Here is a 72,089-nt window from a genome sequence, read left to right on the forward strand (position 1 = left end):
TCATTCAGAACTGAAGGTCAGATAAAGAGCTTCACAGACAAGGAAAAGCTAAAGGAGTTCATCACCACTAAACCAGTATTATATGAAATACTGAAAGGTATCCTTTAAGAAGAGGAAGAAGAAAAAGGTAAAGATACAAATTGTGAACAACAAACATGCATCTATCAACAAGTGAATCTAAGAATCAAGTGAATAAATAATCTGATGTACAGAATGAACTGGTGATTATAATGAATCAGGGACATAGAAAGGGAATGGACTGACTATTCTTGGGGGGGTAAGGGGAATGGGAGATTCGGGAAGAGACTGGACAAAAATCATGCACCTATGGATGAGGACAGTGGGTGGGGAGTGAGGGCGGAGGGTGGGGCGGGAACTGGAAGGAGGGGAGTTATGGGGGGGGGGGGGAGAGGAACAAATGTAATCTGAAAATAAAAATTTAATAAAAAAAAAAATTGAAGTGAAATGGATTTTATTTTGAGAATTTACACATCAGGAATAGACAGCAGTGGTGTAAAGTGAAAAGGGGATTTTTAATACCATGCCTTCATTTTTTTCTTTAAACTAAAAATGCATGTTTAATTCATAGATGGAGATGGCTTGCCCTCGCAGGTGCTCAATAAAGCATCTTCTGCAGAAAGAGCAAAGAAGATGGGGGTGGGAGTCTGATGGGGCCCTGCTTCTGATGGCTGACCTGTAATTTTTATTCTCATTAGCAATTGGAAAAGCCATAGAAATCCTTGTCTCTCTGCATAGGTCTGCTTGGATGCATGGCTTCATTTCAACAGCTGTGCCTTTAGTACCAGAGAACTCAGCACATTTCATTTTGTCGGCAGCTAAAAACAGACAGTTTCAGAATACTTTCTTATGCTAACATCTAATCCCAGAGGTAGGTATTCTATTTTAGCGGTCAACAAGGATGCAAAAGGTTACATAGCTGTAGGTCACATGGAAAGTAATGGAGCTGTGGCTTGAACCCTAAGCTCATAGGTTGAATTCAGTATTGTTCTCACAAAGCTGACTGCCATGATGGTCTCCCGTGAAGGAAGGCTCCTAGTTTAGCTCAGGAAGGTCACACAGCGCAGCCCGGGGGAGGTGGCGTCTAGTGTGAGGCTCTGAGTTTTCGGAGTGCAAAGCAGCGAGCGCCTCCTTGGTAACCTCTGGTTTTACTTGCTGCTCTCTCACCAAGTGACATGGCTGGTAGGAGCTGGCTGTTCTGTAATCGGAGGAACAGCAGCAAAGCTTTTCTAAAGGGAGCTGCTTGTGAAAAAGCAGAGATATTCTAGCAAAAGCTATGGATACGGTTTCATAACGAATACTCGGGTGGCTGAATTGATGTTTCATTTTTTGTTTTTCTTACTCTTGAAGAGAGCAGGAGAGAAATGATGGGAGACGGACACACACGCTCCTGTTTTCTTAGCCTTCCTGAGAACTGATCTGAAAGTGACTGTGTCTTGCACGACCTCAGTGACCATTTAGTGTAGCAAATGGAGGTGGCAGCTATGGGGTCAATCATCCCTGGAAAAGGACACATTTTAAAAAATTTTTGTGAGTGATTCATTTGACCTGCTTTCCCTGATTTTCATTGTTGGATGGAAAGATGGAAATGCAGAGGACTTTCTGAGTACCTCAGGCTTAATCATCCTGAGATGTGTGAGTCCCTGGGGACCACGTTCTCCTGGGTAGATGTGACTGCGTTTGGGCTCACTTTTCAGGAGGCCTCTGTCCTGTGTGTGCTTTAAAATTCATGGGGGCGGACAAACGAATCTGGTGTGATACTTTCCCGGGTGTTTGGTGTCTTGCTGACTTGGAGGTCTATCATCCCTGGACAGGCCATTATTTCCTGGAAGGACTCACAGTCTGTCCTTTGGAGCTGTGGGCAGAGAGCTTATTTCTTTAGGGCACATAAGCAGGTACACAGGTGCCGTGGGGCCCCTGGACACCGGTAGGCAGACCACACAAGTGAGCACTGACAGCTGCTCTGTGGCCGTTTCCCAGAGGATTTTGACCTGTTGTGAAAATCGATCATTGGAACTTGGAGAATGACTGTTGCCATGGATACATATGGGTGCAAACTGTCCTACAAACTACCTGTTTGTAAGAACTTCCCTTCTCTTGCCCCATCCATGTGGTTCAGCTGGCCCTGCCCATCTGGGTGCATCTAATTATCTTGGGGTCAGCATCTGACGTAGCGGGATTTCTTGGTGTTTCCTGACTTTGAGCCAGAGAGAATAGAGGCTGAGGCCAGGCCATGGAGATGGTGAGTGGTGAGCTGGGTCGATGAGCGGAGCCCCCATATCAACTCTGTGCTGTCTACCTTTGGAGCTTTACTTGAAAAATAAATACATTTCTAACTCACTGATCATTTGGGGGGGGGGGGCGTTTATTACTTGGAAACACATGTAATCCTATTGTCAGACAATGAGCAGTGATAGGTGATCCACGGGAATAGGGCACAGTAGGGGGAGCAATATGACAGTGATGTTTCCCCCCAAATATGTCTCTGGGTTTGAAAGAGTATTAATTCCAGACAACAGGCTATGATCACGAATGAAGCGTTCTCTCTTCTTCTCACTCATTTCCTGCTTTCAGAGGGCAATTGGATGAACTCTAGAGATTGAATAGCTTTAGAAAATGGCTGCTGGTGCTTTTATTGACTCGGAGTGCTTAACAGACATCGCTGTACTCAGCACCGGTAGGCTTCAGTTTTGAATGACGATGGCCCGTTATTAACAGGGCAGGCCTTTCAGAAAAGAAGCTTTCCGAACTGCCTGGGCTTCCTTATCAGTGAGTCAACACAGAGTGTGCTGCTCCATTAGGGCAACATACAACCACAATAAAATGTGTGAACACCCTTTTAAGCTATAAAATGCTATACAAATGGAAGGTATTTTTGTATTATTATTATTATAGCAGGATATCCCTGTTTTCTTTAATATCTACTGTGGAATTATTGATGAAATCATTCAACCGGAAAATAGGGGGCTTGCTTTTCAAACAATCTTCTCCCAAAGCAAGTTTGGCTCAGTGCTTCGGAGAGTCCAGCTGTGTACGACAAGCTGCGGCTTGCCAAGCATGCTCCCTTCATCTTCATTATTTTGATCAATCCTCCTAACAATCTTTAATCTCAAAAGAATGTTAGGTTCAGAGAGCTTATGAAATTTGCTCAAGCTCAAGTCCCATGATTGGGGGGAGGGATGGGGGGCTGTGATTCCACTTGGACTTGAAATTTGAAAATGAGGGGCAGGAGGACGGAGGGGAGGAGGAGACCCTGCAGATTCCCCTCGGGTGGGGCACACGAGCAGTTGGCGCTCAGACAGTGGGTGCTAAACACCGGATCGGGCCATGTCAGCCTGCAGCCACGTTCTCACCTGGCTTGCCTGGACGCACCTGTCCCTTCCGGACACATTGAGTCCTGATGGACCCCTGGCATTCTGGGCACATGTGCAGAGCTTACAGGAAGAGCCTCTCCAGGCAGCTGAAGTGTAGCCGCCTCTTAGCAGATGGTGGTTAATAACAGGCTTTGTTCTCCAGGTTCTTCTATTTTCAGCCACCAAATGCAATTTATAAAGAAACACACACACACACACACACACACACACACACACACACACACCCCTTCCCAACCCTTATCAGATCCCTTTTATAATTATAGAATAAGGTGCCTGCAAACTCCCAGGGAGCTGGTTTCCATGGCAATGACAAGCTATTATATTCTAAAGGGCACTCTAGAACTCCGCCCCCCGGTCCTCGCCAGCGCCAGCGCTGTGTGTCTTGTTATTGCCGGGTTTCAAAATAAACTTGCTGCCTAATCGTAAATTCCACATAATTAGAGATGAGCTAATCGTCAGCCGCCACCTTGGTGCGGCCCACTCATCATGCCAGCAGTTTCTGGAACAGTGACGCTGACGGACTGTTTGATGTCAGAACAGACCTCCCCCCCAGGAACTGGGTGCAGCACAAACCATGTATGGCGGGGACCCTCCAACCGGAAAGGCCCTCTGAGCTCTGTGATCTGCCGGGTGCTCGAGCAAGATGGGCCACGTAGGTGGAGGCCGGGCGGCCAGGTTGGTGGCTCTCTCCAGCCCTCCATTAAGGAGAGGCAGAGAAAGCGCCCGGAGGTGGCATAGAGCTGGGACTCTGGTACTTTGTGGCCACCTGCTGTGGCCACATGTGACATTTGAAAGGGAAGGAGCTTTTCCCCATTCTCTCTCTCCCATGTCTCGTCCTCTCCCTGGCTGCTCCTTCCTCATCTTGAGGTTGCTTTTAGCACAGTTTGTGTCCTGGGCTTGTAGGTTTTGTGCTGTGAGTGATCATTGTCCAGATTTCAGCAGGTGGGGCCCCCAGGAGTCCTTGTACTCAGTGCTGGGAGAACAGTGACTCACAAAAGAGCTTGCAGTCTCCCAGGGGCAGATGATAATGCATGACAAAGGGAAATAGGATCATGTCAGATGATGCTGTGAGGGAAATAGAACAGGGCTGATGTGATGGAATGTGTTGGGGGTTTTGGGAGGCTCATTTAAAATACTCGAGCAGAGGCTTGGGGAACAAGAAGGACTGATTGCAGTCCACCTGGGGGGCGGGGGGGTGGGGCTCATCTACTACACGCAGCCTGAAAGCCATTATGTCCAGTTGGAGTTGCTATAGGACCTGTGGCACTGCCTCCAGGTGACGCATCTGCTGGCTCTCTCACCGCTGCCCACCCTCCCTTTTCCACCCAGGTATTTGCAGGTCATCTTTAGAGCCGCCAGCAGGTTCTTGGGCATCTGCTTGGTCTTAGTTCACGCTGAGCAAAGATTGGAGCATGGCAGCAGATGGCTGTTGGTCAGGATGGGCCTTCCCCGGCTCCCTCCCCGCAGGCTCACTGCTTGGAAGGTGGCTGCCTCCCGCCATGAAGGCCCAGGTGTTGCCAGGTGTCCCCCTTCCAAGAGTTGCTCTCTCTGTGTCCTGGTACTCGCACACCCTCCTTGTCCCTTAAGGGTGAGGGCTTACAACAGCTCCCACAGTTGCAGCCTCATCTGGGTTCCTTCTCAGAAGAGTAATGGAAACAAACGCATGACCTCTGTTTAGAAAAAAGAATACATTGCAAACCCTGTCAACACAGAAAGGGACAATTGATAACAGGGTGGGGGGCGGGCTGGAAATCCCCAGATGAAGGTGTGGATAGGACCTGGGTGGTGAGTGCACTGAGGGAGTGAGAGTATGTGCTGCCAGGAGTCCCAGGCGGGGCTGGCGGCATAGCTTTAGACTCCTCAGAACCAGGGAGACATAAATGAAGGCAACAGATTTTGTTGCTTCTTTTGACTGAGAAAAAAAATCAGACTATGGCTGTTTTTTTTTTAAAGTGCTGCTAGAGAGTAATTTATTTTAAAAGCAAGACTCAGAGGTTTTCTCTGATTAAAACCAGAGGAGAAAAAAAACAAAAAGACAAAAATAAAAAATCCATCCAGATCAACAGGAGTGCAGCAGGTTACTATACTGGTTTTTTTGTTATCATTAATCAACACAATTGTCTGTTGGGAATACCCTTTCAAAGTATTCACTTTCTTAAAGAACACCCTGTTAACGAGGAGCTCTCTCTCTCCTGTGCTGATCCCGCCTGCACTTGGGTTCTCTAAAGCAAGTTTGGATTAATTTCTCTGGCCTCTGGCAGGCAGCCGGGTAATTTGAGGCTTCACTGGAGTGCGACAGGCCACTGCAGGTTGAGTTATAAGAGCTGACTCCAGTGTGACTTTGCTCTGGGTAACACAATGCAAAGCACTTGGATGGTTTGTCCATCAAGATTAAAAATGGTCCGTTTGGTGATGTTTTCCATTTATTAAAGGAGGGCGGTGTGTTTGGTGGTTCTTCCAAGTAGAAGATCTTATTCAGATAACATCCCTGGATTGAAGTGTGGATTTCTTTCCATGGGGTGTGGGGAGGAAGGATTCCTTTGGGACCTTCCTAACAGTGTAGCACATGAGAGGGGCAGGAGAGCTTTCCAACTTCAACCCAGAACAGGACGCAGCTCTGGCCCCCCAAGTCTCCCATGTGCCAATGGAAGTTTTTGGTGGCCAGCCCTGTCCAGAGGACACGTAAGTATCCATGAAGAGCAGACTGCTGGCTGGCAAAGGAACAGCACAATGTGTGTGGGGGGAAGGTGGTCCATAGCAAGAGGGTGCTTGTGTCCCAAGGATGAGGTGTGTTTAGTGGAGGGGGTTGGAGCAGCAGCAGGAGATAAAGATGGCAGATGCCATGTGATCACCTCAGATGATCCAACTCAGAGGATATAATCTTGGGGTTCCCCAGCAGAACCTGGGGTTGGAGGAGTCTATGAGTGGCTGAGACTCTGTGGTCAGAGAAATGTGAATGACGAGCAGAGTTAGGGAACTTAGAGTGGGAGACAACCTGACCAGTGGGGTAATTGGAGATGTAATAATGGGTTTAGAATCTGCGTGTTGATGTTGAAGTGACTTGGGCATCGAAGGGAAATGTTCCATTGTGTTCTTTAGGAGAGAGGGGGTGGTTGAATACTTGGAGTTTTAAAATTACATATTTCCTTCAGAAGGGAGGCCCTTTAAACGCACGTCAGTCATTTACCATTAGTATAAACAAAAGGTCTGCAAGCAGGTTTTGGTAGGAAGGGAAAAATAAGGAACCATTTATAAATACTGGTGGGAAAGAGGTTATAACTGAGACAAGAAATGCAGCCCCAGAAGGAGTCTGAAGTTGCCAGATGATCTTCATGGTGAGCGCTGGGCCGTCTCTCCATCAGGTTCACCCTTCATCTATTGCCAAGTTTATGGAGAAACAATTCTATCTCTCCTAGACTCATTTCATATTGATAGACTTTTGGTTTCCGTATATTCTTCTTCTTTGACCTTGTATTTTATTTGCTCCATTGAGGTGTAATGTACACATCATAAACTTCGCCCATTCCAAGTGTACAATGAACTGGTTTTTAGTTAAGTTGACTGAGTTGTACAGCCATCTCCACAATCCAGTTTTAGAATGTTTTCATTACCTGAATGACAGACCTTAGACACGTGTAATGTGAACCCCATCCCCAGAATTGTTCTTATTGTGGAAAATGGGGGTTCAAGATATGCTCCAAGTTCTTCAGAGATTATTTGTGAGCCCTGGGCTCTTTTACTTAGTGCTAGTGAGCTCATTAACTACTCTGGACATTAGCTGTTTGGCTGAAAAGGGTGATTAGTAAGATCTAACTTGTAGGGTTTTTCAGATGATTAGAGATAATGTATGTGAGGGCCTGACACATACGAGACGTTCAGCGAAATTATGAAATGATTTTATCAGGAATGCAGAGATGCTTGCAAATGATAAGTATTGATGAGGAACAGCACTGAATTTTGCGGTTCATTATTTTACCATTTTGTGATTTAATCAGCGGGATAGGGTAGGAAGGAGAAAACACAGTTTAACACTAGATGTTGGCTGCTTTAAAAAAATCCAATGCATTTTTTAAAAACTTTCTTTTGATTTATGTTGCTCACATTTTTTCCCTTTTAAAACTACACAGAGGCTTTCCTTCCAAATGACTTGACTTCTCCTCACCTCCCCCCAACTCAACTCTGCCTTCCACAATTTTGTCTTGCTTTCTTCAGAAACGGATTTAAAAAAAAAAAAAAAAAAGACTGGCTTTGGCTTTTCAGAGCCCGGTAGTGATTTTCTCTTCTGTTATGAAATTTTAGACCCATAAAAGGCAGTTGCCATTTCCTGTGGATGTTCCGCTTCTCTATTCCGATTTCATATTTATTGCCATATGAGTCAAGATCACAATAAGTTGTTCCATGGCCCTGCTTTATTGATACAGGGCCTTCCATTTACGTGGGGGAGATGTTAGCTTACTGGCTGGCTGCCAGGTGCTAGGTACCTGGAAAACTAAACAGAGCCACCAGGGGGCGCCTTTCTCCTGAGTCTCCTCCACGGTCCTAATTTGGGAAGGGCGAGAGGGCCAGAGCTGAGGCAGCTTCTGCCTGCTTTTCATTCTCCCTGAGGGATGCCACAGGGGAGGGGCTATTATACCCAAACTCTCCCACTTGAGTGAACCTCCACACGGGGACAGCTTCCTGGGTGGGCAGCTCTATGCCACTTGGAATTTTGGAGTCCCTCCATGGCCGCTTCTGGGGAAAGTGTTTTCTACCTGCTTGATCAGAGTCACTAGAAGGTGCTTGCTGAAGATATTGTTGGGTTTCATTATCCAAAGTGAATCAGAGTCTCTGAGAATGGGGTTCAGCAGTGTTCGTTCTCTGGATGATTTTCATGCACACCAAAGTTAGGGGCTTAAGAAAAAGAGTGTGGAAATCATTTTTGATATTCATTAGATGTAGCTACTGTCTTTAACAAGAATTGGGCTTGTATTAATTTCCGGTGGCTGCTGTTTGTGAGAAACCACCTGGTGGTTTAAAATAAGAGAAATTTGTCCCCTTAGGATTCCAGAGGCTGGAAGTCTGAAACCAAGGGGCCAACAAGGCCAAGCTTGGATCTCAGGGCCTTTCTCCTAAACTCTAGGGGAGGATCTGTTTTCAACCTTTCTCTTAGCTTCTGGTGTCACTGACAATCCTTGGCATTTCCTTGCTGCATAATGCCCATCTTTGCTTCCCTCATTGTTTGAGTTCCTTCTCCCCTTTTATGAGGACATCATATTGATGATAAGGACAGTCATATTGGATTAGGGCTCTCCCTTTGACCTTATCTTAATTTGATTACAAATAAGGTCATATTCACAGGTCCTAGGGGTTAGGATTTCAAGAAATCTTTTTCGGGGGACACAATTCAACTCATAACAGACTTATGTCATTTCTTACAACATATCTATCTCCCTTTTAAGTTTCCAACCCACTGAATAGCAGGGGAAAACTAAATTTAGTCCAATCCAGTAAACTCAGTCCAATTCAGTGATTGAAATGAGCTATTCATTCTCTGTAGGCATGACTCAGTTAAATGCTAAGTCTTGCTTATTTCCTGTTTCTTCTCTTTATAGTGCCATAGAATGTGGCTTAGAGGATTGGGTTTACATGACTGCATGGTCATGGAGAGAGGGGACAGGCTCACTCTGTCCCTGGCTTTTTGCCCATCTCTGCTGCATGATGGCATCTCTGGTCTGTTCCAGCAATAGTTTCCACTCAGGTAAGACTGCTCTCGTCTGACTTTTTGGGATTACGTGCTGGTACCCTTGTCTGGAATCCCATAATATTGGCCAATTGTTCTTAAAACTTGAAAATATTTCTTATAAAAATTGGCTTTTAGCCAAAACCGGTTTGGCTCAGTGGATAGAGCGTCAGCCTGCGGACTGAGGGGTCCTGGGTTCGATTCCGGTCAAGGGCATGTACCTGAGTTGCGGGCGCATCCCCAGCGGGGGATGTGCAGGAGGCGGCTGATCGATGTTTCTCTCTCATCGATGTTTCCAACTCTCTGTCTCTCCCCCTTCCTCTCTGTGGAAAATCAATAAAATATATTAAAAAAAAAAAAAGATTGTAATTCTTTAAAAAAAAAAAAATTGGCTTTTAGGCTATTGTTTTATTAAAGTAACTGAGAAAATCAGTAATGAGACTCAAGTTTGATCAATGGCTTTTTTGTTTTCAATTATAGCCAAATTCTTCATCCAGGAGGCAATGGGCCTCATGATTTAGTCTTTATCTGCAAGGGAATATTATATAATAGCAAACAAAAACTATGTGGTATGTTAGTTAGCTATCACTGTGTAACAAAACATCCCAAAGCTCAGTAGTTCAAAACAAGGGTTGGCAAGCTATGGCCCATGGCCACATCCAGCCCATAGCATGTTTTTGTACAACTCACAAACTAAGAATTGTTTTTGCATTTTAAAATATATATTTTGTTGAGTTTTACTGAGAAGAAGGGAGAGGGATAGAGAGTTAGAAACTTCAATGAGAGAGAAACATTGATCAGCTGCCTCCTGCTGGGGATTGAGCCCACAACCAAGGTTCATGCCCTCGACCGGAATCAAACGTGGGACGCTTTTCAGTCCATGGGCCAACACTCTATCCACTGAGACCAACCAGTAAGGGTTTTTTTTGCATTTTTGAAGTGTTTTTTAAAAAGTTCAACAGAGACCATATGTAGCCTGTAAAGCCTGAAATATTTACTATCTGGCCCTTTATGGACAAAGTTTGCTGACCTGGGCTTCGAACAATAAGCATTTATTGCCCACAGGTCTGTGGGTTCTTCGGCTCCTGGATGGACTCCAGGCATCTGAGGTCAGTTACGAGTCAAACAGCAATCTTAGCTGGTCTTTCTCTCATGTTTGGAGGTTGGCTGGCTGTGGGTTGATCTAGGGTGGCCTTGGCTGGGTCCAGGGGGCTCTTTGCCACGAGATCACTTATTTTCTAGCAGGCCAGCCTGTCCCTGCTCACCTGGTAGCAGTAATATTCTGAGAGAGCAGAAATGAGCAAGGTCTCTCGAGATACAATTTTGGAGTTGACGCACCATCCCTTCTGCCACACTCTATTGGCTGGAGGTCCTGGCCCAGATTCCAGGTGGAGAAATAGATGCCATCTCTTGATAGGAAGAGCTGCCAAGTCACATTAGAAGAATTTGATTTAGAGCATGTTAGGGACACATAGACCTTCTTCATAGAAGTTTTAGGTTGTAAACTCTAGGATTAAGTTTTTAAAGTTTCACACTAAGGCTGAATTTTGCTTTCAATAATGTTTTCTCTTCCTATATCCCCACCCCCCCCACACACACACCTGAAGGAAAGGAGAGGTCAGTTTTATTTTGTCAGACTTACAATTAATAGTAGTCATGATATTTCCCTGCTTCTTCAATCCATCACTTCTGAAATCTGAGCTGATTTGGGGAGTCCTTGAGAGGCAACCTCCAGATGCATGCCTATCACTCTCATAAAGTTGCTAGGAGGCATCTCTTTGCAGGAGATTAAAAAAACATTCCTTCTAAATGGGTTCCCAGGAGAAACATCTAGAATGTCATCCCAGCCAACCACAAGATGAGTTTACCACCAAACTTCCCTTAACCCAACCTGCAAACTGTGACTCTGCTGGGAGCCCCACAACTCTCGCTTGATGCTGTTTTAAGGGGGAAGCTAAAGAAAACCACACGCATCCAAATCATTCACTTTTGGAGTCAGAAGGAACATCCAACTTTTCCCTGATACACGCACACTCCGCACCTTTTAGAAGGACTGGCTGGACTCTCGGCTGTCTCCCGTATCAAGGAGCTCACTACCTACTAAGACAGCTGTGACTGGACTCGGTGAATGTAGACTGCAGGGAGCTCCAAGGCACTCAGGGAACTATCCAGGTCATGGTCGTTAAAGCATGACTTAGAGCCAGCATCTGGTTGGTAAAATAAGAAAACCGAGAGATCCTGGAGCTGTGCCTGAGGGAATGGTGGCCCCACTCAGTAGGGGATGTGCTGTGCTCCTGGGCATTCTTTCCAAATTCCAGTTGTAAAAATCAAGTCCTACTGAAGCCCTAAAATGAGGTCTGGGATATAAATTCCTTGGTGGTTTTCCTAAAAGGCTGACAGCTAGTGTGGGAATGGGAGGTGTGCTGAGGACAGAGACCTGTGTTTGCTTAGCGCACTTTTATGGGGGGCTCTAGGGGGAGGCTGAGACCAGGGGAGGGAGCTTCGCTCACTGGGAAGAGGTCAGGTGCATGAAGCAGGCTGCCTAAAATTGTGCAGGGTCTGGTGGGTTTGAGAAATTATTTCCAAGGTTGTCATATGTGACAGAAATTGCTGATCATCTGCCCATTTGCCTACTCTCTGATCTCCCCTTATTCATTATTAACTGAACCCCATTCTGTTTGGGGCAATTCTGTGCCTAGCTAAGGACACTTATGTTCCCACATTCCCTTGCAGTTAATGGTGGCAATGAGATATGAGAGAATGTCTTCTGGGAATTTGCAGGAAAGCCTTTGCCTCCTGATATAGGTTCTGCCCCTTTTTCTTTCCCCTCCTTCTCCTTTCTGCCTGTCCTGTGGATGCAGCATCTCTACGGCAACCACAGGGCAACCATCATGGATGGAGTCAGCCCCCAAAAGCTGTGCCAGCTCAGGGCTGCATCCCTGGACTTCTGCTTCGTGAAAAATAAACCCCGGTGTGTTTAAGCAAACATCAGTTGGTTGCACTCTTACTTTCATCTCTGATGTAGAATTTACATGATACAACATCACTCTTTGGATGTTCTGACTCCTTATTGTGATACCTAAGAGTCGAGGGTTGACATCAGGCCTGGGTGATCTCAGAGATGGTCTTCTTCTTGTGGTGTTGTTCTGTGGAAACTACAGAAGTAAGACAAATGAGGACTGTTGTGTCTGCAAGATCCCTGATCTGGGAGACTTCATGTGGACAGGGGAGCTGAGAGTTGGCATGCACACCTTGTGCCCACAGGATGGCATAAAAGATAGGTGTGGTGTGGCTCAGTTGGTTGAGCATTGTCCTGTGCACCAAAAGATCACCAGTTCAATTCCTGATCAGGACACATGCCCGGATTGCGGGTTTGATCCTTGGTAGGGGGCTTGCAGAAGGCAGCTGATTGATGTTTCTCACATAGATGTTTCTCTCTCTCTTTCGCTCTCTTTTTTCCCCTTCATCTCTCTCTAAAGCAGTGGTTCTCAATCTTCTGGCCCTTTAAATACAGTTCCTCATGTTGTGACCCAACCATAACATTATTTTCGTTGCTACTCATAACTGTAATGTTGCTACTGTTATGAATCATAATGTAAATATCTGATATGCAGGATGGTCTTAGGCGACCCCTGTGAAAGGGTCATTCGACCACCAAAGGGGTCACGACCCACAGGTTGAGAACCGCTGCTCTAAAGTGAATAAAAACATATTAAAAAAAAAAAAACTGGTGGGAAACCAAGGTGCTCTGTGCTGCTCTGCATCAAGATGGCCCTACACGTCTGATTCTCATCCTTGGCAGCTGTGCCTTCCCCAGGTGGGTGGCTGCTGAGGGTAAAGCCTCTCTGTGTCTTGTGAGGCTGAGGGCCAACTCGGACCCGTAACCACTGCTGGGCCAGACCAAGACCCAAATGAGTTTGTCAAGACTAATTAGCAACACCTTGTTCCCCCATTAACAATAATTATCTCATTAGCCTTCTATACGGTCTTTTGTGTTGCCTCAAATATATATATATATATATTTGCATGGGTTCAATGATTTTTGTATGTACAACTAAAAAGTTTTCCTCACAATGGCAATTGCCTTCTGTTAGAATAAAAAGTGTCGGGTCCTCAGGAGGAGTGTGTGGGAGCCCGGGGGGAGAGGGGCCATTCCACCTGCAGTGGGCAGGAGGGGGCACTAGAACTGAAAGGGCCTGGGCTCACAGGGAGACGGGAAACAAAGTCCAGATGCTGTCATTCCAGCTGCGAGGTCTTGGGGATTTACTTAGCCCTCCTGAGTCTTGGCGACCTTATCCGTATACTGGGGATAAGTCTCTTTGTAAATGAAATGCAATAATATAGCTAAAATGTCAAGCACAGTCCTGATCCAGGCCCAGACCCAGGCTTCCCAGCAATGCTAGTTCCCTCCCTTCTCTCCAGTCTGTAACAATAACAACAACATCGGGGCCTTGCTTCCCTCTTACAGGGGGGTGAGGTTCAGTGCATGGACTCTGGAGTCAGACTTCGGGGTTCAAATCCTTGGTCTGCTTCTTGGTAACTGAATAACTCTGGGCAAGGTGTTGAGCTTCTTTGTGGCTCATTTGCTTCAGTTGTAAAATAGGGATAATAACATTGCCTATTTCATAAGGCTGTGGCGATCCTTACAGAAGATGAAAATCAAATGGTTGGCACAGTGCCTGGCACATATGAGGGGCCTAGAATATGGTTACAATAAAGAGAGTGTTTTCAAGGACTCAGGTATGGTCCCGTGGTTAGTGCTGTCTGCATGTTGCTGATGGAGCTGGGGCTCAGAGCCACGCCCTCTGGCACTGTGCTTATTTGACGCCGGGCACTGTGCTCCGTTAGGAGAGATATAAACTGCGAATGAGACACAACTTCTGTTTGCAAGGAGCTCAGGGGCTGGAGACAATGGGTATCCAGGAAATGAGAACAGTGAGGCTCACAGTCCTTTACTTCCCCCAACTGTTTGAATTTCACTCTCCCTAGAAACAGGGAGGGTGCCCCGAATGTAAACAGGTGGCCGCCTGGGACAACATGGAAGGAGCTAGAGGCAGACCTCTGAGACCGACTTGTTGTTTTCCCCTTTTGCTGCATCTGCGTGCTCTGGTGTGGGCCTTTCCCTCACAGATTTATGTAACATATCATCACAGGCACGTCTGTGTGTTTTGTTGATGCCATTTAAATTCTGTTACTATTTAATACCAAGAACATCTAAAAAGAACATTTTGAAAGACTTGAAAAATCCAATTGGTCTCCTGGTAATTTGATTTGTAGGAAATAGGAGAAGATAGTATTCTGAATAGAGTGCTTTTAAATGAATCATCATTGCTTTCTGGTACAGGCAAGAGATGGGCTCAGATTGGGTAGGAGAGGCTCAGCTGCAAGTGGCAGAAAAGCCAAAATAATAATGGCTTAACCAAGATGGATGCTATTTGTCTCTCATGAAAAAGAAATTTGCAGGAGATAGGGCAGGGCTGACAGGGGGCCTCATGGAGTCCCCGGGAAACCAGACCCCTGCCATCTCCCCGTTCTGCTATCCCTAGAGCACAGCTTTCTGCTGATGGAAGGAGGCGCCCTCCAGCCTTCACCATTGCCATCGGTGCCTGCACCCCAGGCAGAGGAAGGAGGGAGGGACAAGAAGGAAGTGCACTCATCTTTGAAGGCATCTCCCAGGAGTCCCACAGTCAACTTTTGCTCACACACTATTGGTCAGTATGTAGTCACATAGCCACCTCTAGGTGCCAGGAGGACCGGTGTCTTACTTCAGGCTGCAGAGCCTGGGCCCCGGTCGGGTAGCTCAGTTGGTTAGAACATCATCCCAACATGTTGAGGTTGCAGGTTCCATCTCTGGTCAGGGCACATAACAATAAACCAATCAATGCGTAAATAAGTGGAACAATAAATAGGTGTTCCCCCCCCCTCAAAAAAAATCAATTAAAAAAACACCATAGATTGTGTGGCTTGTCAACAATGGGAATACCTTTCTCACAGTTCTGAAAGCTGGAGGTACATATATAAAGTTTTGCTCACCAAGGGCAGCTCACTCGAGCCTCGGTGTCCAGGGCATTTATTGGGGAGTCAGTCACATTGGCAGGCAGTGCCCATATGACCAACCCTAACCACTCAGTCTCCAGCCCGCCCCTCAGAGGTCACACTGATGGAGTGTGGTCCAACCCCCCTGCCCCACACCAACAAATCACCTGGCATAAACTTCCAGGTTTGGCCCAAGCACCCAGGTGTGCAGAGATGCTCTCATCAGTGGTTAGTTCCCAGAAGCTGGGCAAGGGCCAGTTCTGAAGACCTTTAACATGTCCAGGGTTTGAACATCTAAACCCCTTATTGCACACTTGCCCAAAGTCACACACCTGTGACAGAGCCAGGCTCAAAATGTTCACCTCCTTGGAAGTCATCAGGGACACTTGGAAGGAGTCTACTTGCCCACGGCAGAGGCAGGTCTAGAGCGCTCATCTCCTGACCTCCATCCAGTACACGCACAGGATGGAAAGCATGATTGGGATGGATTCTTGCACTCAGATTGGCTCATTCTTAGGGGCTGTATGACCTGAAGTTATATAAACTCTCAGTGCCTCAGGTTGCTCATCTGCAAATATGAAGATGATAAGACTATCGTCTACTCATACAGTTTGGTGCAAAGTAAGTATGTCAATTAACAGAGGCTCTTAGAACAGTGTCTGGCATACAATATGTCCTCGATAAGTGAACTCTAGTATTGCTATTATCATCATGTTGCTATTCCTCAGAGTCTCTTCTTATGTCTGCAGAAACCCCTGGAGCTGGCTCAGAGCCGGGCTGTTGACAAATACAAGCTGTGCAATTTTGGAAAAGTCACTTGACTTCTCTGGGCTTTAGTTTCCTAAAGATGCTAAGATTCCTTTCACTTCTATGCTCAGATGCTGAATATGAATATGCTTCAGCTGTGTCTTGGGCTATTTAGTCATCACAAGTATGCACACAGTGTGTATGTGTGTGTGTTCCTGGGCAGGGGCCAGGGGAGCTGAAAGCAGCAGGTATTCAGCTAATGTTTCTCCCCCCAGGTTCTCTGTTGCTGAGCAATCCTGAATCACAGGCCTATCAAAAAGGAGCCTGTCTGTGTTTGGGATATGAAACCCTCCACTCCGCTCAGCCCTCTCTCCCCGCTGTCAATGCCAGTGCAGTAGGAAGAGTTGGAAAAGACAATCTCCAGTATTTTAGAAGCTTTGGAGTTGCCCTGGGACAAAGACCCCCAAGTTGATGGGCACCCTTCTACCCTCCTGAGAATGCAAGACTGAGTTTTAACTCAGCCACAACATTGGGCTCACAAAGAGGCAAGTGCTGGGTGGTGTTTAAGAGGAGGATCCCAGGAAGGAGAAGGGGTGACTCCTGTTAGTCCCTTCCTTTTCCCTCCTCTCCTCTCTCCCTCCCTCCTTTCCCCTTTTTTCTTTTCCCCTTCCCTCCCAAGGCTATTCTTTTCCCTGTCCCTCCCCCCTTTTCCCTGTCACCCCCCCTCCTCCCCGGCCACCCTCCGAATTTCCAGAGGAAGTGCCACCTCCAGCAGGTACTGAGCCTGCCTCCCTGCCTCAGCACTGGGCAATGACCCCCCATGGCAGGGGCCTCGCTCAGGCTTCTTTTTTAAAGTGATTTATAAACGGAAACAGACGCTCCCCATGCAGCCTGAATAGCAGCATTTCTATCATCAGTTGTCATGACGTGAGCTGACAGGGGAGCAGCCCCACAATGGGGCTGACAATTTGATGGGTCTAATTTTGGCGCAGATTTCTGCAAAGAGGCAGCTGCCAGGAATGTGCCATTGGTGGCTGAGGAGGACTAAGTGGCTGGGGAGGCGGAAGGGGAAGAAGGCAGGTGGTGGGAGTCTACGATTGCAGCTCAGTGGGCGCACAGGCCTTGTGCGGCACCAGTATCGCTGGGCGACTGATTTTAGGCTCTCCGTGGAATTACTCAGCATCCGCCAGTTTCCGGAAGGGGCCCATTTTTGGTCTCTGTCTGAAAAACGGAGGCAGGAAACAAATAAATTTCCCTGAGATAAGGAATTTGGTCAAGGTGACAGGGGACCCTGCAATCCCTATTCTTGGTCCTGGGTACACATCACTCTGTGAAAGCAGAGATGACAAGGTAGCATCATTTCCCCTCCACTCTTAGCCCCACTTACTGTTCTAACATGGGTCCCAATGCACGTGACAGAGGATTGAATGACAAGAACAACAAGACAAGGCAGGATTCCTTCCTCCCAGCTCTGTGCTCCTGTTTCGTGTGTGTCCTCTCCCACCATGGTCACTGAGGTCTAACTTGGCAAGTGATGGGATCAACCAACCATCCGCTGCCCCTCTCTTGTCCACACTCTGGCTTCTTATTTTTTTCCCTTTTGAGCCTGTGGATTGGGAAGCCCAGGAACTGGCATCATTTATTCATTCCACCAACATTAATGGCCCTGTGTGCTTGCCATTCTGCTACACACCAGAGCCACTAAGCTGAATAATGCATGCTTCCTGCCTTTCAGGGTGGGAACATCTAGTGGGGAGAACTGATATGCAGAGAGGTAGATTTTGGAAATGCAAATTAAAGACCAACTTGTGATTCTCAGATTGGTAACATTTAGAAAGCTTGTACATATTAAGTGTTGTTGAGGAATAAAACACTGGGTCTCTTATACACTACTAGTGATACAAACACTTGAAAGTAGTTTCATATCTATAATAATAAAAGCATAATATGCTAATTAGACCAGATGACCTTCCAGAGGAAGCCAGGGCTGTGAGGTACGCCGGGGTCCCGGGTGCCAGAGGGAAGCTGGTGCCAGCAGCCGAGCGAAGGAAGGCCTACTCTTGCACGAATTTTGTGCATCGGGTCTCTAGTTATTTAATAAAGGGGAAGATGCATATATGCTCTGACTGAGAAGGCTATAATTATGTACCCAGGAGAAATGATTGTGCATGCCCTCATGACAGTGATGTTCCAAACGGTAAGGCACTGGAAACAATACAAATATCCCTTAAGACCAGAGTGAATAAAAACATTTTAGAATACTACACAGCAGTGGAAGTAAATGTACTACTACTACATACATCAACATGCAATAATGTTACTAACAAACAATAGAACAAGAAAAGCAAGACACAGAAGAATGTATTGAATGTGACTTTCTTTATAGAAAAGTTAAAAAACGGACAGAATTAAGCTACAAATATAGTAAGCATATTTTTAAAACCAGCAAGAGAATGATAACCGCCACAACCAGAATAGTGCTTACTTTTGAGGGTGGGTGGGGCTTGGGAGGGGCACGGTCATAATGATGTCATGGCCAAGTCTTTGCACAGGCCTATATCTCAGATGTTTACGATATCCAGATGGTGTTTTTCCTTCTTAAAAAAAGTTCTGTAGAGATATAATTAAAATAAACCACACACTTGAAAAGTATAATTTTATCATTTTTGACATATTTTTCAAACTCATTTTGGTTATTCTAAGTCCTTTGCATTTCTGTACCAATTTTAGGTTTAATTGCTTGAGGGTTGAGCAATGTCAAAGGTTCTTTTATATAAGCCTTCCAATGACTCCAGTTATTTAGTTGGTGAGAGAGGAGGTGGAGCAAAGAGCAGTAGTGGAATCAGGACCTCCAGCGCTAAGTATGAGGATCTGTGGCAGACTGATGCCCCCAGTCAGAGGAGGCTGAGCCCACTGCTGAGTGGGGCCAGCACAGCCAGTGGTGTTCATCCACAAAATACTGGGAAGCTCCCCAAGCACCCCATGACCTGGGCACTGAATGGCACCCTTATCCTGAGTATCACCCTGACCATTTCCTCGGCTGATCTCTTTGAGGATGTGGTGGTGACAATATCCTGACCGTCATAGCCAGAAAGGTGATCCCCGTCTATTGCCCAGAGTCTTGGGTAGCGTTTTCACAGCTATGTCTCAGTTGAGAACATCATGAAGATTGAAGTGGAAACCAATCTGTCCACGAGTGCGAAAGACCCCAGGACTCCACTTCCCTCTGCCTAAACCAGAATCACTAGAGAGCTGGATGAAGGGTATGGTTCCTCTCTTCTCCTCCAATGCACATACGCATTTGCTTGGATGTGTCAGAGAGCTCAGGGAGGCAGATGTGGAGGACATGTGTCATCCAGCATCCAAATTCCTCTCTTCCTTTGAGTGCCCTGATTTCCTGTTGGGGCAGTTTGCTATTGTGCATCATCTTGGTGGGTGGGAAATTCCTGGTGACAGCCACCTCCTATTGCCTGCCACTGTGAACGTATAGACTGAGGCTTTATCTATCTTGTTGGAGTGCTTGGGGACAAACTTAGCCTGGTGGGCACTGGGTTCTGGGACATTGCATGTGGAACAAATGAAGCCAACTTGGTGGGAATGTGGTCTGAGCTGTGCCAGAGGCTGTGGCCGGCCTTTGTCCGTGCATGGTGATGTTTTGGTGTTCCTTACACAGTGCTTGCTACATAGAGGATGCTCAGTAGATGTTAAATGAATCAGTGCATGGATAGTAATATGGTTAGTGGATCCCATTTCTACAAAACAAAAATGCTATCTAGGATCACAGACTTGTCAAGCTGCAACAGAGCTTGGTTTTTCTTTCTCTTCTAATTCAAACCCTTTATTTTGCTGATAAGTAAACAGAGACCTAGCAAGTCCACGGGATGTGGCCAAAATATCTCCTCCCTTACTTGCTAGGCCCAGGCAGAGCTGGCTTCTAAATATTCAGACTCCCATTCTATTTTCCTCTCAGCTACTCTATCTCCAAGTCTTTCAAAGTATCTATAATAATAAAAGCATAATATGCTAATTAGACCAGACAGCCGAACGACCTTCCAGATGTTCGTTCTTCTGGACAACCTTCTGGACAAAGCCGGGGCTTCGAGGGCCAAGGCAAGCTGCTGCAGCTGCAAGGGCTGAACCCCTTGCATGAATTTTGTGCATCAGGCCTCTAGTATTTAAATATTTGCCTATTTAACTAGCCACACACAGACATAAACATATTTATAGCAGAACCACTGAAAAATGGTACCAGTACAGGGTAGCCTTGATGCCAGCCAGGATTCAGAGAACAGTGATTAAAGGTGCTAATTACCAGGACTATGGCTGGTTATTGGTCTAGATGGGTCATATTTAGCATGATCTTCAGGATCCCGAAGCATCCTTTCACTTTCTTCATCTTGCAGACCAGGGTTTGCTGTAAGTTGACTTTCTTAAGTCACTTAGGTGGACCCTTGGAAACTGGCTGACACTCAGCCTTTTGGATGGGACTCCTGGGTTTGTGGGTCCAGATAGTCTGCTTCTAGAATCTAGAGCACAAGCGTGGCAGCTTTCTAAAGACGAGGGCACTGAATGCAGATTTGCTTCAGCAAATGGAACCTGTGTGAAGAAGGCTTTCTAGCTCATTGTTAGACAAACAGCCTAGTGGCCAATGCCCATATTTGTTACCAGGCAAATAGGAGAGAAGCTGCAGAAATGTCTGAGACTGCCTTTACCTGAGGGCATTGTCATTAGTCTTCAATAAACAAATTGTAGGCCGTTAAATCCCCATAAAGTTTGTGGAAGTCTCTTTTTGAGTTTGGTATCCATGAGGGAAAGTAAAATCTCAGTCAGAAACCAGGCCCTGGAGTCTGCAGCCAGGTCTCCAAGAGCAGACCCTGAGGCAAGGAGTTGAGTTCAAGTGGTTTGTTGAGAGATGGATGGAATGACGGAGAGGGGAGAGTGAGACAGGAAAGAAGAAAGAGCCAATAACAGTTGTGATCATGAACAGATTACTGCTGTGGGCAACTGAGGTCCAATCCTGCCGGGGATCCTGTGAGAGACAGTGTAGATTGCACCCCAGGTTCATCCCACTGCTGAGGAGGGAGATGCAGTGTTACCCACCAACTCTTGTCCTTTATTGCTTGAGGGCTGTTCCTAAAGTGTCAACCCCCGGGCATTTTCTGTGTGCAGGTAACCTCTGAGGTTGGCCAAGTCATGTGGGTGGGAGGCCAATGGCATATGCTGCACTAAGGAAATGCTACTCCAGCTACTCGAGAAAAATAGAATCTTTGTACAGCACTTTATAGTTCCTCTCTTTAAACATCACCATGACAACCACCACAAAATAGAACACCTCAAGTTAGGAATCATTTAAAATTTCAGGGAATGTGGACTCTAGGAGAGATTTGCATTTCCATTTGATAAAAAAAAGGCTTTACAGGAAAAAGTCAATACTGTAAGTTGATTCTAGCTCTTTATTGTCCATATATGTGCTGTTAGCATTAATTCTCTCTCTCTCTCTCTCTCTCTCTCTCTCTCTCTCTCTCTCTCTTTGCATAATTAGAGTACAGTATCAAAACCAGGAAATTTTTATTGATGATATTGACAAAATTCAGTGACTTTATTTGCAGTTCACCAGTTTTAATGCATTCATTTGTGTGTATTTAGTCTGATGAAATTTTATCACCTGCATAGATTTGTGTGGCCACCACCACTTTGGAGATACAGGACAATGCCTTTGCAAGGATCCCTTGTACTCCCCTGTTTAGCCACAGCCACTTCCTTCTCCCCCTCATCTCCTGGCAGCCGTTCATCTCTTGTTCCTCTCTATAATTTTGTCATTTCAAGAATGTTGTATAAATGGAATCATGGAGATATAACCTTTTGAGATTTTTTAAAAAATGAAGTGTATCTTCCTTCAAATTCATCCAAATTGTGGCATGTATCAATAGTTTTTTCCTTTTTACCACAGAGTGGTATTTCATGGTTTGGATATATCATAGTTTCTTTAACTATTCACCCACTGAAGGACATTTCACTTGGTTCCTGTTTTGGGACCTTGTGGACAAAGTGCTATAAGCATCTATGTAGGTACAGGTGTTTGTGTGAACATAAGCTTCCATTTCTGTGGCATAAATGCCCAAGAGTAGAATTGTTAAGCCATATGGTAAGTGTATGTTTAGTTTTATTAGAAGCTGCCTCACTCTTTTCCAGAGTACACTCCCAGCAGTGATGTATGAGTGAGCCACACCCTCACCAGCATTCAGAGTTAGTATTGATCTGATTTGTGTTGATCAGGGAGTCAAGGGGATGGTCTTTGTTTGGTTTACCAACTTTAGAGGAAGTCAGTCCCATTCTTGGGCCACCTAAGTGACATCTCTTATTATTCTTGCTCTTCTGTTTTCTGACTGCTTCTCCCCCACCCTCTTTTTTAAACCTTGAAATAGCAACATATATAATAGTTGTAATAAATCAAAGCATTTCAAATGACTAACTTTTCTCAGGTTAAAATGCAGAGATAAATAACGGACTCATATCAGCCTGAATCAATGTGGGAAAATGGATGGGATAGAGAAGAAAATGAAGGGTAGAGAAACCAGAGGAAAATGACCAAAGAAATCTGTTTTCATAAGATGAAAAGAATATTGAAACTGTGAGGTAAGTGAGATAAGCTAAGTATGCACAGCAATGAAATTTATTTGTAAAGATACTAGGCTGTGAGCTACTTTAAGAGGGACTGATTGGTAACATAGAATTAAAAAACTTAGAATAACATAATTTGGGTTGAAAAGGGCATGAACTTTCATCAGTGTAGATGTCATCTTAGAAATGAGGCCACAGGTTTAGAAATGATGTAACTAATGCCCAGAGCAATTAAACGATTTGTCCAAAGTCACATAAGGAGCTGACTGCAGACAGGGGCCAGAGCCCCACGCAGCACAGCCTGGGGTGCAGGGTGCTTCCTACACAACTATATGGGTGATTTATTTATAAAAAGATTTTTACTTTGACCTCCAGCAGGTATTTTCATGACATACCAGGCCATGCCCGGCTTTCCTTGGCACGGCACCTGCTATAGGTTGGAAGCTTCCCAGTTGTTCCATTCTGCTTTATACCCTATTTTATACCCTATTGGACTTTTGAGAATGACATTGGAGGGCAGGTGATGTGTCCCTCTGTGGCACAATGGAGGGCCTTGTTTACAAACATCCTCTTGTCTTCAGATGATGGAAGGTTCAGAAGTAAAAAGAAGAGCTGGCCGTTTAAAAAAACAGATTAGCCAAAGTAGGTTTTAAAATAGCAAGCCTTAAAGTGATTCAATGTTAATTGAATATTGAGTAAGGAAGAGGTAGGGAGTTAATTGAAAGAGTGAGCTTGGGGTTTCGGATAATTTTTTCATGATGCGAAGGAAATTATTTCAGAGTTGGGCACAGATCAAGGGAGAGAGGAGAGAGAGAGAGAGAGAGAGAGAGAGAGAGAGAGAGAGAGAGAGACAGCATGGTCTTTGGAAAGAGTAAATAAAAGCCATTTCTTTGGTGGGAAACAGGCTTGTTGGACTGTTGGTTTTTCCTTTAAGCTTGTGAAATTATATTTAAAAAAATACCATTTTGGATTGTTATAAAAAGCTACATGCTATCTGAAGAAAACTTAGGAACTATGGAAGAGCAAACAGAACAGAATAAATATCATCCATGATCTCATTGTAGATACCACTGACATTTCAGTTTATATCCTTTTAGTCGTTTTCTAAGAATATATCTCACATATAGTTATACATATATATTAAATGTTTATAAAATATGGGATCATATTGTTTAGTAACCTACCTTAAGACTTAGTCCATAAACACCTTTATAATGTAATTTTAAATCACTGCCTAGTATTCTATTGTACAGATGTCCTTTAGTTAATTCACCCAATATTGTTTCCCTGTTATAAAGAATGTTATAACTTTATTTTTGTGCTTATCTACAATTATTCCTTAGGTTATGTTTGAAATTTCAGTGCCAAATAAAATGTAAATTTCAGAACTTTTGATTTCTATTGACAAGTTAACAACCCAGAAAAATATTGCATCAGTTGTCAAGTTTATAGGGCTGCCTATGTCCTTTCAAAAGTGAGTTCTATTATTTCTCTTTTTAAAAAAATATGTTTTTATTGATTTCAGAGAGAGGAAGGGAGAGGGAGAGAAAGAAACATCAGTGATGAAAGAGAATCATTGATCGGCTGCTTCCTGCATGCCCCCTACTGGGTATCGAGCCTGAACAGGTGCCCTGAACAGGAATTGAACCGTGACTTCCTGGTTCATGGGTTGATGCTCAACCACTGGGCCACACCAGCTGGGATAGTTCCATTATTTATTTTTAAATTGTCAGTTTGATAGATAAAAGTTATGTATATTTATATTTTTTTATTTCTTTGATTATTAAGGACATTATACTTTTATAAAAAACAAATATTTGGGGGTCTGTGTTTGTAACTTTTGGATCAAGTTCTTTATTATATTTTTCTATTGGGGTGCTCATCTTTTTTTCATTGATTTTTAAAAAAATATATATTTTATTTATTTTTTTACAGAGAGGAAGGGAGAGGGATAGAGAGTTAGAAACATTGATGAGAGAGAAATATCGATCAGCTGCTTCCTGCACACCTCCCACTGGGGATGTGTCCGCAACCAAGGTACATGCCCTTGACCAAAATCGAACCTAGACCTTTCAGTTCGCAAGCTGACGCTCTATCCACTGAGCCAAACCGGTTAGGGCAGTGGTTGGCAAACTGTGGCTCGCGAACCACATGCAACTCTTTGGCCCCTTGAGTGTGGCTCTTCCGAAGCCTTAGGAGTACCCTAAGTTAATAACAATGTACCTACCTATATAGTTTAAGTTTAAAAAATTTGGCTGTCAAAAGAAATTTCAATCGTTGTACTGTTGATATTTGGCTCTGTTGACTAATGAGTTTGATGACCACTGGGTTAGGGCATTTTTCTCATTGATTTTTCAAAGCTTTATTAAAATGCTGAGTTTATCTCACATGTATAGTTTTGTCTCCTCATCACGTACATTTGAGCACTGCTGCTACTATGTCTTATCATAGCATTCTATGTATACTTAAAACCAAGCAAAGGGTGGAGTTCCATCTTTAAAAACTAAACAGGCATTTTGGACAACACATTCTTGGCAATGGTACCTGGACAGCATTTATCACACAAGGTAGGGAATGTCCTCACTCTGCATTATAAAAAGGACAGCCAGTTATCAACTGTTACAGAAATAAAATAAGATGGACATTTTTAACAAACAATTTAGCTATTTTCTTAAAAGAGACTTCTTCCACTGCCAGAGACACTGAAGATCCACATGACCAGTCATCTGGAAGCAATTCTTCATATAATTGGTGAACTTTGTGAGGAAAATCACTTTTTTCTATACTTGCTTGCATTTTTGCTTTAATATCCTCTACAGAAATAATTCCTTTTGGTGTTTTAGGAGGTTTTTTATTAATTATTATTATTTTTTAAGGATTCTCAACTTTTGATCTTGGTGTTGATGATTTTGAATCTTTTTTATTTTGGTTTGATTTTTGTGCATTTGTCTAGAGTATCTCATATATACTCCTTTAATGGAGCTTTTCTATTGTTATAGAATTTACCAGGCAACCGAAAAATACGCAGGAGTACTAGAGGCACAGGAAAAGCCCATTTATTTTCAGATGTTTCTCATGTCCTAGTACAGGACTCAGGGGAGGCTGTTTCTTTCCAAATCCTGAGCAAACCAATATGGAGGAAGCTTTCCCTTTATACCCCTTTAATTTCTTTGTCCCCTAAATATGGGATGGGACATCCGGACCTTTTGTGGGCTTTGCAAAAAGCCCCTTGTGTTGGGTTGGGGGCCGTGAGACTACATCTAAAGGCCTGGCACCAGTGCTAACTCTGTCTGGGGGTTGTGTATTGTTCATGGTTTTTGGCCTCTCTAAAATTGGAGTAGTACTTAGGTAAACAAGTCTTGCAAGACCAGATAATTAAAGAGGGGGCAGTGACTAGACCAGTGATTCTAAACCTTCCTAATGCTGCGACCCTTTAATACAGTTCCTCGTGTTGTGGTGACCCCCAATTTCATTGTTACAAATTGAACATAATTAAAGCATAGTGATTAATCACAAAAACAATATGTAATTATATATGTGTTTTCCGATGGTCTTAGGTGACCCCTGTGAAAGGGTCGTTTGACCCCCAAAGGGGTCGTGACCCACAGGTTGAGAACCGCTGGACTAGACTATAGACTAAGAAGAATGTGCATTAGGTTACTGGCACAGATTCAGATTGCTAGCCCCCCAAAATGTCTCATTTTCCCCATCACTATCTCTTTCTTTCTTTCTTTCTTTCTTTCTTTCTTTCTTTCTTTCTTTCTTTCTTTCTTTTCTTTCTTTCTTTCTTTTTGTTTTCTTCTTCTTCTTCTTCTTCTTCTTCTTCTTCTTCTTCTTCTTCTTCTTCCTCCTCCTCCTCCTCCTCCTCCTCCTCCTCCTCCTCCTTCTCCTCCTCCTCCTCCTCCTCCTCCTCCTTCTCCTTCTCCTCCTCCTCCTCCTCCTCCTTCTCTTTCTCCTCCTCCTCCTCCTCCTCCTCCTCCTCCTCCTCCTCCTCCTCCTCCTCCTCCTCCTCCTCCTTCTTCTTCTTCTTCTTCTTCTTCTTCTTCTTCTTCTTCTTCTTCTTCTTCTTCTTCTCCTTCTTCTTCTTCTTCTATTTCTGCATCACCATCACCACCATCACCATCATCATCATCATTGTCATCATTAGCAGCAAGTTTGACTTTTTTCTGTGGAAACTTTCCAGATATACTTAGGATTTTCACTTCTCCTCTTCAGCTTCTGACTCAGCATTTTCCTCTGACTGATTAAGTGCTATCCATTAATATGCCCAGGCCCTGAACCATAAGCCCAGGTGGTGTTATTTCAAAGTCCCTAAGGGAAACCATTGGTTGTACAGATATTTTCGAAGTCACCAGCTTTCCTTTAATTGAACTGCCTTCATAATTCATTCCCTCTGCTTCAACAGTCTGCAGTTCTCCCTTTGCACCAGTCCCTAAACTGACCATTCTGTATATATACTTTTAAAATGTCTCCTTTATTCATTATAGTGTGAGTATCCACACAACTGCAAAAAGAAAAAGTATGCCCAAGTAGGGAAAAGAACTCAAAATCAGAATTGATTGGATTTAAATACTGAGATTCCTAAAACTTATTTTTCTCTGCTATGATGACTTAGCTTTAGACAGGTCATTGGCTTCTGTTTGTGTTTTAGATTTTGGGAGTGACTCATAGGCACTTAGCAAAAGTAGCTGATTAAATTAACCTTATCAGTAATGACGTTGTTGTTGGGCTTCCTTGCTCTCAGACACTCAGCTCACCAACTGGTCAGTATTTAGTTGGCAGCCTGGTCTCCAGTGAAAGCAATGTGTGTTAAGTCTCACTTTAACAAGTTTAATAGTACATCAATACAGACAGTAGTTGCTCTATTGTATCCAGACGTTATTAAAATTAAGAAGTGGTACGCTAAAGTGTTTGTTTTCCTTATTCACACAAAACAGATGCTCAAGACTCACTTTACTTAGACATAGTAAATTAGGGTCGGCTGTGTTGAGTTAATTGAATACTTTGCCTTCTCTGGAAGAATAAATGTTGTAGCAATTTTCCTGCTCTTGCTGTATTTAAAAACAATACATGATATTCTTAATACAATTTGATGGTGTTCAAATGCCTAGTTGGAATTCAAGGTTTATAAAACCAGATTCTTATGTAGCAGGTTGGGAAAGTGTTGAGAACTGAATTGTGTGTCCTCCTCCCCTCACATTCATATATTTTAGTCCTGAACCCAATGCGGCTATATTTGGAAATAAAGATTTAAGAGGTAATTGAAATTAAATGAGGTTAACAATTTTATACAACTGGTAAATTTATAAGAAGAGAGATGAGAGAGACCTTTCTTTCTCTCTCTCTCCCTCCCCTCCCCTCTCTCCTCCCACTTCCCATCACTGCAACAGAGGAAAGGCCATGTGAGAAAGGTGGATATCTGCAACCAAGAAGAGAGCTCTCACCAGACACTGACCCTGCTGACTCCTTGATCTTGGACTTCTAGCTTCCATGACTGCAAGAAAACAAATTTCTGTGTTTAAGCCAACCAGTCTATGATATTTTATTACGGCAGCCCAAGTCCACTGAGAGAGAAAAAATACATTTCTGAAGGGAATCTACAGTAGTTAGAGACTGAAAGCAGGGAGCATTACTTTGTGGATGACCCATTACAACCATAGCTTGGAACCTAGCATGGTTCAGTGGAAACAGGACCTGCCTGAAAACATGAGACTGGGTTGCCCTCTCAGCATTGCTGCCAGCTTGCTATATGACCTTGCTCCAGGTCTTAGATTCCTCACCTGGAAAAAGAGGTGATTGGGTTAGCTCTTCTTTATGTTCATTCTAGTATTTTGAAAAGTGCAAGGGGCATTGTAGTCTAGTTATTAAAATATTCCAGCTAGGTGCTTCAGAGTTATCTTATGAGTAGACTTTGGGATCCTGTTTCAGGTGAGTGATGCTAGCTAACAAGGTGATATTATTCCATCTTTCAACCTCAAACTCAAAGTTCATTTTGGGACAGGGAATGGAAGGTTATGAAATATCCTCTAACACCTCCAAATTGTGCCTGCCAGTCATATGGAGTTTGAGATGCTTTGTGTTATCAACGTAGAGATTTCAATGAGTGAGTTAGATATATTGGCCCAGAGCTATTCTTTCTTCTTCTCTTGTTCCTCCTGAGGGGAAAGAGGTGATTTGGTGACAGTTTTTAAATATGGCAATTAAGACATATATCTCAACTCTTCTCCATCTCCTCAAAACAAAAGGAGAGCAGACCAGCTCTGGCCGAGACATTGGTCCAACAAAAGGATGGTTCCTTAATATTAGCTACTGGATTGCTAGAGGTAGGTGACTCGGGGGACTTTAAAATGACACAGTATCTCTGTGTGCATCATGCTTGAACATGGCAGCGAATAGGCTTTCTGACCTTTCATTGACCCAGGCAGCCTCTTAAATGGTGCATGAACCTGTAGCATCAGCTCTTAATAACGTGGCCACTTTGGACCACATCGTAAACTTTAATGTACCAATTATAGTGATGGTAATGACCTTAGTGCTTCCTGGGCCAAATCTCATTCTTCCCCACCCATTCTTTCTTTGAGAGGAGATGATGAGAGCAAGGGTAGTTCCATTTCATAGGGGATTGTCACTGAGGCAGTGGCAATTGATCAAAGACCTGAAGGAAGTGAAGGAGCGTGCCACGAGGACCTATGGGAGAACAATCCAGGCAGAGGCAGAAGCAGGCCTAAGACCCTAAGTTGTGTTAAGCAGCTTGAAATTGCATAGGGAGAGTATCCTAGGAAAGAAATGGAAACTCTTCATGTTAAATTTTTAAGGGAACTATAAGAATGATGCACTGGAAAAGGATAATATGGGACTTTCTCATTCCACCGCCCCATGGGAGCCCTGTCCCCTGTGAGCCATCCCTCCTCATTGAGCTGGTTCTAGAATTGCATCTGTATTCAAGCAGGCTAAGTTGGGTTAGGGCACAGAAACCTTGACTAATATTTAGCTCATGAGTGAAGTCTGGAGGTAGGAGGTTCAAAGGTTGGTTTAGCAACTCAACAACCTTTCTCTCATGGTGATAAGATGACTACAGTAATTCCAAGCATTTCCCAGTAGTGCCTCAAACAGGAAGGAAGGTGAAGGTTCAAAAGGAAGCCTCTAATTTTCTCCAAGAAAAATGAGCTCCTCAGCATGATTCTGCTTATGTCTCAGTGCTGGCGCTCAGTCAACAGCCCTCCCCTAAAGATGACTGGTACACAGGAGTGGACAGTCAAGGGTTGACTTGCACTGAGCTTGGCCTATCCTCAGCAGCTGAGGGACGGGCTTAGCTACTCTGAGCTTGTTGCAGCCAAACCAAATTGGTTTCTATGACTATGGAGGAAGGGACAGTTGCAGGTCTGCAGTGTCTGCCACACCAGCATATCCACGAGTCCCCCAAGTTTAGTCACAGAAGAGATGACAGTTTTCCTCTCTGTATTCTGTCTGGATTCGGACCCTCATGAATGTAGTTCCTGACCACAACTAGAGGATGGACTCACCCTGTCCCAATTGGTTCCTCCAGAAACTGACCTGGGGAAAAAGATTCAACTGCAAGGAGTTTCCTTGTCAAGGAGGGAGATGTGATACAGGGATGGGAAGGCAGCCGATAAAGGGTAAGTTAGGGAACTAGCTGCCAAGTTGAGCAACTGAAACTTAATCCTGTGGGGAAATGCTGAGAAAGCACATACCTTGGAATTACTTTACTTGAGAGAGGAGGGAGCTGAGGTATTTATCCTCCAATTCCCTTTATTGACTGGCTGACGGCAGCCCCCAGTTCTCCCGGCCTGGCCTGCACACGTGGGAAGAGGGGTCTCCTGTGGCTCTGGAAAAGCTCTCAAACCCAGAGATGCAGGAAATTGCTGGTTGGGGTCATCCAAAGCCCAAAGGTAGGTTCTAAGGGACATGGGAGGGGCACTGGCAGCATTTGCTACACACCCTACCTCTAATGTACACAAACCTCTTCCTTGATGTGCACTAAAATGCTTAGATCTGTCACTTTACCAGTATTCCCCAGAAACTATATGCTCCTAAAAATACAGATGGACCAGACTTGTGTAACTTTATTGACACAGCAATCTGCACAGCACTGTGTGTAAATAAGTACTCTCTCACATGAATTTTGAAGGTGTCATGTTGGGGATAAGAATGACTTCGCCCAGACACAACATTTGGGCCAGCAGTTATTATCCTCATGGTTAGTTTATACGTTGGTACAACCTTTTTTCCATTCAAGCAAATGGCTCAATTGGTAAAGTCCTTGGAGAGCACAGCTTGTGTTACAGAGGGTGAACCTACGCCACACCAAGGAAGTGGAGATTGCAGATCCCTATTAATGTGATTAGAGTCAGCCCAGTGAAAAAATGCAGTACTCCAAATTCTAGAACCATAACCACATTTTAGGCCTAAAGATTTCCTTCTGTCTCCTTTGAATCCAAATGAAAGAAGCACAACAGTTTTTAAAGTCTTTATATGGAGCATAAGCTGTTTTTATAAATGTGGAATAATTCATTGAGGATAGAAGTAATGTTGCAGAGGCACCCTGAGAAAACCTTGCTTTTGATGTAATCTAGTCCAATGGGTTATTTTTCTTTCTTCCTGCTTTCCCTTCCCCCCAGTTCATTTTTGCCAAAATGAGTTTCCATATGTTTTATCTAAATGAGTCACATTCAGAGAAATCATTCAAATGATCCGTGGGCACAGACTTTTCTTTCATTGGTGGCTTGAAGGTGGGTGGTTAAAAGGAGTGGAAATGGTGGTGGGCTCTTCTCCAAACCTCAGATCCTTTGGCTTGCTCTGATTCTCTGAGCATTCTGCATCTCCAACTTCATTCTATACCAGAGGGAAATAGCCTTAGTAAATTGCAAAGATTATTCAATTTCAGTCCACTTTAAGTGCCCTTAAAGGGAGACTGCACTCATGACTTCTCAGGGGGTAGGTGATGCATCTTGCTATGGATAAAGTGCTGGTTGAGAGGTTTTAAATCACATTTGTAGCTTGGGAGACTAATACTGGAGGCAGCTCTCGTCTTAAAAAGTAATGCCATCTGTGTCCCTGACTGTACAGAGCAAAGGGTGGGGGTGGGGAGACCAGAGCTAACTTGTTTAAAGGCTGAGAAAACCATTCAAAGGGTGTCTTTCAAGAGACATAAACGCCTTACCCAGGTTAATAATGACTCTCATTGTATTTTATATTTTGAGCCAGAGGGATGCAACTGTTTTCCCTGTGGCACTTTGTATTGTTCAACCTGAGATATACACAAATCTGAATCCAAGTGAGATAATGCATTTGATCTAATGCTTAAAAAAAAAGATCTCTGTTGACTGAGTTTAATGTTCTGTTTGAATTTTACTCTTCCAATCAAAGATTATCTTTATGAGTGAATATGTATGGAGCACTGACATCTGGATGGCCTAGATATGGAAGGTTTATTCGTAATTCCTTCTCCCCCCACCCAAATTTGGTTGATGTTCTCAAATGAATGGGTATGTTGTCAATTGTTTTGTGGATTTCATTGCTACTTGGGTTCAATAATCTCTGTGGCCTCTTGGAAAAGACTCAATTCAATTCCACACACCCTTATTGAGCACTGACATTGTGCCTGATGCTGGGATAATACACCAGCCAGTCTGTCTGGAATCCTGCACAATTGCTATGCTCTCAGATGGACCACCCACAGCTTATTCTCACTGATATTTGATTTTGTCCCTAAAAGGGATAAAAGGGAAGTAGAAGAAGAAAAAAAAAGAAGCTAAAAAGAAAAAAAGGAAGGAAGAAATCAGGACTCTGAAAATTTCAGATTATTCCAAGCAGAAATCATGTCTGTGATAAGAACAGCTGAAGTGGCTGCCAACACCTTGTCTTTCCCTGTTGTATCTGTGAACATCACTCTGTTGGATGCATCCCATGTTGTGGGCAGCATGATACACCCAGACTCCCGCGATTTCAGCTCTTCAGATGTTTCTAACGTCGGTGAATGTGAAGTTCTTCTCTGGTGATGAAGTAGCTCATGTCCAACCTGGCTGTTCCATGTCTGCTTCGACAGCCACATTGGCTTGGGTGGAAATCTGTGTCTCGCTCTCTCTTCCTTTTCACTCATTTCCCTTGCTGGCTGGGTGGGACTTCTGCAGCAACCACCCCGCTGGCCCCTGTTAGGTTGACTTATTTCATGGACCAAAGTGTGTGGAACATAAATAACCAAAGTAAGTTAGGGTCAATAGGTCTGCCTACATCAGTGATGGCGAACCTTTTGAGCTCGGTGTGTCAGCATTTTGAAAAACCCTAACTTAACTCTGGTGCCGTGTCACATATAGAAATTTTTTGATATTTGCAACCACAGTAAAACAAAGACTTATATTTTTGATATTTATTTTATATATTTAAATGCCATTTAACAAAGAAAAATCAACCAAAAAAATGAGTTTGTGTGTCATCTTTTACACGCGTGTCATAGGTTCGCCAACACTGGCCTAGATTATCATTATTATTTTAAAATGTTGCCAAAACCGGTTTGGCTCAGTGGATAGAGTGTCGGCCTGCGGACTGAAAGGTCCTAGGTTAGATTCCGGTCAAGGGCACGTACCTGGGTTTCGGGCACATCCCCAGTAGGAGATGTGCAGGAGGCAACTGATCGATGTTTCTCTCTCATCGATGTTTCTAACTCTCTATCTCTCTCCCTTCCTCTCTGTAAAAAATCAATAAAATATATTTTTTAAAAAATAAAATGTATTTATTATTTAGACTATACTTTTTTCTAAGGCAGCTTTGTGATGGCATAGAATAAAATAAAGGTAAGTAATTAGACTCATATAACAGGGATAAAATATGAAAACTTATCATATGAAATGAAAAACCTAGGCTAATAATAGCTATTACAGTTCAATACTAGTTTTAGTAGTAGGCTCCTAGGCAATCCAAATTTAAAAATGTAGTGAGGGACTACACGTTCATTACCCAATGAGAAAAGAATATATATTAATTTACCAACAGGTGAGTTTCTCTATAGACCACTAACTATTTTTAAAAAAATCTTCATGAGGATATTTTCCATTGATTTTTAGAGAGAGTGGAAGAGAGAGGAAAAGACAGAGAGAAATATTGATGTGAGGGAAACATCGATTGATTGCCTCCTGCACGAGCCTCGACCAGGGCCTGGGCCAGGGAGGAGCCAGCAGCCGAGGTACATGCTTTGACCGGAATCAAACCCGAACCCTTTGGTTCTCAGGCTGATGCTCTATCCACTGAGCCAAATAGGCTAATGCAATACCATGAACTCTTAATTGATATTCATTACACAAATTCTTGTATACAGTCAAGGACTAACTATTGAACACTTTTGAAAAGAAGTTTGTTGGTTCATGTAGGAGAATCAGAACACTTTTTTGTCTTAACTTCATCTGAGCTGCATCTTTTCTAGGCCAGAAACATGAACATGAGCTTTTGGCAGGAAATGTGACCACTGGCCCACTGTATCTTGTACCAAAGGGGTTTGCATCTCAGGCTCTTAAAGGCTTCACCATGTGCTCTTCCTGCAAGGATATCTTGCCATTGTCATGTGGTTACTTGGTTACACAGTACAGCCTTCATTAAGAATTTTTTCCCCCTGAAGAAAGTGTTTCTTTCCTTTTTTCCTTTTTATTTTTTTCCTCAGCTTTATTGAGATATAATTGATATATAATATTGTTTAAGTTTAAGGTGTACAATAGGATGTATTGATACATGTATTTTGCAAATTGGTTACCACAATGAAGTTAGTTAACATCTACATTCCTCACACAAGTACCCTTTCTTTTGGTGGTGAGAATATTTAAGATCTACTCTCTTATCAACTTTCAAGTATCTAATACAGTATTATTACCTATAGTTATTATGTTGAATTTATTTGTCTTATAACTGGAAATTTGTATCCTTTGACTGAAATCTCCCCATTTCTCCCATCCTCCAGCCCCTGACCATTCTATGAGTTTGGCATTTTTAGATTCCGTGTATAAATGAGCTCATACATATTGTCTTTTTTGTTTGTTTTACTTTTTTTTTTTTTCTCAGCCTAATACCCTCAAGTCCCTCCATGTTGTCACAAATGGGAAGATTTCCTTCTTTTTATAGTTGAATAATATTCCTTTGATATATGCTACATTTTCTGTAGCCATTAATCGACTGACAAACACTGAGGTTGTTTCCATGTCTTAGGTACTGTGAATAATGCTGCAATGAACATGGGAGCTCAGATATGTCTTTGAAGTACTGATTTCAGTTAGAGATTCTTGAAATTGCCTCTCTCCATTCACCCTCAGAGGTCCTTGAGATAAGAATTGGTTGCCTCTTTGGTGTGTACGTCTGTCCCTAAAGTCTCTGATTATTTCTCGGGAAAATATCAGGCCTGTTTAACAGCTCTGGCATCCTGTTAGGAGCATGGTGCTCTGTTACCCAAGAGATCACATGTGATGTGTGCTAATGCTGAATGCTGGTACTCTAACCGCTCAGTAGATGAGAACCAAGCTTTTGGAGAGACCCTCAGAATTAGGTATCATTTCATTTCAGCAGCCAGTGCCACAACTAATTTTGGTTATCTTTAGTATTTGACAAAAATGATCTTCCTCATGAATATTTAGGATATTTAATTTCTAAAACTCTGCCGAGAGCAATGGCATCACAAGTGAGTAATACTGTATGTCCCAGCTTCAAAGGCTGACAAATAGTTTATGAAAGCAGCAAATTGACTCTTGCTCAGAGCCATTTATAAAGCAGACATAGAACCCAGATGTCAAATGTCAAATATCATTTAAGAACAAAAGAGCACTAAAGCAACAGAACATTTTACCTGCATAGGTGAAACTGTCCCAGTCAGCAGAGAACACAAGAAGGGAATACCAAGGATAAAAACACATGAAAAACATGTAATAGCTCTCAGAACATATGGAAATTAATGATATTCAGATCTTGCAGAATACTGAGATTTTTCAGCTCAAAATAATCTTCCTGCTGATGCACAGTTCCTGGAGGGCTCCCAAAATGCCATGGAAAAAATTAGACGCAGGCAAAAAAAGCAAATCTCTGAGAATCAGAGAATGGTAGAAACAAAGTAGAATTATTTTTGACTATTTGAAGAGACAGTGTTATGGAGATGGTACCAGTTGGGACAGGGATCCAGGGCCCAGTTTTCTCCTAAACCATCTTAATTGGTCATGGACAAGATTCGTGTCCTTAATTTCTTTATTTGTAAGGTAGAGTTCTGTTTTATTAACTTTTAAGGTATGTTTACATCTTTAAAACTGTATAATCTATGCGTATGACAAAGACTCAGTACCCAGAAAGACTTAAATCTGAAGAATCTCTACTGAAGTAGGTAGACTTACTCCAGACAACCCAGTGTTTGGAATTCTATTAAGAATTTGTAGCAGAAGGAAGGACTGTTCAACTTCTAAGCTCAACTACCACTCTATCACACTAGCAGAACAGAACATGGGTGGGAGAAGACAGGTAAAGGAAACAGAGAGCTAATCCAATGGAAGCTTACATGTAGCCACATTCCTCATTCATTCTCACCTATTTCTGCTTGGAATGGGGATTGCATTGAGTAAAAAGGTTTAGTGGGGCCCTGGGTCGTTTGGCTCAGTTGGATAGAGCGTCAGCCCGTGGACTGAAGGGTTCCAGGTTCGATTCTGGTCAAGGGCATATGCCCAGGTTGCAGGATCGATCCCCAGTGTGGGGTGTGCAGGGGGCAGCTGATCAATGATTCTCGCTCATCATTGATGTTTCTATCTCTCTCTCCCTCTCCCTTCCTCTCTGAAATCAATAAAAGTATATTTTTAAAAAAGGTTTAGTGGGGTTCAGTGCAACCCCTAATCCCAGGAGTGAGATTTCACTGAAGATAGACTTCTCCAGCTAAAAAGAAAAAAAAGAGAGATGTCCCTAAGGTCTGGGTGAATGCACTCAGCAATGACATATCTGATTCTCTTACACTTATTTACTATAATTGAATCAGAGCTTCAAAATCCTTGAACTCTGTCTTCCGTTTAACCCCAAGACCTTATTGGCAAGCAGGATGCCTTCTAGAGAGAGGACAAAACCAGAAAGCTTTTAGCTGGCCGTGGATTCAGGAGTGATAGACCTTGTTCAAACAGCTCTGAGACCTGCAAAAATCACAAGAGTGTTGGAAGGTCACCAGTAGATTTTTGAATTATTAACACATGTTTAACAATTAAAGAAAGACATACTAATAGGCTATCAAGGCAATTAATTATTTAGTTGTACAAAGTGAAGAATAGAAAAGAGATGAAGTACAGTGGGTATGAATCTTAGTCTGCAAAGGCAGGTATGCATGAAATACCTGTCATGAAATTTACTTATCTGAAATCAAATCACATGTGACTCCAAGCCCTCATTCCACAGGGCTAATCCAAATTTAACTTCAGGGGTTGTTAAAACTTTTTCTCCCACCCTCTTCCAGAATCATGCAAAAATCTCTATTGAGAAAGGCTAGGTCTTTCTGAAACTGATGTTCAGTGGCCAAGTCTACACAAGTGGTCTGACTTCCAGGGGCTCTGCTGATTCTAAGGTATGCTTGGGGACAGGAAACATCTTGCCGAAGTCTTGGATTTCTTAGGTGTACCCCTCCCCTTCATTGCCTCTCAGAGCTTGCAAGGAAGCCAGATGTGGTTGGCCACGCTGGGGTCCTCCACCACTTTAACGAACTCAGGGCCATCTTATTTTATCTTCTCTGCTGCCTTTCTTTTCCTGCAAAAGCATTACCTTCTCTCCCAATTCCCGTTAGAATTTTCAAGAGAGATTTCTTCCTTTATTTATTCTGGAAATACTGTATCAGTCTCTTCCCCCAAGCACTTCTGAACTCACCAGAGGCTGACAAAAATTAAACTTCTTGAAGGCAAAAGTTAATTAAGTTTCTCATCTAATGCCAGAAATGTAATTGAAAATTTCAGAGAATGACTTAAATTTCTTTTCTTTTCAGTATCTATAGTTATATACCTTGTTTTTAATTAGATTGTCACATGATGCAACCACTTCTAATACTTTAATGGGAACACACTGTAGATTTAACACTGTTTAAGATTGTCAGCTATTCTGATATTTACTGAATGGGGTATAATAGAGTAAATGTGTTAAGTTGATACCATCAACCGGAAATACGGAACAATAATTTGTAAAAATTGGTGGTATTATTATGTATAAATTGATCAGGTATTGGAGAAAAGATTTCCAGGAAAAAGCTTTCAAACTAAATGAAAATACAGTGGGAAAGAAAAGGTCAAGTTCAAGTATCAAGCAATTGCTTTCAAAATCCTGAGCCTGAGAAAGGTTAGACTTTTAGTTTCCCACACTATCAAAAGTGGAAGTCGGGGTTGGAGCAGAGAGGAGCAATGGGACCTTGGTAAACTAGCGAGGTAAGAGACCAGGAGCGGAGATGTGGCGTGCATTCTTCAGCCAGGAGGTGGACAGGCTGGTGACACACCCTGCAATGCTGGCCATGCACACTGGGGATTGGTGTCCCTCCTGTCCATCTGTCCATCTTCTGCGTTCCAACAAGGATGCTGATGCAAGATATCGGTTGGTTTAAACCTGAAGCTTACTTAGTCTTCCTCTGTGTCTCATCATAAAATAGTTCTTGTGGACAAAGAAAAGCCCTTAAGTAACCCTTAAAAATTTTATTATTTATTTCAAATTAAATTTGACACCTAGTGCTCTTTTTCCCAAGGCTCTGTTTGGTATTTATGACGACAGCAGAGCACATTGTCGTCTGGGCTCTCACACTAGAACTGGGGTATGTATTGCAGGAAGAGAAAATATATTTTATGGTGTCAATATAGTGCCCTTTTTGTCTGGCCATTGGGACAAATCAGGGCACATATATGTGGCTTTACCCCTGAAAGACATCTTAAGTTAGTTATATGGCTTGAGAACTTGTTATTTAACTTACAACTTGAGATGGCTACTATAAAGAGTTATGGCTAGGTGAGATGCTCTGGAGTGACATATGTCTCAAGTCTGGAAACATGGAAGTCATTAACTGGCAACCTGAAAACTGTAAAGACGTGTCCTCAGCCCAGAGGAGCCTGAAGTAGCATCAGATGCAGCTTTACATAGCTCTCCTCAGTACTCCCGGGGCAAAGGAAACTGGCACACACCTTTCTCTCAGCATTGTAAAATTCCCACCTTATGAGTTCTTTCTTTTGTTTTTTAAGAAGGGCACACTGCAAGGCCATCTTCTCAGGGACTGAAAAGTTGGACAGCCTGCCATTTTTCTTTACAACTGAGTGAATATATTAAGATTTGTTCCACTGCCTGAGAGACAAGAGAGTGTAATGGTTCTGATACGGGAAATTTGGACTGGAAACATGCAGTGTTTCCCTGGGCAGGATGGTCTCCCCGGCTCTTGTCCGGTGGAGTCGAAGAAAGAAACCACGGACGAAAGGTGGTATAGCAAAGGTGGACATTTATTGAGAAACAAGCACAGACTCCCACGTGGGGGAGGGGGAAAGAGTCCCCCTGAGTCCCTTTTTCCTACAGTTTATAAAGGCTGCATTTCTTTGTGCCTTGATATCCCCTCTGATTGGTCACTATCCCCTTCTGATTTGGTCACTATAGTAACTCCAGAGGTCATGTGGGAGGCTCTTCTCCCCTCCTCCCCTCCACCCCTCCTCCCCTCCTCCCCTCCTCCCCCCTCCCTTTTTCCCTTTCTCTTCTCCTCCCCTCCTTCCCTCCTCTCCTCCTCTCCTCCTCTCCTCCTCCCCTCCTCCTTCTTTGTTTCCCTATTCCCTCTGGGCTTTCTTCTTCTCTCTTTGAATGAGGGGCTTCCTTCCCTTTAATCTGTAAATGTACACCTTCTGCAGCTCCCAGTCCCCTTATTCTATGGAAATGTACCCTTTGCAGCTCTGTAGCCCTATGCTTTTTTCCATGGACCTCTTAATTTTCTAAAATTTCCTAAACCTGCCTATTTCACCCCTAAAAACTCCTTTCAGTTCAGAACATGGATTCTAGGGTCAGCCACCTGAGGTTCAAATTCCATCTCCACCAGTCAGTCACTAGCTCTGTGACTTTGGGCAAGTTACTGTACTTCTGTGTTTCAGGTTAAATGAGTTTATAAGTGTATTAATTATACATATGTATATGTGTATACATGTATTATATATAAAATATGTATATATAAATATTTGTCTATAAATATTATATATTTAGAACAATATCTGGCACATGGTTAGTACATGTGTTTGCTATATATTTGAGAAATGGAAGTAAAGTTTTGCATATTTACCCACAAAATTTTAGGAACTGGTTTTGAGTCATTGTAAATAAGTTTGTTTTTTTTTAAAAAAAAAATACATTGTATTGATTTTTTACAGAGAAGAAGGGAGAGGGATAGAGAGTTAGAAACATCGATGAGAGAGAAACATCAATCAGCTGCCTCTTGCACACCCCCTACTGGGGATGTGCCCGCAACCAAGGTACATGCCCTTGACCGGAATCGAAGCTGGGACCCTTCAGTCCGCAGGCCGATGCTCTATCCACTGAGCCAAACTGGTTAGAGCTTAAATAAGTTTTTGATCAACATCAACCATCTATAATCTATAATAATAAAAGCATAATATGCTAATTAGACCGGACATCCTTCCGGACGTTCTGGATGACCTTCCCGATGAAGCCGGGGCTGCGAGGGAAAGCTGGGGTCCCGAGTGCCTGCCAGAGGCTTGATATCAGAGGGGATATCAAGGCACAAAGAAATGCAGCCTTTATAAACCATAGGAAAAAGGAACTCAGGAGGACTCTTTCCCCCTCCCCCACGTGGGAGTCTGAGCTTGTTTCTCAATAAATGTCCACCTTTGCTATCCCGAGTGCCTGCCAGAGGGAAGCTGGTGCCTGCAGCAGGGGTAAGGAAGGCCTACTCTTGCACAAATTTCATGCATCGGGCCTCTAGTTATAAATAAAACACAAAAGACTCATTACCCGGAAGCTAAACAAGCATTAGAGTTAGAATTTCAATGTCCTATTTAAGTTACCAATTCACTTCTGAAACCTGGAAGAGATTTGTTCATTTATGATATATTTATCTTCAAGTGGAATTCAATCTTTCTAAATGTAGGTTTGTTGAAGTCAATTATAAAATTATCAAGACTTTGCTATAATAACAAGTTTATCTTCTTCTCTTCCAATTACTACTCTTATTTCTTCCCCCCACTTCAGCATTCACAGATATTAACATTTCATCATGTTTCTCTAATTCTAATTTTGCAAACCAAGAATCACTAAAAACAAAACAAAGCACAATAAAAGCACCACAAAAGAAAAACAAACCAAAGATATTTTCTCTTAGAGCTTTTCAGACACAAAACTGTATTGTTTTCTTTCTCCATTCACTTCCTCGGGTGTATTAAATGCCTAGCACATTGCAGATGTTGACCAAGAAGCCATTGCAGATGTTCCCCGTGAGCCTTCTAATTTAGCTCTCAAGCTATGAGGTTACCTTAGGAAAAGAAATATGGGATTCGATTTCCTCAGGAAGCCACTGTTCCTGGAGCATGTGGTAAGACGCAAAATAAACAACGCAACACAAAGCACCTGGGGAGGCAAAGGAATGTCCAGGAAAGTTAAGAGGTTTTGTTTCATCTTAAAACATAGCACATACAATCCAGTGCTTTTAGTGCAATAGGAGTTCAGGATTGACTAGAGTCCTGTAAAAAGGGGCATGAATATATCAAAAATAGATTTTAGTATTACAGACAGTCCTCAGGGTATGTTGTTTTGTGGTTACGTTGCCATCTCCCATATATATATATATATAAAAGTTCCGTCATTTCGATGTATGTACATATGTGCTTTATGTTTTTTTTTTTTTAATATATTTTATTGATTTTTTACAGAGAGGAAGGGAGAGAGATAGAGAGCTAGAAACATCGATGAGAGAGAAACATCGATCAGCTGCCTCCTGCACATCTCCTACTGGGGATGTGCCCGCAACCCAGGTACATGCCCTTGACCGGAATCGAACCTGGGACCCTTCAGTCTGCAGGCTGACGCTCTATCCACTGAGCCAAACCAATTTTGGCAACTGCTTTATGTTTTTTATTATTTATTTACCATAAGTAAAGGTCTGGAATTCTTATCTTTCTTTAAAATTTTTTTTACTGTTTCACTTTATTACTGCTGTGTATGTGCTCCATGTGAGTGACGTAGGTGTTTATGTAGGTGGGTTCCAACTTATGGTGAAAATTGCGTTATGTCACGTGGTAGGAATGGATTTCCACGTAACCCAAGGACCTCCTGTAGTCTCCAAAATAGGGTTGGACCAGTTTATGCGGTATTGACTGTCTGATGGGATTTCACACAGTACAACCAACAAAGATGGAAATTTGGAATCTTGTCATATGAGAAGGGTTGGAAGGAAATAAAGATGTTAAGCTTGGTATTAAGGGGGAGGTGGGGTGGAGTCAAAGCTGTCTTCCCATATTGGAAATGATGATTTGGAAAAGGGGAAGTAAATGTGTTCTCTGTTACTTTAAAGAGCATAATTGGCATACAGGTGGAAATTATAGCAAATTAAATTTCAACTCAGTATAAGAAAGAACCAAGAAACAGAAAAATATAGGTTGCTTTGGGACAACAGATAATGCTCTTGTCAAATTAGCTAGTTTGATCAATAACTGTTAATCATCTATCAGTAATTGTTTAGAAGACCACATGGAATGGAAGGTAGGCTTTGCTAATCTCTCAAGTCCCTTAAAACTATAACATTCTGTGAATTATAAAATCATATTAAAAAATCAAGCTTCTACGCCAGGAACAAACAAATTGCACAGAAGGACAAATGTATGTGGCTTTCCAAAAGTAGAATAGAAAGAAACTTAGTGTATTTTCTGTCTTCAATGGGTGTGTGTGGACTTCTTTTATGAGCTTTAATTTGGCACCTATTACATGCATAGGAAAACGTCCTGCAGTGGGCAGATGTCTTGCTTCTGGGGGGACCCAGTGTCTGAACTCCTTCGCTATGATTTTGGGAATTCTTTTACATGCCTGGGGGAGAGGTTAGTCCTACTTTCTACTCTAGAAACTGGCAAGGATTGTGAGGAAAGCGAGGGTTTCAGGAAGAGGTCCTGGAGCAGCGAAAGCTCCAGTGTTCAGGGTAGTGTGCACGAACCAGATTGGCGGTCTCTGTGGAGCACGATGTAGCACCTAATGCCTGGCGGTCATGGCCAGGGGCATCCTCACCAGGTCTGCACTGTGATTTCAGACATTGTTCCTGAAAGCGAATCCCTAAACCTCATTCTCCGGCCTTCCCAAGATTTCCATGAGGCATGTGATACCTTAATAATTTTTTATACCTATACCAGTTAGAGTTAATACTGCTTGTTGTTTTCCTATGACAACAACCTGAATGATACCTAAATGGCACTAGGAATGATTGCAAGCAACTGATTTTCAAGAAAATAGGGGAGTCTGGTTCTTTTGTGTGTGTGTGTGTGTGTGTGTGTGTGTGTGTGTGTGTGTGTGTTTTGGTTGGGGATAAAGATTGTGAAAATCTAACTAAGTTGTGGTGTTGTTGTTTTTTGTAAGATCAAGAATATGTGTGCATATAGAAATGTATACACATATGCAAATACATTTTTACTTTGAAAGAGGGAATAAACCGTCTTTTTTGTTCTTTTTACCTTTTTGACCCTTTTCACCCATTTCTCACTCACCTACCCAACTGCTGCCTCCGGCAATCACCAATCTGTTATCTATATATCTGAGCTTCGTTGTTCTTCTTTTTCTTGTTTGTTTTAGATTCCACATATAAGAGAGATAATATGGAATTTGTTTTTCTCTGTCTTACTTATTTCACTTATAATAATGCTCTCGAGGTTCATACAAGTTGTTACAAATGGCAAGATTTCATCCTCTTTTATGGCTCAATAATATTTCATTGTACATATATACCATATTTTATTTATCCACCAATGGACACTTAAATTGTTTCCATGTCTTTGCTAGTAAATAGTGCTGCAATTAACATGGGAGTGCAGATATATTTTTGAGTTAGTGTTTTTTCTTCCTTCCTTCCTTCCTTCCTTCCTTCCTTCCTTCCTTCCTTCCTTCCTTCCTTCCTTCCTTCCTTCTTTCCTTCCTTCCTTCCTTCCTTCCTTCCTTCCTTCCTTCCTCTCTCTCTCTCTCTCTCTCTCTCTCTCTCTCTCTCTCTTTCTATTTTTATCAATTTCAAAGAGGAAGGGAGAGGGAGAGAGAAATAGAAACATCAAAGATGCAAGAGAATCATTGATTGGCTGCCTCTTGCACTCCCCCAACTGAGGATTGAGCCCGCAACCCGGGCATGTGCCCTTGATCAGAATTGAACCCACAACCCTTCAGTCCACAGCCTGTCACTCTATCCACTGAGCCAAACTGGCTAGGATGTGTTTTTGTTTTCTTCAGATTAAATACTCAGAAGTTAAATTGCCAGATCATGTGGGAGTTTCAATTTTAGTTTTTTGAAGAACCTGCATACTTTTTCCCACAGTGGCTGCACAATTTACATTCCCACCAACAGTGTACAAGGGCTTCCTTTTCTCCACATCCTCCCCAGCACTTGTTATTTCTTGTATTTTAGATAATGGCCATTCTAACATGTGATATCTCATTGGAGTTTGATTTGCATTTCCCTGATGATTGGTAATGTTGAACATCTTTTCATGCACCTGTTGGCCAACTGTATTGGCCAACAATTGTGAAACAGTTGCAAATCAAGTAACATCTGGGAAGATCACTGGAAGACTTCCAAGCTATAGACCTTCTAAGTCTAAAAACTGGTGTAAGAGTGAATTCTCATGTATTTAGATAAAGGTAGAAAGAATGTAATATTAAATATTCTTTGCAAGCATTCTGGATTAGATGTGCTAATCAAATGGTGGGGAGTGGTTCAACTGGTTGCTTGTTTTAGTGCTAGATGGAGTTGAGGTGCCAGCCTTCCCTTGGCATTACATAGAGGAAGAAATCTCAATTCTTTGAATGTGAGAATGGTGGAATGTATTTACCATGTTTAATGTGCATATACTAATTATGTACCATTGATAAATATACCAGTAAAAGACGCATCATCACTTTTGTGAAGTCCTATAGTATTTATTCTCCGAAGGCTGAGGAGTTAGTGCATGATGTTGAAGTTGAAATGTGTTCTCTATTTTGATTGTGGAAACCAGAAGGTGGTTATGCAGGTACCACACTAGACAACAGAGCTGGCATCAGAACCAGAACTTTCTGATCCCCAGGAATCTCTGGTGAAGGTCAATTGATCACAGGACAGTAGAATAGAAATGGATGGGCAGCCCATTAAAATATTATTTTATTTGTATAACTGCAAAACAGTAGACCTGGTGAACAGAGGCCTGATTGAAGCTCCCAGAGTAGAGGCACAGTCCTGTTTTGTGCTTGGGTCCTAATTATAAATCCGACTGAGTGATGACATAGAGAAGCTGATGGCATTGGAAGGTTTTTATTACTTACATTTCCCGAGAGAAGGAGGCCTGCCATGCAGGGCCACAGGGGAAGCATGGGGATTTGGTCTGGAGGCAGAAGCGGGAGCAAGGGGAGATCTTCAGCTATAATCTTTATTGGGGATTCTGTGCGAATGGCAAGCCAAGGCTGGGTAAACAGTTTTGGGTTGGCCAGTTTGAATAACGTCGGGGCTCTTAATTTACTGGCACGCCAGTTTGACTTTGTCAAGTTTTACTTCACCTTTGTTAGGATAGATCTAGTGTAGTTCCTACCCTATTGTAGGCTCTCTGAGACCTTAAACACATTTTGGGGTTATGTCCCCAGTCATGAGAGTGCATCTGTGATTCACATGTCACTTTAATAACTCTTTTTTTTTTCTTTTGTAATTTTCAATAGTGTAAAGATAGCTCATGTTCATCCTGGTTGAGAGATCTAAAATCTGGTGCTTCCTTGGAGGATATCTTATTAGCAGACTTTGGGACTCAGGTTTGAATGGGGATGAAGTTGAGCTATTATTTAGTTATGCATTTATAAGTTTCAAACATGAGAGCTTTGCTGTGTAGAAGAATGCCCGGGCTATCACCGCCTTCCTCACAGTGTTTGTCTGTTGAAATCTGATCTCTCCCCCGTAGAGACATGCGGGGGTTCTGAATTACTGTGTGACGATCCTATTAGTCACTGTAAAACTGCTAATGTGCCCCATTTAAACAGGCACTTTGGATTTCAGACCGGCACAGGGATAGAAAGCAGAGCTGACGGCTGCTCCATCCATCATTTTTCTAGACTGTGCCCTGCAGCTGTTTAGCGTTATCACTTATTTACTGTTTAAAATATACACTTTATAACAATAACTCAAGAGCCAACATGGCCACAAAGGGGAGAAAACTGGCCCTTGAGGTCTGGGGAAACTTTGTGGTTGGATGTATATTTAAGCTTTTGTTGTTGGAAGACATGTCATTACTCACTCTGAGTGACCCTTAGTCAGCCACATTAAAGTGATCAAGCTCACCGCAGAGAGACTAAATGGAAATCTACAGCCCACGTTGCCTTTAAACCCTTCTCATGAAATTGAAGTGCTTAAATACCTAAGAGGGATTACCCTGATTCCAGAACTCAATGGCTATAGCTTAACTGGCTTAGCTTTCAGACTTGGTTCCTATATACTAATTAAGTTTGCCAAACACTGGCTCCTTCCATAGAAGAAATGTATCAACCCAGTAAATTTTTCTCTTAAGCCAATTTGTGATAAAATTGAGCAACTAAATTATGAGAGAGGGAGAGAGCAAGTGCACGAGAGAGAGAAAGAGAGAGAGAGAGAGAGAGAATACTGAAGATGACAATGATTTAGGCTTTGTTTTTGTTTATATATAAGCTGGCTTAGGAAATTTGATCATTTCAGTCATTGTCATGATTGCTATAAATCAACACAGGTCGATAGACAGTGGTGAGATCCATTTTGCTCATTAAAAAGGCTATGTCACAGTCCAGCATTTTGTGAATATAAACTGGACCTCAGATTTGAATTGCTTTGGAAGGCAGACTAGTTAACCACCTAAACTGCAACTAAGCTCTAAAACTTCAAGTAAGATAATCTAAAGATAACTCCCTATTCATTGACCAAGGTAGGGCAAAGGGAAAAGGTAATAGAAGAAAAATAGAGAAGTTTCTCTTAATATCTGCTCCAGAGCAAAAACACTTTCCCTGGTTTCTCTCAATGCCAGCACTAGAAATGACAGTGCACAAAAATTAAGGGAAATTCCATTGGCATTATCAGGCCGTCAACCTTGATCAATCTATGTACATTATAAAGATAAAATAGGAATTTTGGATTTTATGTATAAAAATCAGCTCTTTTTTAACTGAAAAATTATTTGTGAATGGATCAGACAAGGATTTATGGCATCTATTACCTGTGAAATATGGTTTCAATTGCCTTCTGTTTATATTTGAATGAGATAACTGTTTTGTTCTCCCTCCACGCCCCCCCAACCCGATTTAGTTGCCATCAGATGGTTTCTTTTTACTCCGTGAAACCTGAACTTAAAAAAATGTAAAGATGCTCAAGAAATCTTGAAAATTGAATATTTTCAAAATTAAATTTATGCTTATTTTCAGAAAGAGAAAATTTATTAAAAAAAATAAAACCCCAAGTGAAATGAACATATTTAAATATCCAGGGTTTGAAAACACGCTCATTGGATGACAATCTGATATATAATTAGATAAATACACAAGTTCTTTTGGGTGGGGGCACTGGAGAGTTGTGGGGGAGGGGATGCCAGGGCGTGGGAGGGTACGTGACTTGCTTCCCCAGGTCTTGCCAGTCCTTTTCCTCTCTAATAAGGCTTTCTATTATCTCAGGAGTAGAACCAGCAGTGGATGAGGAGAGTACAATTGGCACCCCTGCACTGAATACCAACCTAAAAGTGTGGGGAGGGCGATTAGGAGTGTTGAGGGTGGGAGAGAATAGCAAGATGAAAGAGTAGTGGGGCCATGTAAAAAGGACAGTTTCTGCCTCCAAATTCAGCCCTTCTGTGGGTCAGGGTCCTCACACATCAGATGTGCAGCCTTAGTGCTCCAGCTGGGACTGAAATGATTCCTTTGAACATTCAGGATTCAGGGACTCCATGGCCAGGTGATCCATGACGACTGTGCACTCAGGGCTAGGATCCCTCATGAGGCCGTTGTCTGCCTCTGCACGGGGAGGTTCTTGGTTAGAGCTACAAAAATTGACCCAGGAACACGTCTCCATCTTTGTACACCTTGGGAAAGTGGCAGGACCATTCACATACAGAAACTTAAGGATCAGAAAAATGGTGTACCCCAAGGGGGATAGAGAGCACTATTTTGGGGGAGCCTGAGTCCTAGCCAGAGGTGGATGGCCAGGGGGCAGGACACATGTGTGGTGTAGGCTGTCTGTTGTGCCTGGATTGGCTGAGACCTGTGGTCTTCATCCATCTCAGTTTCTCTTCTTTGCAAGTGGCTGATGATGCTGGGGGCTTCCCAGGAGCTTGTCATTCCAAGAGACCCAGGGGAAGTAGTCTCAGAAAAGGCCTTGGTTGAGGATGGTAAGGCCCAGATCTGGGCTCAAATCACCTGGCATTCTGTCTCCAGAACCACCCCCAGCTCCCTCCTTCTGAAAATGGTTTTAACTGCAAATGGATTTTCTGAGGTACAAGGAGATATGCAGTTTCCTATGGAACATGACTGAGGTTTGGGATCATTCCTAATATTTGTGGGGTTCCAAGCAAGAGTAAAAATGGTAGCCCAGCCAACCAAATGCCTATATGTTTTCAATGGAAACACCAAGCTACAAACTTTTAAGCAAAAATGGAAAATAAAATGGATCAGGAGAAGATGTGGCTATGGTCTGTCTGTTTAGCACAGGTGCTACTCTTGGGAAAGACAGATCACTCTTCATATCTGTAGTTTGTATATTAGAGCATATCCATTCTGAATGCAAATAAGAATTACCTTGGGTTACTTACAAAAAGTACAGTTGCCTGGGTCCCAATCTAGAACTATTAATATTGTGGGTGGAGTTTGCTTAAGTAATTTAAAAAAAGACTTAACAAATTTTTTCAAGACAGAATACTTAGAGATCAAGGGTGAAAAAAAGACTTAGATAATACTAATGTGCAGCCAGGAGTAATAAACTTTTATCCTTAAAAAAGGGATTTATTCACTTAAAACTCTTTTGGTTCTTAATACGTCAGATTCCATGATAATTGTATTTGACTGTTCCAAAGTTTGATTTGTTCATATACTTTCCCTCTTATACTTTCCCCCATTACCTTTGCACTGTAATAGTTTTTCAACTCTTTTGGAATAAACACCACAGCCTAAATGCCTTGGTCTTCTAGCTTATAGTCTGTATGTACTTTTCCTGCCAAAATTCACTGTATCTACTAACCATTCAGTCACTTGTAGGCTAATCAATATAGTTTTTCTTTTCCAGTGTTATTTCTCATTGTGCCCTAAAATGCATCCTTCACTCTGGTCTGGCCAGGCTTCTTTTTGTTAAACTATTAGTCAATAAGATTAATTCATCTAACCATTCATTCCTTGAACAGATATTTCTATTTGGTCCCATCTATCTTCATCTATGTTCTCAATATCTTGAGGGTGGTTTAAAATGCTTGGCCCACATATACATGCACTTCCCACCTCTCATTCTGATAGTTTAGGATGTAGTCTACCAATTACTGTAAGCAGAAAAATGTTGGCTATTCTCAGCCCAGACATGTGAGGGCAGTATTTTGGTCAAAGAAGAAGAGCAGAGAGGTATTATTCTTCTGAACCATTTCATGTTTTGGGTTCATGGAGGTTAACTTTCTAACTTCCATTCCCCTCTTCATTTCTAAGAACTGGGGGAGTAATTTATCCTGGGCCCATGCAGATTAATGAATGAGAATCAAGTGTCTTTGGAATGGTAGCCTTCTGGTTCTTCTGAAACCACAAAAACTGCTTAATTAAAAAAATTAATTGTAGTCCTCAAGGTCAAGTGCATCTTAGCACTCCATACTGAGATCCCTACTTGGCTGTACTTCAATGGATGGGTCTTGGGCTTTCAACATAGGATATCTTTAATTTCTTTCATGAGTGTTTTGAAGTTATATGGAATCCTATAATATTTTGTTAGGTATATATCTACGTATTTCATTTTTTGTCCTATTGTAAGTAGCATTATGTTTTTAATTCCAAGTTCCATTTTTTCATTGCTGGTACATACAAAAGCAACAGGCTTTTGTACATTGACCTTGTATCCTGCGAGCTGGCTATATATTCCTTTATTACTTCCAAGAAGTTTTCAATGTAATCTACAAATAAAGACAGCTTTGTTTCTTCCTCTCCGATATGTATGCTTTTTCTTTCTTTTTTTTAATTGCACTATCCAGGACCACCAGTATGACGGTTGAATAGGAGTTATGAGAAAGCATGTGTTTTTACCTTGTTCCTCTTCTTGGGGGAACACATCTATTTTTTTAGCATTTAGAATAATGTCAGCTGTAAGTTTATTTTGTAGCTGTTATTTATCAAGTTGTGGAGGTTCTCTTCATTAATGTCTATCTATCTGCATCTATTTCATCTTTATTAAGGTATAACTGACAAATAAAGTTGTCAAATATTTAAAGTGTACATGTGGAAGGATTAACAATGTATTCACAGTTTCATTTGGTGAGAACATTTATATTCAAATTTCAATTTTACAGTATTATCAACTATAGTCACCATGTTATAGATAGATCCTTAGACCTCATTCATTTTACAACTGGAAGTTTATACCCTTTTACTGCCTTCTTCCTATATCCCACATCCCTTATCCCTTGGCAACCACTTTTTTGCTCTCTGTTTCTAAGTTCTATTTTATTTTTAGTCCATATACTAGTGGCCCCATGCACGGATTCGTAAACATTGAAAGGAAATTATTAGAAGAAATATTATAATATTGCTATTCACCCTTTCTCTATAATAGAAGTGTCAACCAAATTCACGATTGACAATGACAGATCAAAACACACATGTGCTATTGGTGCCAGCTAGAGCTTTATATGTATTGTGCATGCATGTGTCAACTTAGCCACACACACACACACACACACACACACACACACACACACGAGGTCTGGTGCACGAAATCCATGCAGGGGTAGGGTCCCTAGGCCTGGACGGTGATCAGGGCCGATCAGGGACCCCCGCTGGCACCTGCCTTAGCTGGCCTGGTGCCACCTGCTTGCCAGCCCCACCCCCTGCTGCCACCACCAGTTGCCTCCCTCTGTGGGAAATTGGCAGGGTTATCAGGGGCCCACACTAGCACCCACCTTGGCTGGCCTGGGGCCTGCGGGCTGGGGAAAGCTCCTGTGTTGAGCATCTGCCCCCTGGTGGTCAGTGCGCATCATAGCGATTGGTCATTCCGCCATTCGGTTGATTTACATATTAGGTTTTTATTATATAGGACAATAAACTTGCTTAATTAGACCTGCTTTCTGATTTAGCTGAACTTTTCCCAGCCCAGTGAAGCACCCTAACTTCTCTTTCAGGTAATTGTCAGCAACACAGAAGTAGATATCAGCATGAAGCAGATTATTATTGTAGATCACACAGGGAGAACAAAGGGTAAAATATTTAACTGCAGCAGTGTTTGACTATATTCTGTGCGGTGAGAAAATCTGAAGTCATTTTCAAGGTCCACCATTTCTTACTTTTCAGTCGGGACAAGTTTCTAAGCTTTCTAAATCTCCATTTTCCGGCCAATGAAAAGAAAATAGGATTCCACCAAGTCTCCTATCTAGCTACTCCAGGACTTCTGTGAGGATCAAATGAGATGAGACATGGGAAAATGCTTCACAGACATTTGGTTAAGGTGTGAAATGTTTCCACCTGGCTATAAAGCAAGTCATGTTTCTGGGCTGAAGAAACTCCAAGGAGCCTAGTCACTAGGAAGAGGAAGCCGGGCGTTGCTATGTCATGTCATTACCTGGCGCCCATAGCCACCATTTCTGGGCTGAGCTGTGGGTCGCATTTTGTGCCATGGGGTCTCTGCAGCGTCAGCTGTGATTTGGTGGGCTGTTGCTCCAGGGTGGTGGTGAGGCCTGTGTCCCACTTGGGGGAAGCCGAGTGTTACTTTGTGGGCACCAGGTCCATGGTGCTGTTTCTCTGTAAATGACCAGTGCTTGTCACAGCAGCTCCTGTGTTGAGCATCTGCCCCCTGGTGGTCAGTGCATGTCATAGCGACCGGTCAGACAGACACTTAGCATATTAGCCTTTTATATATATAGATAAGTGGTACGATGCAATATTATCTTTGTCTGGCTTATTTCACTTAGTATAATGCACTCAAGTTTCATTTATGGTTTTGCAAATGTCAGGATTCCTCTGTCTCACTCTTTTAAGGCTGAATAACACTCCACTGTATATATGTATCACATCTTCTTTATCCATTCATCTATTGATAGACACTTAGGTTGTTTCCATACCTTGGCTATAGTGAATAATGCTGTAGAAAACATGGAAGTGCAGATATCTCTTTGAGATAGTGACTTTATTTACTTTGGATATATATCCAGAAGTGGGATTGCTGGATCATATAGTAGTTCTATTTTTAATTTCTTGAAGAACAGTTTTCCAAAGTGGCTGTACCAGTTTACATTTCCACCAAAGTGTATGAGGATTCTCTGCCCAGCCCATCTTTACCAATATTTATTATCTCTAGTCTTTTTGATAATAGACATCCTGGCAGGAGTGAGATGATATCTCATTGTGGTTTTAATTGACATTTCCCTAATGACTACTGATGCTGAGCACCTTTTCATGAACCTGTTGGGCAAGGAATTGAAAATTTTTATTCAGTTCCTTTGTTCATTTTTAAATTGAGTTATTTGTATTCTTGCTATTAAGTTGCATGAGTTCTTTACATATTTTAGACATGCACCCCTGTTGGATATGTAATTTGCAAAATTTTTCTCCCTTTCCATAAATTGCTTTTTCATTTTGTTGATGGTTTTCTTTGCTGTGTAGAAACTTTTTAGCTTGATGTAGTTCTACATTTTAATTTTGGTTTCTGTTGCCTTTGCTTTTGTTATCAACCCCCCGCCCCCCCAAAAAAATAATTGCCAAGACCAATGTCAAGAATCTACTCCCTACATTTTCTTTTAAATGTTTTATTATGATTTCAGGCCTTACATTCAAGTCTTTAATATATTTTGAATTGATATTTTATCTTGTATTTGTTGTAAGATAGTGGTCCAGTTTGCTGAGGGCTTTTCAAAAATCATAAATATGTGTTATATTTTGCCAAATGTCTTCTTTTTTATATCAATTGATATGATCATATGGTTTTTCTTCTTTAGTTTGTTGATATAGTGGATTACATTAATTGATTTTCCAATGTTAAGCTAGGCTTGCATACCTGGAATAAATATTGGTCTTGGTGTATAACTTTTACTATACATTGTTGGCTTCCAGTTGATAATATTTTATTGAGGATTTTTCTGTCTGTGTTTATGAGAGATATTGGTCTATAGATTTCATTTTGTGTACCGATTGGGCATTAAGATAATGCTGACCATATAGGATAAGTTAGAAAGAATTTTCTTTGCTTCTGTGGGTGCAGGTACAGTCCAAAAGGATGCGGGGATGCTGGGCACTGTGCGTGGTTGGCTCCTGACATGGTCTGTCTGCTCTGGCATCTATTGGGCCGTGTGGTTGCTGCCACTACATCTGTCACTTTCAGCTTCGGGTCCGCCCCAGGGCTGACTATCAGCTGGATCCTGCAGTCTTTGGATCCCAGAATAGATTAAGGGTTTTTCCACACACCTTTTGAGTGACTCTGAAGCTAGATATCTCTGGCCCTCTCTGACTAGATAGTTCACACAGCCATTTCCACTCTATGGCTCTCTTAGTTTAAGAAAAAAGTATCCACAACTTCAAAAATAAGGCTGGGTGTTATTTACGATGAATTGTGAAGCATCATTAAAAAAGTCCTCTTATGAATCATCAGACACTTTAGGACAGGATTTCTCAACTTTTTGTAAACCTCTCCCTGGAGAAAAATTAAATTATATTCCAATTTAATTAATTTTATTAATCAATTCAATCATTAACTGGTTTGATTTACCCCTAATGAATGAAAGTAAATGGGAATATGATTTTTCAGGTAGGGGTGAGTTTTGGAGGGCCACAAAAAGAACATGCTTAGCCCATATTTTATTTATTTTCCCAAATTGCATTTGAGAAACTATTTGGCATCCCAAGTCCTAATGCAGCAAAGATGTAATGTGATTCTTGTCACTTACCACGTAAAACCTAACCAGTGGGCAAGCTCTTGATATCAGAGACTTAATCTTCCACCACAACTTCTCTCAGGTGGTACAATACTGTCGGTATTTAAATGCTTGGCATTTTCCTTCCTGAGCCGCTTGAATCCCAGAAAAAGAGCCCTGGGCACTGTGAAGTGCAGCTTTCCTGAATAATTTTGATAAAATGTTATTGCCAAACAAGATATTCAGTTCCGTAGGCTAAGTTGACCAACTCTGCATGGGTGAGAATGCTGTCCCAGGTCCTGTGTCCGCCGCTGCTGCCCTCCGTTTCTTGCCCCGTGAATTTCCATTGGAGCCTTTGTAGTCTTACAGTACAATTTTCGGAAAGTTGAAAACCTAGCTCGCATAGAGATATAGGATGGACTTGTGTCACAGATTTCTTCAGCTCATTAATGAAGAGGCCAGTAAGATGGTAAAGCTGATTCTAGGAGGATTTGAGGAACTAAGTATTTTATTTAGAAGCATTTTAAAAAATGTTAGAATAAGTTCTAGGTTAGATGCAATAAAACCTGTTAATGCCCTACAGGGCAAATTTTTGTTTGGTATAAATTATTTTATGTATCAGACAAAAATTATCAGTGTTTCTCCTGGACAGAAGCCCATTAAGTTATAAAGCTTCACAAGATGTAATTACTAGATAGCAAAGCCAACTGCACCGGTGTTCTCCCGGATAACTGAATAATCTTTTGTCAGGCCTCTTAAGCCACGCCTAGTGTAACATTGAAAAGACATGATTCCTCATCTTTGCCTTATCTCCAAGTTTTGGATCATATCTATTCATTGCAGCTCTTTGAAATACTGGTGACAATGTCTAAAACTTATCTCTGAGCAATAAATGCTGCTAACTTGGTGTTTAATGAAAGAAAACACACAGCAAGTTGCAGGAGTGCTCTGGCTTTTGCTCAAACACCACCTCCTTATGGAGGGAGAAGATCCCTCTCCCCTATCTGCAGCAGCACCCCTGCCACGATGCACCCCCTTCTGTGCTTTCTTTTGTTTCAAGGCTCTTTCCACCCGGCCTTATGTAACTAACGCTCCTTCATTGTTCTTGTTGTTTGTCTCTGAGTGTTAATTTCTTGAGGGCAAGGACTTGGTCTTTCCTGCTCATTTCACAGCTCTGGCCCCTCTGGGCCATTTCTATGAACTTATTTGCCAGTCAAAGAATGTTTGTTGAATTGACTAAAGTGAATTCTTACTATTTCCCCATTTGGCGAAGAAAGACTAGAAATAATAAGGACTCTGGGGATTCCCAAGAGGAAAATCCTACGATGTCCTGAAGGAAAGAGCCCGTGCTTCTACTTGCCTGCACTAAGAGAGAAGACATGCCGGGATGCTACAAAAATGCAGAAAAGTTTAGGGAAAAACCTCTGCAAGAGTGAAAACACTGGAGCTAAATGCCTTAAAAATAAGCCAAAAAAAATCCCTTTAAAACAAACTAAAGATGACTTAGGGATAAACCTCTATCATGGTGAAAACACTAGAGCTAAATGCCTTTTTAAAAAGCAAACAAAAAACCATTTTAAAAAAGCTAAAGATGTCATTGCCAAGCAAAGACAGACTTTGCAAGAGGCCCCTGAGGGTAGAGTTGGGTCTAATGAGGAAGAGGGGTTTTGGGGGAAAATTAAACTTAATTGCAAGGATGAAAACTTGTGGTGTATTTTTTAAAAAGAAGCCAAGGATGTTACCATTTCTTGAGTTCCTGTGAAGTGCAAATCACTGGGAAGAGTCCTTAGGGAAGAGACATGAGGGATAGATACTTGGTGAGAAAAGGAGAGGCCCTAAATGACCAGATAGGTCTTTTCCATGTCTGTGTTGATGGTTTTATTGCCGCATCATGGAGAGCTCAGAGCAAACTTGAAAATGGAAGAATTACTTGAGGATGAGATTTACTAGAGCAACAAAATATTTGTCTCCTAAGGAAACCTGGTTGAAAAACAAGGTTTATAAGCTTTTAAACAGAAACATACTTTATTTAAAAAAATACAAGAGTCTCATGATTGTTTTAAAATATTTGAGCCTACCCCCAAATTAACCATATTCTCCATAAATCTTGCCTGCGGAGTAATTTTTGAATTCAGAAGAACTAACCTTTGAAAATGTGTCATTCCATATAAAATGAAACTAAGCTCTCTTTTGTTTAAGTTATTTAGAATAGTGAATTTTAGTATTTACTGACACTGTAAATACTGAAGGTTTCCAAGCTCCTTAGTATAACACCAATAAAGAAACATCAGTATCAAATGCAGCCTTAGATGTGGTTGTGTTTTTCTTAAGAATTCTAAAACTTCCAAACGCAATCTGTTTATTTCTGTCCACTGTTTGCTCTTTGTTGGTGACTCAGTTTATGTTTTATGAGCCATCTGCTTAATCCAAGGTGCCCATGTTGTGTTGTCTTTAGAATCTCTCTTGAGATCCAGGATAGAGGCAGGAGAGGATCTCAGCAGGTCCTGAACTTTCACAGGGAATGAGAATAGAACGTCATGTAACAGCACCGAAGAAGAACAGCTGTTGCAAAAGAGATACAAATACAAACTTGATTCTGCGTTGAATCTTCTCAGTTTTCAGTGCTTTTAATCTGAAAGGGACTTCAGAAATCATTTAATCTCCATTCTGACAGCCAATGACCAAGACAGAAATGATGTCAGGTTTTGGAAGAGACCTTTTAAATGTCCTAATGTTATAGAGAAAAACACTACAGCTCATAGAAGTGAAGGAACTTGTCTAATGAGCCAGAATGAATTAATGGTAGAATTTGGACAAGGGTGTGAATAATGTTCAGGTAACACTTAAGAAAATCTTTTGGTGCAGGAAAATAATGGGCAATCTTTACATGTCATGACCTTATACTAGTATGTTTCTGTATGCTTGTCTAACTGTAAAATGTTTTATACAAAATACATTTAGGAGCTTTCAAACTACTAATATTTTTTTACTGAGTTCAGATAGTAGATATAAAGTAATGCTGGGGGTCTTATCCAGCATCTAGAAGGGTTCAGGAATCTGGAGAAGGGGCTGCAGTAAATTACTAAAGAGTCTAGAGATGAAACATAATTTTGGAAGGCATTTTGGGGAGCCAGAGGAGATTTAGCTAAAGAAACCAAGTCCTCTTGTCTCTCTGGACCCCTTGCTTTTTATTAACACAAATTGTCCTAAAGCAAGGTAGATATACATATCAAAGGTAAGGTTTAGTATACAGAATCCATTGTCAGATTGGGGGAACTGCCTACGGCTGTTCAGGTGTTTGGCCAGTAGGAGGCAATAACATTGGCCAATAGGAGGCAATAATATGCAGATTGAAATGCTCTCAGCTGTCTGGCAGCAAGCAATCATTTATGCATCCTTTTCAGGTTTGGGGAAATGCCCTTAGCCATTTCCAACAGGCAATAACATGTGATTTTCCAGCCATTGCTGAAGGCTCAAGGTCCACCAACCTTTTGATGATCTTCTTGCATTTATGACCTGCTGGAATTAGCTTCCGGTAATAAAGAACCTCTGTGCATTCGAAACTAGTACATAGATGTCTCTCATAGTTAATTAATGATATATGCACATAGTTTATAACAATAAAAAACTATTCTCTGTTCTACTTGATTATGACCATGCCATTTTTCTTTCTAAAGGAACACGTTTCTTCCATTTCTTCTGGTATTTAAACCCATATGTCCATATAATATGCTATTTTATAGAAACAACACTATAGCTTATCATTCATTGGCATTATTTATTAATTTCCCATTATGGTAATTGAGAAATTATCTGTTAATTAAAGGAAGGTGAATGCTGAACTGGGAGTATATGCTGACTTTACTGTATTTAAGGAGCAACTTAATTCTACAACAAAGACCATATGGACTGTGAAGATCAGGGCTCATGTATCTTGGAAAAGTCACTATCTGCCTCATGTTTCCATTTCACTTGTTTGTGCTCTTAGGATATTGAAGAAACAACTAATGTGAAGGTGCTTTCTGTTATTCAAAGCAGTCAGTTAAAAAAGATGCTTTTGATAACTCTAGGAAAATGGTGGTGATGGCAACAACAGTAGTTCCTGGAACTCTTCAATTGTTTATAAAAAGAAGCAGAGCAGTGAGATACAAAACCAAACACCCACGGGCAACATTAACAAAGTGAGGCAACAAGTGGCCTCAGGAATCTCAATCTATAGGTGGGAGAGGACCAACCTCCAGCAGTCACAAGAGCTGTGTGCTGTTGGTTTTCATGTGGGAAAAAGTGGGGGAATCCAAAGGGGACCTGAGTGCGTGTGATAGACAAGAGAACAGGAGAATCCCCACTTGGCCGTCAGGTGTTCGCTGGGAAGGAAAGTGAATGCGTTTTGAGAGCAGTGGCTGAAGCTGGGAGAGTTTGTTCATTCCCGTCACAGTTAAGTGCAAGGGAATGATGAAAGGCCTGAGGCCCAGCTCCCAGGAGCTCTCCGCCTGAGCAAGCATGCCTTCTTTCCAGGACCTGCCCACACTGAGGAGGGGCTGCTGCATGGGAGCGAGGTGAGCAGGAGCAGGATGAAAGAAAAGAAAAGAAAAGGCCCAAACACAGAGATGGAGTGAGGACATCTCAGAAAGCAAGATACCTTATGCCTTCACACAACATGGGAATGACAGGAGAGGGAGCTCCTGGAAGTTAGACGGGCTGGCAATATCATGTGTTCTAAAAGTTCAGGAAAATGAAACTCACATGAAAATGAGCAGCAGAGCAATAACTAGCGAAAATTCCATAGATGTTACCTAAGGATAAAAGGGACTAGGGAACAGAATAACCCCTTATGGATGACGAAAGCATGCCAGAAAGACACACTGTATTGTTGTTTAGCTTCTTCATATGAAAGATGAGGAAAGTGAGAATTGGAGAAGTTGGTAAAGAGCCACATTTTCAGAAAATTAAATAGTGACAAAGTTAGCATGTCTGGGCCATAAACATTTAGACCTTAGGTATTTTAATTGTGATACTTTAAAATATCATATATAACTTTGAACCTTTTAAAAAACTACTCCTTGTTATCCCTGTGATATGCTAAGTGTGAACTCAGACAGGTATAAATTCTCCTTTGAGGTGGTACAGGGCACAAACAATTGGTCAAGAAAGTTCATGACTTTCCAGCTCACTTTTAGTTCCATTGAGACTAAAAAATGTACATTTCAAAGCAAAGAACATTATATGAAGAAAACTCATAATTTTAAAGAGGTAATTTGATGGATATGTATTAGCTATGCATATTGGTATTTAATCCTGATCCCCTTAAAGGTAGATATAGTTGAGAAGTTAAATGGAATGGAAGCAAAATAGGTCAAGAAAAAGTTAAGATTAGACATTCTCAGAGTTTTGTGTGAATTTGTGTCATGTATGTGTGTGTGTGTGTGTGTGTGAGAGAGAGAGAGAGAGAGAGAGAGAGAGAGAGGAGAGGGGAAAAGAGGGGCAGGAGGGAGAAGACAAAAAGAATAAAGGAAGTTAATGTGCTGTAGCTTTCCACCCAAAAAGCTATAATTAGGCAAGTGCCCTCATTTGTGGATTTGTTACTGTTGAAAAGAATGTTTGTTTCCTCGTATTCTTAGCTTGGTTTTTAAATTACTTCCTTAAGGAACTGATTTGTGAGGTCTCCTCCTTATGTCATCAACACCCCTATGATCACTATTCTGGTAGTTGTCCTCATAAAATAGGAGAAAGAGAGAGAGAGAGAGAGAGAGAGAGAGAGAGAGAGAGAGAGACCTGGGCAGGGTTTCTTAAGACCCAGGCAATCTTCGTTTCAAACTGGACCCTCAGTGGGGACAGATTTGTAGCCCTGCATTGATAAGTACCAGAGGGTCAATTCGGGGATGATTATGCTTCCACTTGGCTCCCTACTATGCTCCAGAAGATTATTTCCCTTAAGAATTCACATGTTTCCGCTTCCTTTTCCCCTGTTTTTGATGTTCTTCCCACTCCACTTTTCTCCTTTATCCATCTTTGATATGTTTTTAGTCTCCGTGAGTGAAAAACTAATTCTAGACTCTTTCTGTCTTTCATGCTTTTTTTTTGCCACCATTATTTGTGTTTTTGCAATGGATGACTCACATCTGATTAGTTACGGGAAGGAAAGAATTCCTCGGGGTATAATTGAAAAAAAATTGATGGGTATAGAATGGGGTAGAAACACAGAGTACCATGTAGAAGTATTACCCTCCAACCCTCACATTATACAGAAAGTTTCTTGCTCCATCACTGCTTTACAAGTGGGTGCCATATACAATTCTTGATAGCCATCTCTTTAAGAAAAAGTGATGGCATCTCCTTGGCAGAACTGAAAGTGGATCTAGAAAAACAGAGAAAGCCAAAAGATATATAGCAAGAAGGCACATCTGGAAAAATTCCCCATATATGTGCAATGCATTTGCTGTGTGTGCACAAGAGATCCAAATTTACAATGTTGACAGAACCCACATCGTGACCTCTGAAGCTAACCTGTTTGGATTGCTACAGAGCTTGCAAATCTAAGTCATTCTAAGTTGGTTCTCTCTGGCTGTTAGCCAACTAAAGGTCTGAAGTCCAGACCTCCCAGTGACTGAGTACAGAAAACTGTTAGTGCTTTGGAAGTGTTTCAAATCTTTCAGGCTATTAGGGGACCATTTGGTATTCTAAGAAAGATAATTCACTAAAACAAACTGTAATAGTATGGAATAGCTAATGCAACTCTCCAAGTCTCCAAAGTATTTATTTCTTATTCCCTAGCAAGCTATGGGCACCCCAGTTGGCATTCATCTCTTTCCACCAATTCTCACATTGCCCTTTGAGTGTTACTCTGTTATAACACTTGCACAAATCTGCTTTGTGTTAAAATTGTTTGGTACTGAAGTAAAGCAAGACTGTGTCATAAGGGTATCATATGAAGCAGGCTGAGATGGAGGAGCAGGTGGATTCAAGATCCATGGAGGAGTCAGCGGGACCAAAAGGCTCCCTGGTCTAGGTGGGAAAAACATGAGAGAGAAGGGAAGCTAGTTGGTTATGGTTAATTAATATTCCAGCTTCTCTCTTTTAGTAACATTTCACAGCGTTTGGCTTCCTGTGTGCACCAGTTAGCAAAGAGATGAGGCCAGCAATGGCTAACACCTGACATTGGGAATTTAGGAAGAAGGGCAGTGAGGAAAGGAACAGAGAGGAGAGATGATGGTTTGGCTGGGGTTGAATTATTAAAGAATTCTTAGTCATTTCAAGACTCATGGCACGCAGGTGAGTCTCAAGAAGGCTGGGAATATACCTGAAAATATATCTCAGAGTCTCCCAGGTCCTTTTTAGGAAGCCATGAAGAGGCTTCCCTCGAATAGATATTTACACATGATGCTTTGGAGAAGTCTCTAAAAATGTTTCTAGATGGATTTATGGCAGGTGCCCAACCTTGTTGCTATGTCCATTTTGGATCTGAAATTTCGTTGTTGTTGCTATGGGCTAATCTGAGCATGGTAGGGTGCTTAACAGCACCCCTGCCCTCCAACCGCAGTGCTGAGCCACTGCTGCTCCCTTCTCCTAGGAGCCCTTGAGATGTCCAAGTGAGGTGAGGTTTCTGGGACACTAAATGTGGGAGCCACAGTGCTCTGGGCAGGAGCGGAGAGGCTATCTCTCCTTTTTTATACTTGATCATCTGGGGGATGAAGCATATTGTAGTACCCCCCACCCCATTTTACAGAAATGTAAAAAAAAAACACTGCACAGAGTCCGGTACCTTCATTCTGCCATCTAGACCTGGAATAAAATTTGGGCTGCCCCATAGGACTACTCACAATGACAGATGTCATCTTATTGTAATGCCCTTCCCCTCTGAGGCTCTAATACTGGACTATGCTCTTTTGGTTGCTCCTCCCTTCTCCATCTCAATAAACCAGATCTTGGTGTTCTCAGATCTCGGTGGTTGCAGGGCAGGAAGATAAGCATTCTGAGAACATCTTTCTTCTTGGTTTTTGTTCTCAAAAGTCTCAACTCGTGGGGAGACTATGCTGGCCCTCTTGAGAGAAAGGAGAAGTATAGTAGCACCCCATTATCCATGGTTTTTCTGTATGTGGTTAAGAAAACATTAAACGGAAAATTCCAGAAAGAAACAACTCATAAGCTTTAAATTGCACCCAGTTCTGAGCAGTGTAATGAAATCTCCCTCCATCCGGCTCCCTCCGCCCGAGACATGAATTATCCTTGTCCAGTGTGTCCATGCCTTAGACACTCCTGCCTGCTAGTCGCTTAGTAGCCATCTTGGTTATCAGGGTGACTGTCCTGGTAGCACAGTGCTTGTGTTCAAATAACCCTTATTTAACTTAATGATGACTCCTGAGTGCAAGAGTAGTGATACTGGCAATTCAGACATGCCAAAGAGAAGCCGTAAAAGGCTTCCTTTTTCGTGAAAAGCTGAAGTTCTTGACTTAATAAGGAAAGAAAAAATTGTATGTGGAGGTTTCTAAGATCTGTGGTAAGAACAGATCTTCCATCTGTGAAATTGTGAAGGATAAAGAAATCCATGCTAGTTTTGCTATCTCACCTCAAACCACAAAGATTATAACCACAGTAGGTGATAAAATAGAAAGGCATTACATTTTATCATAGTATGTATATATAGGAAAAAATACAGTCGATGTAGGGTTTGGTACTATCCCAGGTTTCAGGCATCCACGGGAGGTCTTGGAACGTATCCCCTGCAGATAAGGTGGGGGGGGGCTACTGTACTTTCCCAGTCAGAAGGGCAATAGAGAGCTGTGGCTTCCAGGGGCACCCTTTTCCCTGGCAGTGCCTCCACGGAGGTGTAGCAGTTGTCCAAAAGGATTATTAGATTCTACACATCAGGACTCCTGCCTTGGCAGTGGTTTTAATGCCCATGCTTGACACAGGAGTGTCGAGACACCTGCCTCCACAACTCTGGCCACGTGACACTCAGGTGACAATTGTATGTCCAAAGATCGTCACAGTGATGTTCCCCATCTCACCCGGTCTTCTATAACGCAGGCTGCTATCTCCTATCAAAAACCGTGATCTATTTCCTTTCCCCTTGAGTCCTGGCTGGCCCTAGGACTCTCTTAAAACCAACAGAATCTGGAGTTAGTTCAGAATAGGCTGTGCAGCTTCTACCTGGTTCTCTTGGAACACTAGCTTGGTGGGGAGCCACATGTAGGAAGTCCAGTTACCCTGAGATTTCCATAGTGGGGAAGGCACATGTAGATGTTTCGGTCGACGGCCCAGCTGAGCTCCCAGCCAGCAGTGAGCCGCAGCTGCTGACCATGTGGTGTCTTCGATGTCTAGCCCAGTGGCGTCTTCAGACGCCTGAAGCCAGAGTCAACATCTGACTGCAGCCACGTGAGAGAATGAAGCAAGAATGGCCCAGCCCAGCCCTCCCCCAAATCCCTGAACCACAGAACCATGAGCATAAGAAAACTGTTGTTTTAAGCCATTGTGTTTTGGGGTAATTTGTTACATAGCAATAATAACTAGAATTATTTCCATCTCTCTTCAACAGGCCGAGGGCTTCCATATGGGCCTGGGAGGGCAGGAACCTCATTGTAACTCAGTGGAGTCTCCCACCAGCCCTGTAGGATTGAGCCAGATAGATAAGATTTTACATTTGATATGATCATCTGACTTTTCCTGTGTATGTGAGCTTGGGAAGGAGAATTCATACTTGCTATACATATCTGCCCAACTGTTTATTTTTTTTCTTTCTTTAGAATGAGCTCTTCCCTTGCAGCTCCTTGTCCTTTCTGTTAATAGCCTCCTGGGAGGCCCATCCCAGAGTCTCATCAGGCCTGGCAGGCATGTCTGAAATCTGTGGTCAACATCACTGAGAACCAAGCTGCAACCTCAACTGCTTTCTCCACTGCGGGTTATTCTGAAAGCGCGGGCACAGTTAGTCTAGTCTGCGACACCACCAGGAACCCTTTCAGTCACTGATCCGGGCCTTCAGTGATGCTGGCCATCACCCCCATGTCCACTGCTGCACACTCTGCCTCTGATATGATGCTTAATGCCTAGGAGCTGCTTAGTAAATATTAGTTGAAAAGCATAAACTGATGTTGAGAAAAAAAGGCAGAAAACATGGAATAAGGGATTTAGATAGAATTCAGGATTTAGAAGTGGGACAGGAGAGTTAACTATGCTGTATTTTTTACTTGCAATTACCTTAATTCTGTACTTACTTAAATACCATATTGTCTTGTTTTTTTATTTTATTTTAACTTTGTTCATCTCGTTTTTTGCAACTGGGTTGTAGAGTTTTAGACTCCTGTATTCTCAGGATGGCACACATGGTGATGAACAGTGTCAGGCCTCAATAAATACCTGATGTCTTGTTCTCTCTTCTTGTTTTCCAATCTGCGTTCTTGATATCAAAAGATATTTCAGGATGAACTGATGACGGACTTATCGGGACCCTCCTTTATGTTGGGAAGCCTTGTCTCAGAGCTCTTAGACACATATTCAAGAGAGGGGTGCATTTTTCAGTGGAGCCACTGAGGTGCTTCACAAAACAAATAGGGTTTTCATTAGGAGGGTGTTTATTCAATGAATGTGTCCCCATGTATTAAATAGAGCTGGGGAGACATAAGAGCTAACTCTCTTCATTAATAACAGGACCTCTGATCCCTAAAGGGAGGGTCCGTATCATCAGCCAAGAAGTGCTGAAAGTCAGCTCCGGAGCAGGGAGTTAGAAAGGAAATGTGTGAACAATGCAGCCAAGCCCGTCGCCAGATGACAAGACTTCTGAGGAGAACATGTGCTGAACTCAGGCACATCCCGGAACAATCAGTTTCAGGAGATGGACCGTCCACATGCTGTCTGATGGTGGGACTGGCTGAGGAGGAACAGTCTGGGGGACTTGGTGGAGATGGTGTGCCCCTGAGGTCAGTGTCCTCCGGCTGCACCTCCACGGGCTCCCTTCCTGGGAGACTTGGGGCTGAAAGCAGGGCAGCAGGTGGTTCCAGGCATGGAGTTTGGAGTAGTGACCACCTGGGCTGGATATTTTATAACTCTGCTTCCTACCTGAGTGACTTGAGCACTTGGTTTAATCTCTGTAGACCGGAGTTTTCTCATTGATCCCATGGGGTTGAGACTACCTCAGAAGATTGCTGGGGTGATTAATTAGGGTAATAAGTATAGAACCTTCCTGGTGGTTCTTAGCAATAAATGGTGGTATCAGAATTCCCACGCCTACTGCTTCCATGGCACACCTCCTAGCACAGTCTCTAGACAAAAAGGGCCCCTGCATAGAAACTGGGAAAGCCACCAGCCTCGTGTGGTGCAGGGCTGGCTGTTGAGAGCAAAGAGAAGCACGGCAGGGGGAGACCAGCTGAGACCAAAGGAAAGTTGTTTCTCTGGGGAGCGGAGAGGTTTTTCTCCCTTTGTAGCAAAAGTGGCTCCCTGGACCTTACCAAATGGACCAGAGCACAAAGAGGCGTCAGGCCAAGGGGCATCACTCAGCTCCCACTCGCCTTGCTTTTCCGTAGGGAGTGGCTGATGTCTCCTAACAGGTCTGCATATAGATCATGCTTTCATTGCAGCTCTCATTACCCAGGACATGGGCCTGGAAACAAACAGTATTTAGTCATTGAAGCATTTGGCCAGTCCCACAGCCTCCAAGGAACCACAGACATGGCTCCTTGGAGGGAAATCCCATCTCTTCTTCCTCCTAAGGCATTTTAGCAGGATAAGACGATGTCATCCTTTTCTTTGAACTTTAAATATAAGCTCCCCGTCTCCCCCTTCATTCTGACTACAGCAAGTGGGTAGTGGGGTGCCGGTGCACCTCCTGGGGAGACGCTGTAGGTCTGGGCGCTGGGGGAGTAAAGCCCTGAGAGCCAGGCAGTTCCTGTGGTTTTTGCAGGGCACTGGGAGAAGGAAAACCAGAGCGTTTCTCCACACAGACTCCCTGTCTCTGGTGGGGGTCCCTGTAGAGTTTCGGGCAGGGTGATATGTTACAGACAGCTTTCTTTCTTTCTTTCTTTCTTTCTTTCTTTCTTTCTTTCTTTCTTTCTTTCTTTCTTTCTTTCTTTCTTCCTTCCTTCCTTCCTTCCTTCCTTCCTTCCTTCCTTCCTTCTCTCTCTCTCTCTCTCTCTCTCTCTCTCTCTCTCTCTTTCTTTCTCTCTCTCTTTTTTTTTTTTTTAAAGAAGGACACCATTAAAACAGGATGACTTCAGAGTGAGGAGATGCAGGGAGAAAAATGGGGCAGATGGAGGCTGTGGGTCATTCTGTGTGTGCCCTGGAGGCCTTCTCATGGCATTCTGGGAAACGTTCCATCATGCTCCTTGAAAGCATTGTTGGTCATTGATTACTGCTTTCTTTTGGGCGGAGAACACCCCTCACCCCCCTTCACAAGTCTTGGTTTACATTATTCTGTTACAGTTTTTGTTCAAGTGTAAGAATCCCTAGATGCCTCTGCTCTTCTATTTCCTTAGTAACTCCACAGGCCTTCGACGCTCCTCACACTCCTCTGCGCCAGGTGCTCAGGGGTCTGTGAGAGGCACTGACTGAGGCACTGGTCACCTCAGAAAGCATTTGTGGAGGAGGCCAAAGCTCCCCAGGACAAGGCGGGAGGAACTGGGAGCTCCCGTGACTAGGGCGGGGATTATAGAGCATCCTTCCTCCTCTGACCCAGCCCAAGCTGCTCTTCTATCTAAAATATAGGCAGTGGCCTATTGATTGCCGAGATATGTTTTAAAAAGCATCTGGAATCAGGCAATTAGTTCCTGCTTAATGCAGAATGTCCAATCAGGGCCACCAATTCTCTAATTGATCAATTGATTCGTTATTTCCCTCACATGGCCAGATGTGGACTCAGGCCAATGGGAGAAATAAAGTAGAAGAAAAAGTTAAGAAAGTAGAGCCTAAGATTTATTAGCTCCCCCAAAAGAAATACATTGTTTATCCATTCATTTCCCAGTAATTGCTTGTTTACTAAGGTGGCCACTCAAAGAGAAAGCCAGTAGCAGAGATTGTCGATAATCAAGAGGGGTTATCTGTTTACTGTAAGTAGATGGTGTTGTGTTTCAAATGCTAGAGCTCCCAGATCATAAAAAAGCACAGGGGAGTGAGTGCTTAGGTTGTAAAACTAAATATGGGCTGCCATCCATTGTGAAGGAGAATTTCTCTAAAGCCTTTGGGCTTTCAGAGAAAAGCTGCTCTGGGTAAGAGGAGTTACTGGATGTGATAAACGCACTCTTTGGAGCTGAGTCCTGGGGAGATAGCAGGCTAGCGTGTTGCATTGCAGAGGGTGCAGGCTTTTAAGTCAGTTAATCATCGTTTCAAACACAAGCTTATCTCCCATGACCGGCATTAATAACTGTGTAATCTTGGGCTTGTTTCTTAACATCTCTGATCATCCTTGTCTGAGAGGGAAATCAGCATTACCGTGTTCAGAATGTGGACTTTGTAGCTAAGGTGATGGTAGGAACCCCAGCTCTGCCATTTTCTAGCTATGAGATCTCGAGTAAGTTATTTTATTTCTGTTTCCTCCTCGGGTGAGACGAGGGTGATAATGTGTGAGGGTGAACTGATGCCCAGACCCAGGTTGTCCTGGCTGACCTGAGTTTACCTGCAGGTGGGCTTCCTGTGCTGATAGCTGCCCATCTCAAGCTCCTGGCTCTCTTCTCTAGAAGGCTGAGGGCTTTCTGTTGGCACCAGGAAGCTGGCTTCACTGAACGGGTAAGGCCTGGCCTCGTTGGAGCTGATGCTCATGGGGCAACCTTTAAACTGTGGGAATGGGAGTCCTGAATAAATATCCCAGCTGCCCTGCCCTCTGGTGGAACAATTCTAAGAGCATCTTACTAGGTTCCTCAGATGGTCAGCAGTAGAATTGAGCCCATGTGCCCACAGCAGGAACATAGCCTTTATTGAGCAGTTTCCCTTTTGTGTCTCACATTCACCATCCCCTCCTTCATTGTTCATTCATTTGTTCACCTCCCTAAATCAGCTTCCTGAGCCCAAACCCTTGTCTCAGGGGCTGACTGGGAGAACCCAAATTAAGACACCTAGTATCTATGCTAAGTAAATTAAGGCACACAGAGCAATGCCCTGCACTTAGTAAACTGAGTTCATGTTAACATTTTTATTAGCTTTACTTTGAAGATTTGGAGAATTAAATCAATGTATAGTAGTTATTATAGTGCATTTTCCACTTCACCTCCTACTGCCAACCATGAGTTCAGTACTATTTATCCTCCACAGTTTGCTCTCATGTCCTTGTCTTTGAACCTCTCTCTTTATTCTGACATTGTCCACTTTTCCCCTTTCTTCCCCAAACTTACCAGTATTCTCGATCATCCAAATTCCTGGATGATCATCCAAATTCCTGACCCATAAAATCAGATATAATAAAATGGTTTCTGTCTTAAGCCATTAATTTTTAAAAGGCTATATTGAGGTATAATTGGTATGATAACGGCATATATTTAAGCTGTTTGATTGATATGTTTTGACAAATATATATATATATATACCCATGAAACCATTAGCACACTCGAGATAATGAACATATCCTTCACCCCTGAATTTCCTCATGCTCCCCTTCTGCTCCTCCTTTCCCACCAAGGCAACCCACTGATCTGCTTTCTGTTACTAGAGATTGGTTTGCATTTTCTAAGTTTTGTGTAAATAAACGTAAGAGTAAGTGTGCTTTTATTACACACTAGAAATTCATGCATGGGGTGGGGGTGGGGGTGGGGGAGGGTGTCCCTCAGCCCAGCCTGCGCCCTCTTGCAATCCGGGACCCCTCAGGTAGGGTCTCTAGGCCTGGCCGGCAATCAGGGCCTATCGGGGCTTTCCTTCCCCTGGCTGCCGGCAGCTGGCCCCACCCCCGCTGCTGCCACTGCTTGCCATCTGTGCGGTGCTGCCCCCCTCCCACGCCACAGGTCGCCTCCCTCTGCAGGGCAATGATCACGGGGTGGGGGTGGGGGTGGGGGGCAGATCAAACGCCTGCAGAGGGAGGCCCTGCCCACCTGGCCGGGGCTCCACAATTGATCACAGGACCTCCTTCTGGGGGCAATCATGGGGGATGGTGGGGGGGCCCTCCAGCCCCCGACCAGTCGCATCACACCGGCCTTGGCTGGCCTGGCGCCAGTGCTTGTCATAGCATGGTTGTCCGGAAGGTCGTCCTGATGGTTGTTCTGCTGTTTGGTAGTTCGGTTGATTTACATATTACGCTTTTATTATTATAGATGGTTTCTTTCACTCAGCGTAATTATTTGAGCTTCATCCATGAGTTTGTTGCTTTTTATTGTTAATTAGTATTCCATTGTATGAGTGCATCAGAGTTTATGCATTCACCTGCTGATGGACATTTAGGTTGTGTCTACTTTTGGGCTATTACAAAGAAAGCTGCTATAGTCATTTCTATTCAGGTGTTTGTGTGGGCATATTTTCCCCATTTCTTGGGTAGATACCTCGGAGTGGAATGGCTGGGTCATATGTAGATGTATGTCTAACATTTTAAAGAAACTACAAACTATTTTTTTCCAAGTGAGTGTTTTTTTGAGTTCCAGTTCCTCTACTTTCTGGCCAACATTTGGTATGTTCAGACTTTTCAATCTTAGCCATTTGGATAGGTGAGTAGTGAAATGCCCTTGCAGTTTTAATTTGCATTTTCCTAATGACTAATGATGCTGAGCAGCATATTTATAGGTGATTATTTGCCATTCACAGATTCTCTTTGGTGAAGTGTCTTTTCAAATACTTTGTCCCTTTTCAATTGAGGTGTTTGTTTTCTTATTATTGAGTTTTGAATATTAGTTATATATTTTATATATAATTCCTTTATAAGATATATAATTTGCAAATAATTCCTCCAAGTATGTAGCTAGTCTTTTAATTCTATTAATTTTGGTGAAGCTAAAATCATAATTTCTTCTTTCATGGATCATGCATTTGGTGTATACCCCAAATTTTTTTGCCTAGCACAAGTTACAAAGGTATTTTTTACTATGTTTTTTTCATGTTTCATATTTTTAGATTTTCCATTTAAGCCTGTGAACCATTTGAGTTAATTTTTGTGTCTGAGGAGAGGTACAGATAGAAGTTTATTTTTTTGCATGTGGATATCCAATTTTTCAAGCACCATTTGTTCTCCACTGAATTGCCTTTGCAACTTTGTCAAAAACCATTTGTCTGTACATGTGTGAGTTTATTTCTGGGCTCTGTATTCTGTTCCACTGATCCCTTTGTCTCTCTTTTCATCAATACCACCCTATCCTGATTACTGGAGCTTTATAATAAGTCTGGAGACCAGGTAGTATGAATCATCCAAATTTGTTTTTCTTTTTAAAAATTGTTTTGGCTCTTCTAGGTCCTTTGCATTTCCATATGCATTTTAGAATTAACTTGTTAATTTCTATAAAATGTGAACTAAGATTTTGATTGGATTGTGTTAACTCTATAGATCAATTTGAGGATAGTTGACAACAATATTGAGACTTCTGACCTATGAACACTACATATCTCTTTACTTAGGTATTCTTAATTTTCTTCAGCCATGTTTTGTAGGTCTGTATACAGATCTTTTAAGTATTTTGTCAGATTCAGGTTTATAATTATGCATTTTATATTTTGTGATGCTATTGTAACTGGTATTTACTTTTCATTTTAATTTTTGGTTGCTTATTGCTGGATACAACCTCTAGTATAATGTTCACTAGAGAAGTTGAGAGCAGTCTTTTGCCATTAAGAATGATGTAATTGTAATTTTTTCATAGATGTCCTTTATTAGTTTGAGCAAGTTCCCTTTTATTCCTAGTTTACTGAATCAACAATGCATATTGAATGTTACCAAGTGATTTTTCTACATCTGCTGGGATAATAATATGGGTTTTCTTTCCTTTTTTTTTTTAGTTTGTTAATATGGTGCATCACATTGATTTCTTTTTTTTAGCTTCATTGAGGTATAACTGACAGATGCTTGCAATATATTTTAAGTGTACTACATGATAATTTGATACATGTGTACATTGTGAAAGGATTCCCACCATCTATTACCATACATATTTACTTTTACCTCATATATTTACCTTTTTCCCGAGAACATTTGAGTTCTATTTTCTTAGTGAATTTAATTATATAATATAGTATTATTAACTGTAATCACTCTGTTATACATTAGAACCGTAGACCTTATCATCTTCTACATGAAAGTCTCTGCCCCTTTATAAACTTTTCCCCCTAACCCCTGGCAACCACTATTATATTCTCTGTTTCTGTAAGTTCAATTTTTTTTAAGATTTCAAAATATAAGTGATACCATGCAGCATTTGTCTTTCACTCCATGACTTATCTCAATTAGCATAATATCCTCCAGATTCATTTATATTATTGCAAATAGCAAGATTTCTTTTTTTAAGGCTGAATAATATTCCATTATATACATCAATATCTATTTCAAATTTTCTTTATCCATTCATTTATTGATAAATACTTAGGTTGTTTGCATACCTTGGCTATTGTGAATAATGTTGCTATGAACATTGGAGTACAGATATATTAAGTTAATGATTTTGTTTCCTTCTGATATATACACAGAAGTAGGATTGCTGAATTATACGGTGGTTCTGTTTTTAATTTCTTGAGGAACCGCCATACTGTTTTCCATAGTGACTGTACCAGTTTACATTTCTATGACCTTTACTTAATGAGCTTCAAAGATTTAGTGGGCCCACAAAATAGAACAGGAAGAATATGATTTCTTTGTCGCTTGTTCCCTCTCCTTTCTAAGAAGAACAAACCAATTCAGATATCAGGAAGTATGCTTCAATTTTGTACTTTTGACTAAAGATCTCTGCTTTTTGGCTTGTACTTTCATACAATAAAGATCACATATTTCACAGGGGTTTTATAATAAATGTTACCGCTGCCCTTACTAATAGGAAGCATTATCTCTAATAATTAATAGCCAGAGTTCCTACTATTCCAAGAATAAACCTTTAAAAAATAAAAGGGCCATCTTCCGTTAATTATCACAGACCTGTTTGTTCTTTGGCTAAGTAATTGCCCTCTAACTCATGTTTATTTCTGGTTCAATCGCATTTCAATAGCAGTAGCTTGTTCCTGACTGGAGACCAAATGGCTATGTTGTTATGCAGGTAGCTAACAGGTGACTCTCAATGGATAAATACGCAGAGTGTGTGTTTGGAGAGAGGCAGCAGAGGACAAGAGGAACGGGCTTTAACTTGCCCATGGCTTTTAATAAGTAAGTGGTGGCCCAGTTTGGCCTCAGATGATCTTTCTGCCTCAGTTCCTCTTCCAGAACAGCCCATGTGAGTCTGGGAA

General features: G+C 42.2%; 1 pseudogene; it reads right to left on the reverse strand.

Moving 5' to 3' along the window:
• Window positions 1-25,178: 25,178 nt before the first annotated feature.
• On the reverse strand, window positions 25,179-26,903 carry LOC139021104 (nucleophosmin pseudogene; annotated as a pseudogene).
• Between the last annotated feature and the right edge of the window lie 45,186 nt (window positions 26,904-72,089).

The sequence above is a fragment of the Myotis yumanensis genome, unplaced genomic scaffold, assembly GCF_028538775.1.
Source record: "Myotis yumanensis isolate MYYU_CA2020_CCGP unplaced genomic scaffold, mMyoYum1.0.hap1 SCAF_12, whole genome shotgun sequence".
Lineage (NCBI taxonomy): Eukaryota > Metazoa > Chordata > Mammalia > Chiroptera > Vespertilionidae > Myotis > Myotis yumanensis.